Source organism: Trichomycterus rosablanca, chromosome 9 (assembly GCF_030014385.1).
Source record: "Trichomycterus rosablanca isolate fTriRos1 chromosome 9, fTriRos1.hap1, whole genome shotgun sequence".
Taxonomy (NCBI): Eukaryota; Metazoa; Chordata; class Actinopteri; order Siluriformes; family Trichomycteridae; genus Trichomycterus; species Trichomycterus rosablanca.
This window is the reverse complement of record NC_085996.1, coordinates 16,880,558-16,952,646: the sequence shown is the minus strand read 5'-3', so window position 1 is coordinate 16,952,646 and position 72,089 is coordinate 16,880,558. Positions and strand designations below refer to the sequence as shown.

General features: G+C 35.6%; 2 protein-coding genes and 1 long non-coding RNA gene across 3 annotated transcripts; 1 reads left to right on the top strand and 2 right to left on the bottom strand.

The window, feature by feature from the left end:
- Window positions 1–36,356: 36,356 nt before the first annotated feature.
- LOC134320835 (mucin-2-like) lies at window positions 36,357–39,975 on the top strand. Its single transcript, XM_063002471.1, has 9 exons — window positions 36,357–36,560; window positions 37,094–37,259; window positions 37,372–37,488; window positions 37,584–37,700; window positions 37,792–38,076; window positions 38,256–38,555; window positions 39,418–39,485; window positions 39,643–39,686; window positions 39,852–39,975. The coding sequence occupies exons 1-9, from the start codon at window positions 36,357–36,359 to the stop codon at window positions 39,910–39,912; spliced, it is 1,362 nt and encodes a 453-aa protein (XP_062858541.1). The 3' UTR covers window positions 39,913–39,975.
- A 6,654-nt stretch (window positions 39,976–46,629) lies between these two features.
- Window positions 46,630–51,498, bottom strand: LOC134320834 (uncharacterized). The gene is made up of 11 exons (XM_063002470.1): window positions 51,466–51,498; window positions 51,186–51,364; window positions 49,840–49,933; window positions 49,323–49,670; window positions 49,089–49,206; window positions 48,920–49,011; window positions 48,696–48,810; window positions 48,479–48,583; window positions 48,176–48,343; window positions 47,692–47,871; window positions 46,630–47,520 (listed from the first exon to the last, which is right to left on the bottom strand). Exons 1-11 carry the CDS (start codon window positions 51,496–51,498, stop codon window positions 47,300–47,302), a joined length of 1,653 nt encoding a protein of 550 aa, XP_062858540.1. The 3' UTR covers window positions 46,630–47,299.
- A 15-nt stretch (window positions 51,499–51,513) lies between these two features.
- Window positions 51,514–54,518, bottom strand: LOC134320819 (uncharacterized). The gene is made up of 3 exons (XR_010013748.1): window positions 54,472–54,518; window positions 54,262–54,363; window positions 51,514–51,698 (listed from the first exon to the last, which is right to left on the bottom strand). It is a non-coding gene; the product is annotated as an uncharacterized LOC134320819 (long non-coding RNA).
- Window positions 54,519–72,089: the final 17,571 nt, after the last annotated feature.

Here is a 72,089-nt window from a genome sequence, read left to right as displayed (position 1 = left end):
TTTAAGAGTCAGAGAAGCTCAAAACAGCGCCTAAAGCATATTTCTTAGGTGTCAGAAAAGCTCAAACAAGCACAGTTCGGAAGTGAATTAGTTAGTTTGTTTATTCCTATCATTTCGTTGATAATGATATTGCAGAATGTATTTACAGCGTCAGTTAAGCTCAATGAAGCACTTAAATCACAGTTTTCATTCATAAACCTTTGTTGACAGTGATAATGCAGAAAGCATTTAAAGAGTCAGAGAAGCTCAAAACAGCGCCGAAAGTACATTTCTTAAGTGTCAGAAAAACTCAAACAAGCATTTAAACACAGTTCGGAAGTGAATTAGTTAGTTTGTTTATTCCTATTATTTCGTTGATAATGATATTGCAGAATGTATTTACAGCGTCAGTTAAGCTCAATGAAGCACCTAAATCACAGTTCTGAAATTTAAGAAATATCATACATGCGATGGAACACAGTTCTGATGTGTAATCATAATTTAGTTCATAGTAATTTAGTTATTTCTTTGAAAATAATAAATGAAAAAATGATATTGCAAAATGCAATTTAAGTGTCAGACAAGCTCAAAGAAGCTATTTATGCATAGTTCTGAAGTTTAAAGTGTGTTTGTTTTTACTTTGAAAGGGAAATTGCAGAATGCATTTAAAGTAACAGACAAGCTCAAAGACACAGCTCAAAGCGCTTAAAACACAGTTCTGAAATGTCTGAAAAGCTCAAACATACAGTTTAAAACAGTTCTGAAATGTATTAGACATTTTATTCATTCATAAACCTTTGTTGACAGTGATAATGCAGAAAGCATTTTAAGAGTCAGAGAAGCTCAAAACAGCGCCTAAAGCATATTTCTTAGGTGTCAGAAAAGCTCAAACAAGCACAGTTCGGAAGTGAATTAGTTAGTTTGTTTATTCCTATTATTTCGTTGATAATGATATTGCAAAATGTATTTACAGCGTCAGTTAAGCTCAATGAAGCACTTAAATCACAGTTTTCATTCATAAACCTTTGTTGACAGTGATAATGCAGAAAGCATTTAAAGAGTCAGAGAAGCTCAAAACAGCGCCGAAAGTACATTTCTTAAGTGTCAGAAAAACTCAAACAAGCATTTAAACACAGTTCGGAAGTGAATTAGTTAGTTTGTTTATTCCTATTATTTCGTTGATAATGATATTGCAGAATGTATTTACAGCGTCAGTTAAGCTCAATGAAGCACCTAAATCACAGTTCTGAAATTTCAGAAATATCATACATGCGATGGAACACAGTTCTGATGTGTAATCATAATTTAGTTCATAGTAATTTAGTTATTTCTTTGAAAATAATAAATGAAAAAATGATATTGCAAAATGCAATTTAAGTGTCAGACAAGCTCAAAGAAGCTATTTATGCATAGTTCTGAAGTTTAAAGTGTGTTTGTTTTTACTTTGAAAGGGAAATTGCAAAATGCATTTAAAGTAACAGACAAGCTCAAAGACACAGCTCAAAGCGCTTAAAACACAGTTCTGAAATGTCTAAAAAGCTCAAACATACAGTTTAAAACAGTTCTGAAATGTATTAGACATTTTATTCATTCATAAACCTTTGTTGACAGTGATAATGCAGAAAGCATTTTAAGAGTCAGAGAAGCTCAAAACAGCGCCTAAAGCATATTTCTTAGGTGTCAGAAAAGCTCAAACAAGCACAGTTCGGAAGTGAATTAGTTAGTTTGTTTATTCCTATCATTTCGTTGATAATGATATTGCAGAATGTATTTACAGCGTCAGTTAAGCTCAATGAAGCACTTAAATCACAGTTTTCATTCATAAACCTTTGTTGACAGTGATAATGCAGAAAGCATTTAAAGAGTCAGAGAAGCTCAAAACAGCGCCGAAAGTACATTTCTTAAGTGTCAGAAAAACTCAAACAAGCATTTAAACACAGTTCGGAAGTGAATTAGTTAGTTTGTTTATTCCTATTATTTCGTTGATAATGATATTGCAGAATGTATTTACAGCGTCAGTTAAGCTCAATGAAGCACCTAAATCACAGTTCTGAAATTTCAGAAATATCATACATGCGATGGAACACAGTTCTGATGTGTAATCATAATTTAGTTCATAGTAATTTAGTTATTTCTTTGAAAATAATAAATGAAAAAATGATATTGCAAAATGCAATTTAAGTGTCAGACAAGCTCAAAGAAGCTATTTATGCATAGTTCTGAAGTTTAAAGTGTGTTTGTTTTTACTTTGAAAGGGAAATTGCAGAATGCATTTAAAGTAACAGACAAGCTCAAAGACACAGCTCAAAGCGCTTAAAACACAGTTCTGAAATGTCTAAAAAGCTCAAACATACAGTTTAAAACAGTTCTGAAATGTATTAGAAATGTATTATTCATTCATAAACCTTTGTTGACAGTGATAATGCAGAAAGCATTTTAAGAGTCAGAGAAGCTCAAAACAGCGCCTAAAGCATATTTCTTAGGTGTCAGAAAAGCTCAAACAAGCACAGTTCGGAAGTGAATTAGTTAGTTTGTTTATTCCTATCATTTCGTTGATAATGATTTTGCAGAATGTATTTACAGCGTCAGTTAAGCTCAATGAAGCACTTAAATCACAGTTTTCATTAATAAACCTTTGTTGACAGTGATAATGCAGAAAGCATTTTAAGAGTCAGAGAAGCTCAAAACAGCGCCTAAAGCATATTTCTTAGGTGTCAGAAAAGCTTAAACAAGCACAGTTCGGAAGTGAATTAGTTAGTTTGTTTATTCCTATTATTTCGTTGATAATGATATTGCAGAATGTATTTACAGCGTCAGTTAAGCTCAATGAAGCACTTAAATCACAGTTTTCATTCATAAACCTTTGTTGACAGTGATAATGCAGAAAGCATTTAAAGAGTCAGAGAAGCTCAAAACAGCGCCGAAAGTACATTTCTTAAGTGTCAGAAAAACTCAAACAAGCATTTAAACACAGTTCGGAAGTGAATTAGTTAGTTTGTTTATTCCTATTATTTCGTTGATAATGATATTGCAGAATGTATTTACAGCGTCAGTTAAGCTCAATGAAGCACCTAAATCACAGTTCTGAAATTTCAGAAATATCATACATGCGATGGAACACAGTTCTGATGTGTAATCATAATTTAGTTCATAGTAATTTAGTTATTTCTTTGAAAATAATAAATGAAAAAATGATATTGCAAAATGCAATTTAAGTGTCAGACAAGCTCAAAGAAGCTATTTATGCATAGTTCTGAAGTTTAAAGTGTGTTTGTTTTTACTTTGAAAGGGAAATTGCAGAATGCATTTAAAGTAACAGACAAGCTCAAAGACACAGCTCAAAGCGCTTAAAACACAGTTCTGAAATGTCTAAAAAGCTCAAACATACAGTTTAAAACAGTTCTGAAATGTATTAGACATTTTATTCATTCATAAACCTTTGTTGACAGTGATAATGCAGAAAGCATTTTAAGAGTCAGAGAAGCTCAAAACAGCGCCTAAAGCATATTTCTTAGGTGTCAGAAAAGCTCAAACAAGCACAGTTCGGAAGTGAATTAGTTAGTTTGTTTATTCCTATCATTTCGTTGATAATGATTTTGCAGAATGTATTTACAGCGTCAGTTAAGCTCAATGAAGCACTTAAATCACAGTTTTCATTAATAAACCTTTGTTGACAGTGATAATGCAGAAAGCATTTTAAGAGTCAGAGAAGCTCAAAACAGCGCCTAAAGCATATTTCTTAGGTGTCAGAAAAGCTTAAACAAGCACAGTTCGGAAGTGAATTAGTTAGTTTGTTTATTCCTATTATTTCGTTGATAATGATATTGCAGAATGTATTTACAGCGTCAGTTAAGCTCAATGAAGCACTTAAATCACAGTTTTCATTCATAAACCTTTGTTGACAGTGATAATGCAGAAAGCATTTAAAGAGTCAGAGAAGCTCAAAACAGCGCCGAAAGTACATTTCTTAAGTGTCAGAAAAACTCAAACAAGCATTTAAACACAGTTCGGAAGTGAATTAGTTAGTTTGTTTATTCCTATTATTTCGTTGATAATGATATTGCAGAATGTATTTACAGCGTCAGTTAGGCTCAATGAAGCACCTAAATCACAGTTCTGAAATTTCAGAAATATCATACATGCGATGGAACACAGTTCTGATGTGTAATCATAATTTAGTTCATAGTAATTTAGTTATTTCTTTGAAAATAATAAATGAAAAAATGATATTGCAAAATGCAATTTAAGTGTCAGACAAGCTCAAAGAAGCTATTTATGCATAGTTCTGAAGTTTAAAGTGTGTTTGTTTTTACTTTGAAAGGGAAATTGCAGAATGCATTTAAAGTAACAGACAAGCTCAAAGACACAGCTCAAAGCGCTTAAAACACAGTTCTGAAATGTCTAAAAAGCTCAAACATACAGTTCAAACAGTTTTGAAATGTATTAGACATTTTATTCATTCATAAACCTTTGTTGACAGTGATAATGCAGAAAGCATTTTAAGAGTCAGAGAAGCACAAAACAGCGCCTAAAGCATAATTCTTAGGTGTCAGAAAAGCTCAAACAAGCACAGTTCGGAAGTGAATTAGTTCTTTATTCCTATTATTTCGTTGATAATGATATTGCAGAATGTATTTACAGCGTCAGTTAAGCTCAATGAAGCACTTAAATCACAGTTTTCATTCATAAACCTTTGTTGACAGTGATAATGCAGAAAGCATTTAAAGAGTCAGAGAAGCTCAAAACAGCGCCGAAAGTACATTTCTTAAGTGTCAGAAAAACTCAAACAAGCATTTAAACACAGTTCGGAAGTGAATTAGTTAGTTTGTTTATTCCTATTATTTCGTTGATAATGATATTGCAGAATGTATTTACAGCGTCAGTTAAGCTCAATGAAGCACCTAAATCACAGTTCTGAAATTTCAGAAATATCATACATGCGATGGAACACAGTTCTGATGTGTAATCATAATTTAGTTCATAGTAATTTAGTTATTTCTTTGAAAATAATAAATGAAAAAATGATATTGCAAAATGCAATTTAAGTGTCAGACAAGCTCAAAGAAGCTATTTATGCATAGTTCTGAAGTTTAAAGTGTGTTTGTTTTTACTTTGAAAGGGAAATTGCAGAATGCATTTAAAGTAACAGACAAGCTCAAAGACACAGCTCAAAGCGCTTAAAACACAGTTCTGAAATGTCTAAAAAGCTCAAACATACAGTTTAAAACAGTTCTGAAATGTATTAGAAATGTATTATTCATTCATAAACCTTTGTTGACAGTGATAATGCAGAAAGCATTTTAAGAGTCAGAGAAGCTCAAAACAGCGCCTAAAGCATATTTCTTAGGTGTCAGAAAAGCTCAAACAAGCACAGTTCGGAAGTGAATTAGTTAGTTTGTTTATTCCTATTATTTCGTTGATAATGATATTGCAAAATGTATTTACAGCGTCAGTTAAGCTCAATGAAGCACTTAAATCACAGTTTTCATTCATAAACCTTTGTTGACAGTGATAATGCAGAAAGCATTTAAAGAGTCAGAGAAGCTCAAAACAGCGCCGAAAGTACATTTCTTAAGTGTCAGAAAAACTCAAACAAGCATTTAAACACAGTTCGGAAGTGAATTAGTTAGTTTGTTTATTCCTATTATTTCGTTGATAATGATATTGCAGAATGTATTTACAGCGTCAGTTAAGCTCAATGAAGCACCTAAATCACAGTTCTGAAATTTCAGAAATATCATACATGCGATGGAACACAGTTCTGATGTGTAATCATAATTTAGTTCATAGTAATTTAGTTATTTCTTTGAAAATAATAAATGAAAAAATGATATTGCAAAATGCAATTTAAGTGTCAGACAAGCTCAAAGAAGCTATTTATGCATAGTTCTGAAGTTTAAAGTGTGTTTGTTTTTACTTTGAAAGGGAAATTGCAGAATGCATTTAAAGTAACAGACAAGCTCAAAGCGCTTAAAACACAGTTCTGAAATGTCTGAAAAGCTCAAACATACAGTTTAAAACAGTTCTGAAATGTATTAGACATTTTATTCATTCATAAACCTTTGTTGACAGTGATAATGCAGAAAGCATTTTAAGAGTCAGAGAAGCTCAAAACAGCGCCTAAAGCATATTTCTTAGGTGTCAGAAAAGCTCAAACAAGCACAGTTCGGAAGTGAATTAGTTAGTTTGTTTATTCCTATCATTTCGTTGATAATGATATTGCAGAATGTATTTACAGCGTCAGTTAAGCTCAATGAAGCACTTAAATCACAGTTTTCATTCATAAACCTTTGTTGACAGTGATAATGCAGAAAGCATGAAGCTCAAAACAGCGCCGAAAGTACATTTCTTAAGTGTCAGAAAAACTCAAACAAGCATTTAAACACAGTTCGGAAGTGAATTAGTTAGTTTGTTTATTCCTATTATTTCGTTGATAATGATATTGCAGAATGTATTTACAGCGTCAGTTAGGCTCAATGAAGCACCTAAATCACAGTTCTGAAATTTCAGAAATATCATACATGCGATGGAACACAGTTCTGATGTGTAATCATAATTTAGTTCATAGTAATTTAGTTATTTCTTTGAAAATAATAAATGAAAAAATGATATTGCAAAATGCAATTTAAGTGTCAGACAAGCTCAAAGAAGCTATTTATGCATAGTTCTGAAGTTTAAAGTGTGTTTGTTTTTACTTTGAAAGGGAAATTGCAGAATGCATTTAAAGTAACAGACAAGCTCAAAGACACAGCTCAAAGCGCTTAAAACACAGTTCTGAAATGTCTAAAAAGCTCAAACATACAGTTCAAACAGTTTTGAAATGTATTAGACATTTTATTCATTCATAAACCTTTGTTGACAGTGATAATGCAGAAAGCATTTTAAGAGTCAGAGAAGCACAAAACAGCGCCTAAAGCATAATTCTTAGGTGTCAGAAAAGCTCAAACAAGCACAGTTCGGAAGTGAATTAGTTCTTTATTCCTATTATTTCGTTGATAATGATATTGCAGAATGTATTTACAGCGTCAGTTAAGCTCAATGAAGCACTTAAATCACAGTTTTCATTCATAAACCTTTGTTGACAGTGATAATGCAGAAAGCATTTAAAGAGTCAGAGAAGCTCAAAACAGCGCCGAAAGTACATTTCTTAAGTGTCAGAAAAACTCAAACAAGCATTTAAACACAGTTCGGAAGTGAATTAGTTAGTTTGTTTATTCCTATTATTTCGTTGATAATGATATTGCAGAATGTATTTACAGCGTCAGTTAAGCTCAATGAAGCACCTAAATCACAGTTCTGAAATTTCAGAAATATCATACATGCGATGGAACACAGTTCTGATGTGTAATCATAATTTAGTTCATAGTAATTTAGTTATTTCTTTGAAAATAATAAATGAAAAAATGATATTGCAAAATGCAATTTAAGTGTCAGACAAGCTCAAAGAAGCTATTTATGCATAGTTCTGAAGTTTAAAGTGTGTTTGTTTTTACTTTGAAAGGGAAATTGCAGAATGCATTTAAAGTAACAGACAAGCTCAAAGACACAGCTCAAAGCGCTTAAAACACAGTTCTGAAATGTCTAAAAAGCTCAAACATACAGTTTAAAACAGTTCTGAAATGTATTAGAAATGTATTATTCATTCATAAACCTTTGTTGACAGTGATAATGCAGAAAGCATTTTAAGAGTCAGAGAAGCTCAAAACAGCGCCTAAAGCATATTTCTTAGGTGTCAGAAAAGCTCAAACAAGCACAGTTCGGAAGTGAATTAGTTAGTTTGTTTATTCCTATTATTTCGTTGATAATGATATTGCAAAATGTATTTACAGCGTCAGTTAAGCTCAATGAAGCACTTAAATCACAGTTTTCATTCATAAACCTTTGTTGACAGTGATAATGCAGAAAGCATTTAAAGAGTCAGAGAAGCTCAAAACAGCGCCGAAAGTACATTTCTTAAGTGTCAGAAAAACTCAAACAAGCATTTAAACACAGTTCGGAAGTGAATTAGTTAGTTTGTTTATTCCTATTATTTCGTTGATAATGATATTGCAGAATGTATTTACAGCGTCAGTTAAGCTCAATGAAGCACCTAAATCACAGTTCTGAAATTTCAGAAATATCATACATGCGATGGAACACAGTTCTGATGTGTAATCATAATTTAGTTCATAGTAATTTAGTTATTTCTTTGAAAATAATAAATGAAAAAATGATATTGCAAAATGCAATTTAAGTGTCAGACAAGCTCAAAGAAGCTATTTATGCATAGTTCTGAAGTTTAAAGTGTGTTTGTTTTTACTTTGAAAGGGAAATTGCAGAATGCATTTAAAGTAACAGACAAGCTCAAAGCGCTTAAAACACAGTTCTGAAATGTCTGAAAAGCTCAAACATACAGTTTAAAACAGTTCTGAAATGTATTAGACATTTTATTCATTCATAAACCTTTGTTGACAGTGATAATGCAGAAAGCATTTTAAGAGTCAGAGAAGCTCAAAACAGCGCCTAAAGCATATTTCTTAGGTGTCAGAAAAGCTCAAACAAGCACAGTTCGGAAGTGAATTAGTTAGTTTGTTTATTCCTATCATTTCGTTGATAATGATATTGCAGAATGTATTTACAGCGTCAGTTAAGCTCAATGAAGCACTTAAATCACAGTTTTCATTCATAAACCTTTGTTGACAGTGATAATGCAGAAAGCATGAAGCTCAAAACAGCGCCGAAAGTACATTTCTTAAGTGTCAGAAAAACTCAAACAAGCATTTAAACACAGTTCGGAAGTGAATTAGTTAGTTTGTTTATTCCTATTATTTCGTTGATAATGATATTGCAGAATGTATTTACAGCGTCAGTTAGGCTCAATGAAGCACCTAAATCACAGTTCTGAAATTTCAGAAATATCATACATGCGATGGAACACAGTTCTGATGTGTAATCATAATTTAGTTCATAGTAATTTAGTTATTTCTTTGAAAATAATAAATGAAAAAATGATATTGCAAAATGCAATTTAAGTGTCAGACAAGCTCAAAGAAGCTATTTATGCATAGTTCTGAAGTTTAAAGTGTGTTTGTTTTTACTTTGAAAGGGAAATTGCAGAATGCATTTAAAGTAACAGACAAGCTCAAAGACACAGCTCAAAGCGCTTAAAACACAGTTCTGAAATGTCTAAAAAGCTCAAACATACAGTTCAAAACAGTTTTGAAATGTATTAGACATTTTATTCATTCATAAACCTTTGTTGACAGTGATAATGCAGAAAGCATTTTAAGAGTCAGAGAAGCACAAAACAGCGCCTAAAGCATAATTCTTAGGTGTCAGAAAAGCTCAAACAAGCACAGTTCGGAAGTGAATTAGTTCTTTATTCCTATTATTTCGTTGATAATGATATTGCAGAATGTATTTACAGCGTCAGTTAAGCTCAATGAAGCACTTAAATCACAGTTTTCATTCATAAACCTTTGTTGACAGTGATAATGCAGAAAGCATTTAAAGAGTCAGAGAAGCTCAAAACAGCGCCGAAAGTACATTTCTTAAGTGTCAGAAAAACTCAAACAAGCATTTAAACACAGTTCGGAAGTGAATTAGTTAGTTTGTTTATTCCTATTATTTCGTTGATAATGATATTGCAGAATGTATTTACAGCGTCAGTTAAGCTCAATGAAGCACCTAAATCACAGTTCTGAAATTTCAGAAATATCATACATGCGATGGAACACAGTTCTGATGTGTAATCATAATTTAGTTCATAGTAATTTAGTTATTTCTTTGAAAATAATAAATGAAAAAATGATATTGCAAAATGCAATTTAAGTGTCAGACAAGCTCAAAGAAGCTATTTATGCATAGTTCTGAAGTTTAAAGTGTGTTTGTTTTTACTTTGAAAGGGAAATTGCAGAATGCATTTAAAGTAACAGACAAGCTCAAAGACACAGCTCAAAGCGCTTAAAACACAGTTCTGAAATGTCTAAAAAGCTCAAACATACAGTTTAAAACAGTTCTGAAATGTATTAGACATTTTATTCATTCATAAACCTTTGTTGACAGTGATAATGCAGAAAGCATTTTAAGAGTCAGAGAAGCTCAAAACAGCGCCTAAAGCATATTTCTTAGGTGTCAGAAAAGCTCAAACAAGCACAGTTCGGAAGTGAATTAGTTAGTTTGTTTATTCCTATCATTTCGTTGATAATGATATTGCAGAATGTATTTACAGCGTCAGTTAAGCTCAATGAAGCACTTAAATCACAGTTTTCATTCATAAACCTTTGTTGACAGTGATAATGCAGAAAGCATTTAAAGAGTCAGAGAAGCTCAAAACAGCGCCGAAAGTACATTTCTTAAGTGTCAGAAAAACTCAAACAAGCATTTAAACACAGTTCGGAAGTGAATTAGTTAGTTTGTTTATTCCTATTATTTCGTTGATAATGATATTGCAGAATGTATTTACAGCGTCAGTTAAGCTCAATGAAGCACCTAAATCACAGTTCTGAAATTTCAGAAATATCATACATGCGATGGAACACAGTTCTGATGTGTAATCATAATTTAGTTCATAGTAATTTAGTTATTTCTTTGAAAATAATAAATGAAAAAATGATATTGCAAAATGCAATTTAAGTGTCAGACAAGCTCAAAGAAGCTATTTATGCATAGTTCTGAAGTTTAAAGTGTGTTTGTTTTTACTTTGAAAGGGAAATTGCAGAATGCATTTAAAGTAACAGACAAGCTCAAAGCGCTTAAAACACAGTTCTGAAATGTCTGAAAAGCTCAAACATACAGTTTAAAACAGTTCTGAAATGTATTAGACATTTTATTCATTCATAAACCTTTGTTGACAGTGATAATGCAGAAAGCATTTTAAGAGTCAGAGAAGCTCAAAACAGCGCCTAAAGCATATTTCTTAGGTGTCAGAAAAGCTCAAACAAGCACAGTTCGGAAGTTAGTTAGTTTGTTAATTCCTATTATTTCGTTGATAATGATATTGCAGAATGTATTTACAGCGTCAGTTAAGCTCAATGAAGCACTTAAATCACAGTTTTCCTTCATAAACCTTTGTTGACAGTGATAATGCAGAAAGCATTTAAAGAGTCAGAGAAGCTCAAAACAGCGCCGAAAGTACATTTCTTAAGTGTCAGAAAAACTCAAACAAGCATTTAAACACAGTTCGGAAGTGAATTAGTTAGTTTGTTTATTCCTTTTATTTCGTTGATAATGATATTGCAGAATGTATTTACAGCGTCAGTTAAGCTCAATGAAGCACCTAAATCACAGTTCTGAAATTTCAGAAATATCATACATGCGATGGAACACAGTTCTGATGTGTAATCATAATTTAGTTCATAGTAATTTAGTTATTTCTTTGAAAATAATAAATGAAAAAATGATATTGCAAAATGCAATTTAAGTGTCAGACAAGCTCAAAGAAGCTATTTATGCATAGTTCTGAAGTTTAAAGTGTGTTTGTTTTTACTTTGAAAGGGAAATTGCAGAATGCATTTAAAGTAACAGACAAGCTCAAAGACACAGCTCAAAGCGCTTAAAACACAGTTCTGAAATGTCTAAAAAGCTCAAACATACAGTTTAAAACAGTTCTGAAATGTATTAGACATTTTATTCATTCATAAACCTTTGTTGACAGTGATAATGCAGAAAGCATTTTAAGAGTCAGAGAAGCTCAAAACAGCGCCTAAAGCATATTTCTTAGGTGTCAGAAAAGCTCAAACAAGCACAGTTCGGAAGTGAATTAGTTAGTTTGTTTATTCCTATTATTTCGTTGATAATGATATTGCAAAATGTATTTACAGCGTCAGTTAAGCTCAATGAAGCACTTAAATCACAGTTTTCATTCATAAACCTTTGTTGACAGTGATAATGCAGAAAGCATTTAAAGAGTCAGAGAAGCTCAAAACAGCGCCGAAAGTACATTTCTTAAGTGTCAGAAAAACTCAAACAAGCATTTAAACACAGTTCGGAAGTGAATTAGTTAGTTTGTTTATTCCTATTATTTCGTTGATAATGATATTGCAGAATGTATTTACAGCGTCAGTTAAGCTCAATGAAGCACCTAAATCACAGTTCTGAAATTTCAGAAATATCATACATGCGATGGAACACAGTTCTGATGTGTAATCATAATTTAGTTCATAGTAATTTAGTTATTTCTTTGAAAATAATAAATGAAAAAATGATATTGCAAAATGCAATTTAAGTGTCAGACAAGCTCAAAGAAGCTATTTATGCATAGTTCTGAAGTTTAAAGTGTGTTTGTTTTTACTTTGAAAGGGAAATTGCAGAATGCATTTAAAGTAACAGACAAGCTCAAAGACACAGCTCAAAGCGCTTAAAACACAATTCTGAAATGTCTAAAAAGCTCAAACATACAGTTTAAAACAGTTCTGAAATGTATTAGACATTTTATTCATTCATAAACCTTTGTTGACAGTGATAATGCAGAAAGCATTTTAAGAGTCAGAGAAGCTCAAAACAGCGCCTAAAGCATATTTCTTAGGTGTCAGAAAAGCTCAAACAAGCACAGTTCGGAAGTGAATTAGTTAGTTTGTTTATTCCTATCATTTCGTTGATAATGATATTGCAGAATGTATTTACAGCGTCAGTTAAGCTCAATGAAGCACCTAAATCACAGTTCTGAAATTTCAGAAATATCATACATGCGATGGAACACAGTTCTGATGTGTAATCATAATTTAGTTCATAGTAATTTAGTTATTTCTTTGAAAATAATAAATGAAAAAATGATATTGCAAAATGCAATTTAAGTGTCAGACAAGCTCAAAGAAGCTATTTATGCATAGTTCTGAAGTTTAAAGTGTGTTTGTTTTTACTTTGAAAGGGAAATTGCAGAATGCATTTAAAGTAACAGACAAGCTCAAAGACACAGCTCAAAGCGCTTAAAACACAGTTCTGAAATGTCTATAAAGCTCAAACATACAGTTTAAAACAGTTCTGAAATGTATTAGACATTTTATTCATTCATAAACCTTTGTTGACAGTGATAATGCAGAAAGCATTTTAAGAGTCAGAGAAGCTCAAAACAGCGCCTAAAGCATATTTCTTAGGTGTCAGAAAAGCTCAAACAAGCACAGTTCGGAAGTGAATTAGTTAGTTTGTTTATTCCTATCATTTCGTTGATAATGATATTGCAGAATGTATTTACAGCGTCAGTTAAGCTCAATGAAGCACTTAAATCACAGTTTTCATTCATAAACCTTTGTTGACAGTGATAATGCAGAAAGCATTTAAATAGTCAGAGAAGCTCAAAACAGCGCCGAAAGTACATTTCTTAAGTGTCAGAAAAACTCAAACAAGCATTTAAACACAGTTCGGAGGAGAATTAGTTAGTTTGTTTATTCCTATTATTTCGTTGATAATGATATTGCAGAATGTATTTACAGCGTCAGTTAAGCTCAATGAAGCACCTAAATCACAGTTCTGAAATTTCAGAAATATCATACATGCGATGGAACACAGTTCTGATGTGTAATCATAATTTAGTTCATAGTAATTTAGTTATTTCTTTGAAAATAATAAATGAAAAAATGATATTGCAAAATGCAATTTAAGTGTCAGACAAGCTCAAAGAAGCTATTTATGCATAGTTCTGAAGCTTAAAGTGTGTTTGTTTTTACTTTGAAAGGAAATTGCAGAATGCATTTAAAGTAACAGACAAGCTCAAAGACACAGCTCAAAGCGCTTAAAACACAGTTCTGAAATGTCTAAAAAGCTCAAACATACAGTTTAAAACAGTTCTGAAATGTATTAGACATTTTATTCATTCATAAACCTTTGTTGACAGTGATAATGCAGAAAGCATTTTAAGAGTCAGAGAAGCTCAAAACAGCGCCTAAAGCATATTTCTTAGGTGTCAGAAAAGCTCAAACAAGCACAGTTCGGAAGTGAATTAGTTAGTTTGTTTATTCCTATTATTTCGTTGATAATGATATTGCAGAATGTATTTACAGCGTCAGTTAAGCTCAATGAAGCACCTAAATCACAGTTCTGAAATTTCAGAAATATCATACATGCGATGGAACACAGTTCTGATGTGTAATCATAATTTAGTTCATAGTAATTTAGTTATTTCTTTGAAAATAATAAATGAAAAAATGATATTGCAAAATGCAATTTAAGTGTCAGACAAGCTCAAAGAAGCTATTTATGCATAGTTCTGAAGTTTAAAGTGTGTTTGTTTTTACTTTGAAAGGGAAATAGCAGAATGCATTTAAAGTAACAGACAAGCTCAAAGACACAGCTCAAAGCGCTTAAAACACAGTTCTGAAATGTCTAAAAAGCTCAAACATACAGTTTAAAACAGTTCTGAAATGTATTAGACATTTTATTCATTCATAAACCTTTGTTGACAGTGATAATGCAGAAAGCATTTTAAGAGTCAGAGAAGCTCAAAACAGCGCCTAAAGCATATTTCTTAGGTGTCAGAAAAGCTCAAACAAGCACAGTTCGGAAGTGAATTAGTTAGTTTGTTTATTCCTATCATTTCGTTGATAATGATATTGCAGAATGTATTTACAGCGTCAGTTAAGCTCAATGAAGCACTTAAATCACAGTTTTCATTCATAAACCTTTGTTGACAGTGATAATGCAGAAAGCATTTAAAGAGTCAGAGAAGCTCAAAACAGCGCCGAAAGTACATTTCTTAAGTGTCAGAAAAACTCAAACAAGCATTTAAACACAGTTCGGAAGTGAATTAGTTAGTTTGTTTATTCCTATTATTTCGTTGATAATGATATTGCAGAATGTATTTACAGCGTCAGTTAAGCTCAATGAAGCACCTAAATCACAGTTCTGAAATTTAAGAAATATCATACATGCGATGGAACACAGTTCTGATGTGTAATCATAATTTAGTTCATAGTAATTTAGTTATTTCTTTGAAAATAATAAATGAAAAAATGATATTGCAAAATGCAATTTAAGTGTCAGACAAGCTCAAAGAAGCTATTTATGCATAGTTCTGAAGTTTAAAGTGTGTTTGTTTTTACTTTGAAAGGGAAATTGCAGAATGCATTTAAAGTAACAGACAAGCTCAAAGACACAGCTCAAAGCGCTTAAAACACAGTTCTGAAATGTCTGAAAAGCTCAAACATACAGTTTAAAACAGTTCTGAAATGTATTAGACATTTTATTCATTCATAAACCTTTGTTGACAGTGATAATGCAGAAAGCATTTTAAGAGTCAGAGAAGCTCAAAACAGCGCCTAAAGCATATTTCTTAGGTGTCAGAAAAGCTCAAACAAGCACAGTTCGGAAGTGAATTAGTTAGTTTGTTTATTCCTATTATTTCGTTGATAATGATATTGCAAAATGTATTTACAGCGTCAGTTAAGCTCAATGAAGCACTTAAATCACAGTTTTCATTCATAAACCTTTGTTGACAGTGATAATGCAGAAAGCATTTAAAGAGTCAGAGAAGCTCAAAACAGCGCCGAAAGTACATTTCTTAAGTGTCAGAAAAACTCAAACAAGCATTTAAACACAGTTCGGAAGTGAATTAGTTAGTTTGTTTATTCCTATTATTTCGTTGATAATGATATTGCAGAATGTATTTACAGCGTCAGTTAAGCTCAATGAAGCACCTAAATCACAGTTCTGAAATTTCAGAAATATCATACATGCGATGGAACACAGTTCTGATGTGTAATCATAATTTAGTTCATAGTAATTTAGTTATTTCTTTGAAAATAATAAATGAAAAAATGATATTGCAAAATGCAATTTAAGTGTCAGACAAGCTCAAAGAAGCTATTTATGCATAGTTCTGAAGTTTAAAGTGTGTTTGTTTTTACTTTGAAAGGGAAATTGCAAAATGCATTTAAAGTAACAGACAAGCTCAAAGACACAGCTCAAAGCGCTTAAAACACAGTTCTGAAATGTCTAAAAAGCTCAAACATACAGTTTAAAACAGTTCTGAAATGTATTAGACATTTTATTCATTCATAAACCTTTGTTGACAGTGATAATGCAGAAAGCATTTTAAGAGTCAGAGAAGCTCAAAACAGCGCCTAAAGCATATTTCTTAGGTGTCAGAAAAGCTCAAACAAGCACAGTTCGGAAGTGAATTAGTTAGTTTGTTTATTCCTATCATTTCGTTGATAATGATATTGCAGAATGTATTTACAGCGTCAGTTAAGCTCAATGAAGCACTTAAATCACAGTTTTCATTCATAAACCTTTGTTGACAGTGATAATGCAGAAAGCATTTAAAGAGTCAGAGAAGCTCAAAACAGCGCCGAAAGTACATTTCTTAAGTGTCAGAAAAACCCAAACAAGCATTTAAACACAGTTCGGAAGTGAATTAGTTAGTTTGTTTATTCCTATTATTTCGTTGATAATGATATTGCAGAATGTATTTACAGCGTCAGTTAAGCTCAATGAAGCACCTAAATCACAGTTCTGAAATTTCAGAAATATCATACATGCGATGGAACACAGTTCTGATGTGTAATCATAATTTAGTTCATAGTAATTTAGTTATTTCTTTGAAAATAATAAATGAAAAAATGATATTGCAAAATGCAATTTAAGTGTCAGACAAGCTCAAAGAAGCTATTTATGCATAGTTCTGAAGTTTAAAGTGTGTTTGTTTTTACTTTGAAAGGGAAATTGCAGAATGCATTTAAAGTAACAGACAAGCTCAAAGCGCTTAAAACACAGTTCTGAAATGTCTAAAAAGCTCAAACATACAGTTTAAAACAGTTCTGAAATGTATTAGACATTTTATTTATTCATAAACCTTTGTTGACAGTGATAATGCAGAAAGCATTTTAAGAGTCAGAGAAGCTCAAAACAGCGCCTAAAGCATATTTCTTAGGTGTCAGAAAAGCTCAAACAAGCACAGTTCGGAAGTGAATTAGTTAGTTTGTTTATTCCTATTATTTCGTTGATAATGATATTGCAGAATGTATTTACAGCGTCAGTTAAGCTCAATGAAGCACTTAAATCACAGTTTTCCTTCATAAACCTTTGTTGACAGTGATAATGCAGAAAGCATTTAAAGAGTCAGAGAAGCTCAAAACAGCGCCGAAAGTACATTTCTTAAGTGTCAGAAAAACTCAAACAAGCATTTAAACACAGTTCGGAAGTGAATTAGTTAGTTTGTTTATTCCTATTATTTCGTTGATAATGATATTGCAGAATGTATTTACAGCGTCAGTTAAGCTCAATGAAGCACCTAAATCACAGTTCTGAAATTTCAGAAATATCATACATGCGATGGAACACAGTTCTGATGTGTAATCATAATTTAGTTCATAGTAATTTAGTTATTTCTTTGAAAATAATAAATGAAAAAATGATATTGCAAAATGCAATTTAAGTGTCAGACAAGCTCAAAGAAGCTATTTATGCATAGTTCTGAAGTTTAAAGTGTGTTTGTTTTTACTTTGAAAGGGAAATTGCAGAATGCATTTAAAGTAACAGACAAGCTCAAAGACACAGCTCAAAGCGCTTAAAACACAGTTCTGAAATGTCTAAAAAGCTCAAACATACAGTTTAAAACAGTTCTGAAATGTATTAGACATTTTATTCATTCATAAACCTTTGTTGACAGTGATAATGCAGAAAGCATTTTAAGAGTCAGAGAAGCTCAAAACAGCGCCTAAAGCATATTTCTTAGGTGTCAGAAAAGCTCAAACAAGCACAGTTCGGAAGTGAATTAGTTAGTTTGTTTATTCCTATCATTTCGTTGATAATGATTTTGCAGAATGTTTTTACAGCGTCAGTTAAGCTCAATGAAGCACTTAAATCACAGTTTTCATTAATAAACCTTTGTTGACAGTGATAATGCAGAAAGCATTTAAAGAGTCAGAGAAGCTCAAAACAGCGCCTAAAGCATATTTCTTAGGTGTCAGAAAAGCTTAAACAAGCACAGTTCGGAAGTGAATTAGTTAGTTTGTTTATTCCTATTATTTCGTTGATAATGATATTGCAGAATGTATTTACAGCGTCAGTTAAGCTCAATGAAGCACTTAAATCACAGTTTTCATTCATAAACCTTTGTTGACAGTGATAATGCAGAAAGCATTTAAAGAGTCAGAGAAGCTCAAAACAGCGCCGAAAGTACATTTCTTAAGTGTCAGAAAAACTCAAACAAGCATTTAAACACAGTTCGGAAGTGAATTAGTTAGTTTGTTTATTCCTATTATTTCGTTGATAATGATATTGCAGAATGTATTTACAGCGTCAGTTAAGCTCAATGAAGCACCTAAATCACAGTTCTGAAATTTCAGAAATATCATACATGCGATGGAACACAGTTCTGATGTGTAATCATAATTTAGTTCATAGTAATTTAGTTATTTCTTTGAAAATAATAAATGAAAAAATGATATTGCAAAATGCAATTTAAGTGTCAGACAAGCTCAAAGAAGCTATTTATGCATAGTTCTGAAGTTTAAAGTGTGTTTGTTTTTACTTTGAAAGGGAAATTGCAGAATGCATTTAAAGTAACAGACAAGCTCAAAGACACAGCTCAAAGCGCTTAAAACACAGTTCTGAAATGTCTAAAAAGCTCAAACATACAGTTTAAAACAGTTCTGAAATGTATTAGACATTTTATTCATTCATAAACCTTTGTTGACAGTGATAATGCAGAAAGCATTTTAAGAGTCAGAGAAGCTCAAAACAGCGCCTAAAGCATATTTCTTAGGTGTCAGAAAAGCTCAAACAAGCACAGTTCGGAAGTGAATTAGTTAGTTTGTTTATTCCTATTATTTCGTTTATAATGATATTGCAAAATGTATTTACAGCGTCAGTTAAGCTCAATGAAGCACTTAAATCACAGTTTTCCTTCATAAACCTTTGTTGACAGTGATAATGCAGAAAGCATTTAAAGAGTCAGAGAAGCTCAAAACAGCGCCGAAAGTACATTTCTTAAGTGTCAGAAAAACTCAAACAAGCATTTAAACACAGTTCGGAAGTGAATTAGTTAGTTTGTTTATTCCTATTATTTCGTTGATAATGATATTGCAGAATGTATTTACAGCGTCAGTTAAGCTCAATGAAGCACCTAAATCACAGTTCTGAAATTTCAGAAATATCATACATGCGATGGAACACAGTTCTGATGTGTAATCATAATTTAGTTCATAGTAATTTAGTTATTTCTTTGAAAATAATAAATGAAAAAATGATATTGCAAAATGCAATTTAAGTGTCAGACAAGCTCAAAGAAGCTATTTATGCATAGTTCTGAAGTTTAAAGTGTGTTTGTTTTTACTTTGAAAGGGAAATTGCAGAATGCATTTAAAGTAACAGACAAGCTCAAAGACACAGCTCAAAGCGCTTAAAACACAGTTCTGAAATGTCTAAAAAGCTCAAACATACAGTTTAAAACAGTTCTGAAATGTATTAGACATTTTATTCATTCATAAACCTTTGTTGACAGTGATAATGCAGAAAGCATTTTAAGAGTCAGAGAAGCTCAAAACAGCGCCTAAAGCATATTTCTTAGGTGTCAGAAAAGCTCAAACAAGCACAGTTCGGAAGTGAATTAGTTAGTTTGTTTATTCCTATCATTTCGTTGATAATGATTTTGCAGAATGTTTTTACAGCGTCAGTTAAGCTCAATGAAGCACTTAAATCACAGTTTTCATTAATAAACCTTTGTTGACAGTGATAATGCAGAAAGCATTTAAAGAGTCAGAGAAGCTCAAAACAGCGCCTAAAGCATATTTCTTAGGTGTCAGAAAAGCTCAAACAAGCACAGTTCGGAAGTGAATTAGTTAGTTTGTTTATTCCTATTATTTCGTTGATAATGATATTGCAGAATGTATTTACAGCGTCAGTTAAGCTCAATGAAGCACTTAAATCACAGTTTTCATTCATAAACCTTTGTTGACAGTGATAATGCAGAAAGCATTTAAAGAGTCAGAGAAGCTCAAAACAGCGCCGAAAGTACATTTCTTAAGTGTCAGAAAAACTCAAACAAGCATTTAAACACAGTTCGGAAGTGAATTAGTTAGTTTGTTTATTCCTATTATTTCGTTGATAATGATATTGCAGAATGTATTTACAGCGTCAGTTAAGCTCAATGAAGCACCTAAATCACAGTTCTGAAATTTCAGAAATATCATACATGCGATGGAACACAGTTCTGATGTGTAATCATAATTTAGTTCATAGTAATTTAGTTATTTCTTTGAAAATAATAAATGAAAAAATGATATTGCAAAATGCAATTTAAGTGTCAGACAAGCTCAAAGAAGCTATTTATGCATAGTTCTGAAGTTTAAAGTGTGTTTGTTTTTACTTTGAAAGGGAAATTGCAGAATGCATTTAAAGTAACAGACAAGCTCAAAGACACAGCTCAAAGCGCTTAAAACACAGTTCTGAAATGTCTAAAAAGCTCAAACATACAGTTTAAAACAGTTCTGAAATGTATTAGACATTTTATTCATTCATAAACCTTTGTTGACAGTGATAATGCAGAAAGCATTTTAAGAGTCAGAGAAGCTCAAAACAGCGCCTAAAGCATATTTCTTAGGTGTCAGAAAAGCTCAAACAAGCACAGTTCGGAAGTGAATTAGTTAGTTTGTTTATTCCTATTATTTCGTTTATAATGATATTGCAAAATGTATTTACAGCGTCAGTTAAGCTCAATGAAGCACTTAAATCACAGTTTTCCTTCATAAACCTTTGTTGACAGTGATAATGCAGAAAGCATTTAAAGAGTCAGAGAAGCTCAAAACAGCGCCGAAAGTACATTTCTTAAGTGTCAGAAAAACTCAAACAAGCATTTAAACACAGTTCGGAAGTGAATTAGTTAGTTTGTTTATTCCTATTATTTCGTTGATAATGATATTGCAGAATGTATTTACAGCGTCAGTTAAGCTCAATGAAGCACCTAAATCACAGTTCTGAAATTTCAGAAATATCATACATGCGATGGAACACAGTTCTGATGTGTAATCATAATTTAGTTCATAGTAATTTAGTTATTTCTTTGAAAATAATAAATGAAAAAATGATATTGCAAAATGCAATTTAAGTGTCAGACAAGCTCAAAGAAGCTATTTATGCATAGTTCTGAAGTTTAAAGTGTGTTTGTTTTTACTTTGAAAGGGAAATTGCAGAATGCATTTAAAGTAACAGACAAGCTCAAAGACACAGCTCAAAGCGCTTAAAACACAGTTCTGAAATGTCTAAAAAGCTCAAACATACAGTTTAAAACAGTTCTGAAATGTATTAGACATTTTATTCATTCATAAACCTTTGTTGACAGTGATAATGCAGAAAGCATTTTAAGAGTCAGAGAAGCTCAAAACAGCGCCTAAAGCATATTTCTTAGGTGTCAGAAAAGCTCAAACAAGCACAGTTCGGAAGTGAATTAGTTAGTTTGTTTATTCCTATCATTTCGTTGATAATGATTTTGCAGAATGTATTTACAGCGTCAGTTAAGCTCAATGAAGCACTTAAATCACAGTTTTCATTAATAAACCTTTGTTGACAGTGATAATGCAGAAAGCATTTTAAGAGTCAGAGAAGCTCAAAACAGCGCCTAAAGCATATTTCTTAGGTGTCAGAAAAGCTCAAACAAGCACAGTTCGGAAGTGAATTAGTTAGTTTGTTTATTCCTATTATTTCGTTGATAATGATATTGCAGAATGTATTTACAGCGTCAGTTAAGCTCAATGAAGCACTTAAATCACAGTTTTCATTCATAAACCTTTGTTGACAGTGATAATGCAGAAAGCATTTAAAGAGTCAGAGAAGCTCAAAACAGCGCCGAAAGTACATTTCTTAAGTGTCAGAAAAACTCAAACAAGCATTTAAACACAGTTCGGAAGTGAATTAGTTAGTTTGTTTATTCCTATTATTTCGTTGATAATGATATTGCAGAATGTATTTACAGCGTCAGTTAAGCTCAATGAAGCACCTAAATCACAGTTCTGAAATTTCAGAAATATCATACATGCGATGGAACACAGTTCTGATGTGTAATCATAATTTAGTTCATAGTAATTTAGTTATTTCTTTGAAAATAATAAATGAAAAAATGATATTGCAAAATGCAATTTAAGTGTCAGACAAGCTCAAAGAAGCTATTTATGCATAGTTCTGAAGTTTAAAGTGTGTTTGTTTTTACTTTGAAAGGGAAATTGCAGAATGCATTTAAAGTAACAGACAAGCTCAAAGACACAGCTCAAAGCGCTTAAAACACAGTTCTGAAATGTCTTAAAAGCTCAAACATACAGTTTAAAACAGTTCTGAAATGTATTAGACATTTTATTCATTCATAAACCTTTGTTGACAGTGATAATGCAGAAAGCATTTTAAGAGTCAGAGAAGCTCAAAACAGCGCCTAAAGCATATTTCTTAGGTGTCAGAAAAGCTCAAAGAAGCACAGTTCGGAAGTGAATTAGTTAGTTTGTTTATTCCTATTATTTCGTTTATAATGATATTGCAGAATGTATTTACAGCGTCAGTTAAGCTCAATGAAGCACTTAAATCACAGTTTTCATTCATAAACCTTTGTTGACAGTGATAATGCAGAAAGCATTTAAAGAGTCAGAGAAGCTCAAAACAGCGCCGAAAGTACATTTCTTAAGTGTCAGAAAAACTCAAACAAGCATTTAAACACAGTTCGGAAGTGAATTAGTTAGTTTGTTTATTCCTATTATTTCGTTGATAATGATATTGCAGAATGTATTTACAGCGTCAGTTAAGCTCAATGAAGCACCTAAATCACAGTTCTGAAATTTCAGAAATATCATACATGCGATGGAACACAGTTCTGATGTGTAATCATAATTTAGTTCATAGTAATTTAGTTATTTCTTTGAAAATAATAAATGAAAAAATGATATTGCAAAATGCAATTTAAGTGTCAGACAAGCTCAAAGAAGCTATTTATGCATAGTTCTGAAGTTTAAAGTGTGTTTGTTTTTACTTTGAAAGGGAAATTGCAGAATGCATTTAAAGTAACAGACAAGCTCAAAGCGCTTAAAACACAGTTCTGAAATGTCTAAAAAGCTCAAACATACAGTTTAAAACAGTTCTGAAATGTATTAGACATTTTATTCATTCATAAACCTTTGTTGACAGTGATAATGCAGAAAGCATTTTAAGAGTCAGAGAAGCTCAAAACAGCGCCTAAAGCATATTTCTTAGGTGTCAGAAAAGCTCAAACAAGCACAGTTCGGAAGTGAATTAGTTAGTTTGTTTATTCCTATTATTTCGTTGATAATGATATTGCAGAATGTATTTACAGCGTCAGTTAAGCTCAATGAAGCACTTAAATCACAGTTTTCCTTCATAAACCTTTGTTGACAGTGATAATGCAGAAAGCATTTAAAGAGTCAGAGAAGCTCAAAACAGCGCCGAAAGTACATTTCTTAAGTGTCAGAAAAACTCAAACAAGCATTTAAACACAGTTCGGAAGTGAATTAGTTAGTTTGTTTATTCCTATTATTTCGTTGATAATGATATTGCAGAATGTATTTACAGCGTCAGTTAAGCTCAATGAAGCACCTAAATCACAGTTCTGAAATTTCAGAAATATCATACATGCGATGGAACACAGTTCTGATGTGTAATCATAATTTAGTTCATAGTAATTTAGTTATTTCTTTGAAAATAATAAATGAAAAAATGATATTGCAAAATGCAATTTAAGTGTCAGACAAGCTCAAAGAAGCTATTTATGCATAGTTCTGAAGTTTAAAGTGTGTTTGTTTTTACTTTGAAAGAGAAATTGCAGAATGCATTTAAAGTAACAGACAAGCTCAAAGACACAGCTCAAAGCGCTTAAAACACAGTTCTGAAATGTCTAAAAAGCTCAAACATACAGTTTAAAACAGTTCTGAAATGTATTAGACATTTTATTCATTCATAAACCTTTGTTGACAGTGATAATGCAGAAAGCATTTTAAGAGTCAGAGAAGCTCAAAACAGCGCCTAAAGCATAGTAATTTAGTTATTTCTTTGAAAATAATAAATGAAAAAATGATATTGCAAAATGCAATTTAAGTGTCAGACAAGCTCAAAGAAGCTATTTATGCATAGTTCTGAAGTTTAAAGTGTGTTTGTTTTTACTTTGAAAGGGAAATTGCAGAATGCATTTAAAGTAACAGACAAGCTCAAAGACACAGCTCAAAGCGCTTAAAACACAGTTCTGAAATGTCTAAAAAGCTCAAACATACAGTTTAAAACAGTTTTGAAATGTATTAGACATTTTATTCATTCATAAACCTTTGTTGACAGTGATAATGCAGAAAGCATTTTAAGAGTCAGAGAAGCACAAAACAGCGCCTAAAGCATATTTCTTAGGTGTCAGAAAAGCTCAAACAAGCACAGTTCGGAAGTGAATTAGTTAGTTTGTTTATTCCTATTATTTCGTTGATAATGATATTGCAGAATGTATTTACAGCGTCAGTTAAGCTCAATGAAGCACTTAAATCACAGTTTTCATTCATAAACCTTTGTTGACAGTGATAATGCAGAAAGCATTTTAAGAGTCAGAGAAGCTCAAAACAGCGCCTAAAGCATATTTCTTAGGTGTCAGAAAAGCTTAAACAAGCACAGTTCGGAAGTGAATTAGTTAGTTTGTTTATTCCTATTATTTTGTTGATAATGATATTGCAGAATGTATTTCCAGCGTCAGTTAAGCTCAATGAAGCACTTAAATCACAGTTTTCATTCATAAACCTTTGTTGACAGTTATAATGCAGAAAGCATTTAAAGAGTCAGAGAAGCTCAAAACAGCGCCGAAAGTACATTTCTTAAGTGTCAGAAAAACTCAAACAAGCATTTAAACACAGTTCGGAAGTGAATTAGTTAGTTTGTTTATTCCTATTATTTCGTTGATAATGATATTGCAGAATGTATTTACAGCGTCAGTTAAGCTCAATGAAGCACCTAAATCACAGTTCTGAAATTTCAGAAATATCATACATGCGATGGAACACAGTTCTGATGTGTAATCATAATTTAGTTCATAGTAATTTAGTTATTTCTTTGAAAATAATAAATGAAAAAATGATATTGCAAAATGCAATTTAAGTGTCAGACAAGCTCAAAGAAGCTATTTATGCATAGTTCTGAAGTTTAAAGTGTGTTTGTTTTTACTTTGAAAGGGAAATTGCAGAATGCATTTAAAGTAACAGACAAGCTCAAAGACACAGCTCAAAGCGCTTAAAACACAGTTCTGAAATGTCTAAAAAGCTCAAACATACAGTTTAAAACAGTTCTGAAATGTATTAGACATTTTATTCATTCATAAACCTTTGTTGACAGTGATAATGCAGAAAGCATTTTAAGAGTCAGAGAAGCACAAAACAGCGCCTAAAGCATATTTCTTAGGTGTCAGAAAAGCTCAAACAAGCACAGTTCGGAAGTGAATTAGTTAGTTTGTTTATTCCTATTATTTCGTTGATAATGATATTGCAGAATGTATTTACAGCGTCAGTTAAGCACAATGAAGCACTTAAATCACAGTTTTCATTCATAAACCTTTGTTGACAGTGATAATGCAGAAAGCATTTAAAGAGTCAGAGAAGCTCAAAACAGCGCCGAAAGTACATTTCTTAAGTGTCAGAAAAACTCAAACAAGCATTTAAACACAGTTCGGAAGTGAATTAGTTAGTTTGTTTATTCCTATTATTTCGTTGATAATGATATTGCAGAATGTATTTACAGCGTCAGTTAAGCTCAATGAAGCACTTAAATCACAGTTCTGAAATTTCAGAAATATCATACATGCGATGGAACACAGTTCTGATGTGTAATCATAATTTAGTTCATAGTAATTTAGTTATTTCTTTGAAAATAATAAATGAAAAAATGATATTGCAAAATGCAATTTAAGTGTCAGACAAGCTCAAAGAAGCTATTTATGCATAGTTCTGAAGTTTAAAGTGTGTTTGTTTTTACTTTGAAAGGGAAATTGCAGAATGCATTTAAAGTAACAGACAAGCTCAAAGACACAGCTCAAAGCGCTTAAAACACAGTTCTGAAATGTCTAAAAAGCTCAAACATACAGTTTAAAACAGTTCTGAAATGTATTAGACATTTTATTCATTCATAAACCTTTGTTGACAGTGATAATGCAGAAAGCATTTTAAGAGTCAGAGAAGCTCAAAACAGCGCCTAAAGCATATTTCTTAGGTGTCAGAAAAGCTCAAACAAGCACAGTTCGGAAGTGAATTAGTTAGTTTGTTTATTCCTATCATTTCGTTGATAATAGCAGAATGTATTTACAGCGTCAGTTAAGCTCAATGAAGCACTTAAATCACAGTTTTCATTCATAAACCTTTGTTGACAGTGATAATGCAGAAAGCATTTAAATAGTCAGAGAAGCTCAAAACAGCGCCGAAAGTACATTTCTTAAGTGTCAGAAAAACTCAAACAAGCATTTAAACACAGTTCGGAGGAGAATTAGTTAGTTTGTTTATTCCTATTATTTCGTTGATAATGATATTGCAGAATGTATTTACAGCGTCAGTTAAGCTCAATGAAGCACCTAAATCACAGTTCTGAAATTTCAGAAATATCATACATGCGATGGAACACAGTTCTGATGTGTAATCATAATTTAGTTCATAGTAATTTAGTTATTTCTTTGAAAATAATAAATGAAAAAATGATATTGCAAAATGCAATTTAAGTGTCAGACAAGCTCAAAGAAGCTATTTATGCATAGTTCTGAAGTTTAAAGTGTGTTTGTTTTTACTTTGAAAGGGAAATTGCAGAATGCATTTAAAGTAACAGACAAGCTCAAAGACACAGCTCAAAGCGCTTAAAACACAGTTCTGAAATGTCTAAAAAGCTCAAACATACAGTTTAAAACAGTTCTGAAATGTATTAGACATTTTATTCATTCATAAACCTTTGTTGACAGTGATAATGCAGAAAGCATTTTAAGAGTCAGAGAAGCTCAAAACAGCGCCTAAAGCATATTTCTTAGGTGTCAGAAAAGCTCAAACAAGCACAGTTCGGAAGTGAATTAGTTAGTTTGTTTATTCCTATCATTTCGTTGATAATGATATTGCAGAATGTATTTACAGCGTCAGTTAAGCTCAATGAAGCACTTAAATCACAGTTTTCATTCATAAACCTTTGTTGACAGTGATAATGCAGAAAGCATTTAAAGAGTCAGAGAAGCTCAAAACAGCGCCTAAAGCATAGTAATTTAGTTATTTCTTTGAAAATAATAAATGAAAAAATGATATTGCAAAATGCAATTTAAGTGTCAGACAAGCTCAAAGAAGCTATTTATGCATAGTTCTGAAGTTTAAAGTGTGTTTGTTTTTACTTTGAAAGGGAAATTGCAGAATGCATTTAAAGTAACAGACAAGCTCAAAGACACAGCTCAAAGCGCTTAAAACACAGTTCTGAAATGTCTAAAAAGCTCAAACATACAGTTTAAAACAGTTTTGAAATGTATTAGACATTTTATTCATTCATAAACCTTTGTTGACAGTGATAATGCAGAAAGCATTTTAAGAGTCAGAGAAGCACAAAACAGCGCCTAAAGCATATTTCTTAGGTGTCAGAAAAGCTCAAACAAGCACAGTTCGGAAGTGAATTAGTTAGTTTGTTTATTCCTATTATTTCGTTGATAATGATATTGCAGAATGTATTTACAGCGTCAGTTAAGCTCAATGAAGCACTTAAATCACAGTTTTCATTCATAAACCTTTGTTGACAGTGATAATGCAGAAAGCATTTTAAGAGTCAGAGAAGCTCAAAACAGCGCCTAAAGCATATTTCTTAGGTGTCAGAAAAGCTTAAACAAGCACAGTTCGGAAGTGAATTAGTTAGTTTGTTTATTCCTATTATTTTGTTGATAATGATATTGCAGAATGTATTTCCAGCGTCAGTTAAGCTCAATGAAGCACTTAAATCACAGTTTTCATTCATAAACCTTTGTTGACAGTTATAATGCAGAAAGCATTTAAAGAGTCAGAGAAGCTCAAAACAGCGCCGAAAGTACATTTCTTAAGTGTCAGAAAAACTCAAACAAGCATTTAAACACAGTTCGGAAGTGAATTAGTTAGTTTGTTTATTCCTATTATTTCGTTGATAATGATATTGCAGAATGTATTTACAGCGTCAGTTAAGCTCAATGAAGCACCTAAATCACAGTTCTGAAATTTCAGAAATATCATACATGCGATGGAACACAGTTCTGATGTGTAATCATAATTTAGTTCATAGTAATTTAGTTATTTCTTTGAAAATAATAAATGAAAAAATGATATTGCAAAATGCAATTTAAGTGTCAGACAAGCTCAAAGAAGCTATTTATGCATAGTTCTGAAGTTTAAAGTGTGTTTGTTTTTACTTTGAAAGGGAAATTGCAGAATGCATTTAAAGTAACAGACAAGCTCAAAGACACAGCTCAAAGCGCTTAAAACACAGTTCTGAAATGTCTAAAAAGCTCAAACATACAGTTTAAAACAGTTCTGAAATGTATTAGACATTTTATTCATTCATAAACCTTTGTTGACAGTGATAATGCAGAAAGCATTTTAAGAGTCAGAGAAGCACAAAACAGCGCCTAAAGCATATTTCTTAGGTGTCAGAAAAGCTCAAACAAGCACAGTTCGGAAGTGAATTAGTTAGTTTGTTTATTCCTATTATTTCGTTGATAATGATATTGCAGAATGTATTTACAGCGTCAGTTAAGCACAATGAAGCACTTAAATCACAGTTTTCATTCATAAACCTTTGTTGACAGTGATAATGCAGAAAGCATTTAAAGAGTCAGAGAAGCTCAAAACAGCGCCGAAAGTACATTTCTTAAGTGTCAGAAAAACTCAAACAAGCATTTAAACACAGTTCGGAAGTGAATTAGTTAGTTTGTTTATTCCTATTATTTCGTTGATAATGATATTGCAGAATGTATTTACAGCGTCAGTTAAGCTCAATGAAGCACTTAAATCACAGTTCTGAAATTTCAGAAATATCATACATGCGATGGAACACAGTTCTGATGTGTAATCATAATTTAGTTCATAGTAATTTAGTTATTTCTTTGAAAATAATAAATGAAAAAATGATATTGCAAAATGCAATTTAAGTGTCAGACAAGCTCAAAGAAGCTATTTATGCATAGTTCTGAAGTTTAAAGTGTGTTTGTTTTTACTTTGAAAGGGAAATTGCAGAATGCATTTAAAGTAACAGACAAGCTCAAAGACACAGCTCAAAGCGCTTAAAACACAGTTCTGAAATGTCTAAAAAGCTCAAACATACAGTTTAAAACAGTTCTGAAATGTATTAGACATTTTATTCATTCATAAACCTTTGTTGACAGTGATAATGCAGAAAGCATTTTAAGAGTCAGAGAAGCTCAAAACAGCGCCTAAAGCATATTTCTTAGGTGTCAGAAAAGCTCAAACAAGCACAGTTCGGAAGTGAATTAGTTAGTTTGTTTATTCCTATCATTTCGTTGATAATAGCAGAATGTATTTACAGCGTCAGTTAAGCTCAATGAAGCACTTAAATCACAGTTTTCATTCATAAACCTTTGTTGACAGTGATAATGCAGAAAGCATTTAAATAGTCAGAGAAGCTCAAAACAGCGCCGAAAGTACATTTCTTAAGTGTCAGAAAAACTCAAACAAGCATTTAAACACAGTTCGGAGGAGAATTAGTTAGTTTGTTTATTCCTATTATTTCGTTGATAATGATATTGCAGAATGTATTTACAGCGTCAGTTAAGCTCAATGAAGCACCTAAATCACAGTTCTGAAATTTCAGAAATATCATACATGCGATGGAACACAGTTCTGATGTGTAATCATAATTTAGTTCATAGTAATTTAGTTATTTCTTTGAAAATAATAAATGAAAAAATGATATTGCAAAATGCAATTTAAGTGTCAGACAAGCTCAAAGAAGCTATTTATGCATAGTTCTGAAGTTTAAAGTGTGTTTGTTTTTACTTTGAAAGGGAAATTGCAGAATGCATTTAAAGTAACAGACAAGCTCAAAGACACAGCTCAAAGCGCTTAAAACACAGTTCTGAAATGTCTGAAAAGCTCAAACATACAGTTTAAAACAGTTCTGAAATGTATTAGACATTTTATTCATTCATAAACCTTTGTTGACAGTGATAATGCAGAAAGCATTTTAAGAGTCAGAGAAGCTCAAAACAGCGCCTAAAGCATATTTCTTAGGTGTCAGAAAAGCTCAAACAAGCACAGTTCGGAAGTGAATTAGTTAGTTTGTTTATTCCTATTATTTCGTTGATAATGATATTGCAGAATGTATTTACAGCGTCAGTTAAGCTCAATGAAGCACTTAAATCACAGTTTTCCTTCATAAACCTTTGTTGACAGTGATAATGCAGAAAGCATTTAAAGAGTCAGAGAAGCTCAAAACAGCGCCGAAAGTACATTTCTTAAGTGTCAGAAAAACTCAAACAAGCATTTAAACACAGTTCGGAAGTGAATTAGTTAGTTTGTTTATTCCTATTATTTCGTTGATAATGATATTGCAGAATGTATTTACAGCGTCAGTTAAGCTCAATGAAGCACCTAAATCACAGTTCTGAAATTTCAGAAATATCATACATGCGATGGAACACAGTTCTGATGTGTAATCATAATTTAGTTCATAGTAATTTAGTTATTTCTTTGAAAATAATAAATGAAAAAATGATATTGCAAAATGCAATTTAAGTGTCAGACAAGCTCAAAGAAGCTATTTATGCATAGTTCTGAAGTTTAAAGTGTGTTTGTTTTTACTTTGAAAGGGAAATTGCAGAATGCATTTAAAGTAACAGACAAGCTCAAAGACACAGCTCAAAGCGCTTAAAACACAGTTCTGAAATGTCTGAAAAGCTCAAACATACAGTTTAAAACAGTTCTGAAATGTATTAGACATTTTATTCATTCATAAACCTTTGTTGACAGTGATAATGCAGAAAGCATTTTAAGAGTCAGAGAAGCTCAAAACAGCGCCTAAAGCATATTTCTTAGGTGTCAGAAAAGCTCAAACAAGCACAGTTCGGAAGTTAATTAGTTAGTTTGTTTATTCCTATTATTTCGTTGATAATGATATTGCAGAATGTATTTACAGCGTCAGTTAAGCTCAATGAAGCACTTAAATCACAGTTTTCATTCATAAACCTTTGTTGACAGTGATAATGCAGAAAGCATTTAAAGAGTCAGAGAAGCTCAAAACAGCGCCTAAAGCACATTTCTTAAGTGTCATAAAAACTCAAACAAGCATTTAAACACAGTTCGGAAGTGAATTAGTTAGTTTGTTTATTCCTATTATTTCGTTGATAATGATATTGCAGAATGTATTTACAGCGTCAGTTAAGCTCAATGAAGCACATAAATCACAGTTCTGAAATTTCAGAAATATCATACATGCGATGGAACACAGTTCTGATGTGTAATCATAATTTAGTTCATAGTAATTTAGTTATTTCTTTGAAAATGATAAATGAAAAAATGATATTGCAAAATGCAATTTAAGTGTCAGACAAGCTCAAAGAAGCTATTAATGCATAGTTCTGAAGTTTAAAGTTTTTTTGTTTTTACTTTGAAAGAGAAATTGCAGAATGCATTTAAAGTAACAGACAAGCTCAAAGACACAGCTCAAAGTTCTCATTCCCAAGTCGTCAATATTTGCAGCTTGGTCAAGATCCCCCTGCGTCATGTATGGACGTGGTGGGAGCGCCCCCAGCGTCATACTTGGACGTGCAAGGTAGGCTGAAAATCAAGTCGTGGTTTAGACCGTTCTCAGATCGTGCTGCTTAAATTATAAAATGCATTATAAAATACAGTGGAACCTCGGTATGCTTTGGTGTAAGTCCAACTTGGTATGCGTCCTGTTTGGACGCGAAAAATTTAGCTTGGTATATGACCTTTATTTGGAATACGACTCGCATGCTAGAACTTGTACGGGTCCAAATCAGTCATGACACCGTGCGCGACCCTTGTTTACCTCTCGCGAGATAAAGCCACGAGCGTCATTACGCCAGTTGGTTACTGTATGAGTAGAGCTATAAACTCCATCAGTGTGATAACTACTTTGATGTAGAAAAATCCGCTGATTTAGAGAGAAAAAAACATCATCACACTGTAGTATCTCAGTTCCTCAGTTCGCCAGTTGCTGCCATTCAGTGAACGGGTCGCGCTATAACTCTGTAGTCCCGTTAACGGTGCGCCGTGTTGCTAGGCAACATGAGCGCGAACATAACATTCGCAAACTATTACACTATTTCTTGGACGAAACACCCGCTTAATGTATATCGGGGATTTAACAGCGGCTGTAACCGCAGCTCAGCCCATCAGATTTTAGGACCGGAACTATCCGGTTTATAAATTATTTTATACAACCCAATTAACGTATAATATGCCAGTAACAATAGGATTTTTTTCATGGAAACGGATTTATCATTTTCCCTTTATTTCTTATGGGAAAAATTCGTTTGGTATAAATCCAAGGTTCTGGAACGGATTAAGGATGTATACCGAGGTACCACTGTGTAGACCTCTCGAGACACCATATAAACGTTATATATTACAAGGTATTGTATTTAATGCAGTTTTGTGGAAGTCAAAGCCAAATAATGTTGGCCAATCTAAAAGAGGACTGCAGTCCTTTTTTTCTTTCAAACTTTATTTTTTTTTCAGCTTTGGGATTATTAATAGTCATACTGCACTTTGGTTACAGGCAATTTAATCGGAACGTCCTTTTGAAATAAAGTTTTTTAGTCATCCGAACAGTGGCACGTTGGACGTGTTATCTAACGTCATTCCCTGCGACGATCTGCAGCACATTTGGTCGAGAGCTTCGGTAAGGTCAGCTAACTGGCTAGCTCCGGCTAACGCTACAGTAGGTGCATGTTAAAATGTGAAAAATTGCATGTTAAAATGTGAAAATTGCATGTTAAAATGTGAAAATTGCATGTTAAAAATGAATGTTAAAATGCATGTTAAAATGTGAAAAATTGCATGTTAAAATGTGAAAATTGCATGTTAAAAATGAATGTTAAAATGTGAAAAATTGCATGTTAAAATGTGAAAATTGCATGTTAAAAATGAATGTTAAAATGTGAATGCATGTTAAAATGTGAAAAATTGCATGTTAAAATGGGAAAATTGCATGTTAAAAATGAATGTTAAAATGTGAAAAATTCAGGGCTAACGTTGTGTGATGGCGGGAATGATGATAACCATCATGAGAATGGGGCGTTTGTGCTAATCTAGGTTAGGCTAGTTGGCTAACATTAGCTTAGTTGTGGTAGATGTACAGTGTATCACAAAAGTGAGTACACCCCTCACATTTCTGCAGATATTTAAGTATATCTTTTCATGGGACAACACTGACAAAATGACACTTTGGCACAATGAAAAGTAGTCTGTGTGCAGCTTATATAACAGTGTAAATTTATTCTTCCCTCAAAATAACTCAATATACAGCCATTAATGTCTAAACCACCGGCAACAAAAGTGAGTACACCCCTTATTGAAAGTTCCTGAATTGTCAATATTTTGTGTGGCCACCATTATTTCCCAGAACTGCCTTAACTCTCCTGGGCATGGAGTTTACCAGAGCTTCACAGGTTGCCACTGGAATGCTTTTCCACTCCTCCATGACGACATCACGGAGCTGGCGGATATTCGAGACTTTGCGCTCCTCCACCTTCCGCTTGAGGATGCCCCAAAGATGTTCTATTGGGTTTAGGTCTGGAGACATGCTTGGCCAGTCCATCACCTTTACCCTCAGCCTCTTCAATAAAGCAGTGGTCGTCTTAGAGGTGTGTTTGGGGTCATTATCATGCTGGAACACTGCCCTGCGACCCAGTTTCCGGAGAGAGGGGATCATGCTCTGCTTCAGTATTTCACAGTACATATTGGAGTTCATGTGTCCCTCAATGAAATGTAACTCCCCAACACCTGCTGCACTCATGCAGCCCCAGACCATGGCATTCCCACCACCATGCTTGACTGTAGGCATGACACACTTATCTTTGTACTCCTCACCCGACTGCCGCCACACATGCTTGAGACCATCTGAACCAAACAAATTAATCTTGGTCTCATCAGACCATAGGACATGGTTCCAGTAATCCATGTCCTTTGTTGACATGTCTTCAGCAAACTGTTTGCGGGCTTTCTTGTGTAGAGACTTCAGAAGAGGCTTCCTTCTGGGGTGACAGCCATGCAGACCAATTTGATGTAGTGTGCGGCGTATGGTCTGAGCACTGACAGGCTGACCCCCCACCTTTTCAATCTCTGCAGCAATGCTGACAGCACTCCTGCGCCTATCTTTCAAAGACAGCAGTTGGATGTGACGCTGAGCACGTGCACTCAGCTTCTTTGGACGACCAACGCGAGGTCTGTTCTGAGTGGACACTGCTCTTTTAAAACGCTGGATGATCTTGGCCACTGTGCTGCAGCTCAGTTTCAGGGTGTTGGCAATCTTCTTGTAGCCTTGGCCATCTTCATGTAGCGCAACAATTCGTCTTTTAAGATCCTCAGAGAGTTCTTTGCCATGAGGTGCCATGTTGGAACTTTCAGTGACCAGTATGAGAGAGTGTGAGAGCTGTACTACTAAATTGAACACACCTGCTCCCTATGCACACCTGAGACCTAGTAACACTAACAAATCACATGACATTTTGGAGGGAAAATGACAAGCAGTGCTCAATTTGGACATTTAGGGGTGTAGTCTCTTAGGGGTGTACTCACTTTTGTTGCCGGTGGTTTAGACATTAATGACTGTATATTGAGTTATTTTGAGGGAAGAATACATTTACACTGTTATATAAGCTGCACACAGACTACTTTTCATTGTGTCAAAGTGTAATTTTGTCAGTGTTGTCCCATGAAAAGATATACTTAAATATCTGCAGAAATGTGAGGGGTGTACTCACTTTTGTGATACACTGTATATGTGGATATATAGTCATCATCTCATCTCCTGCCTACATTTTTTCCATCCGTTTGGCAGAAATCCTTTCCCCAGTGACAACATGTTTACATGTTTGCTCTTATATAGGACCATATATATTGCTCAAACCTTTCATTTGGTCAGTTAGGCATTGGATTTACCCATATAAAATATGGGTTTGTCTCAGTTTTAGAAGTATATAGTGTGGTGCCCAATCTCAGTGATTTTAGTTACTATTAATGATGAGTTTTGTAGTTGATATAATGTCTTGAATGGTAATGAAAATTAAAAACCAAGCTAGCTAACTTAGAACTAGAAACCGGAAGGGGATGCAAAACCTGTGTTTTTATAGAGAGATAATCTGTGGGGTTGTTAATGAATTTAAGTTATTAATTGACTAAACTAATAAATAATTTTTGGAATGAGAAATATTTTTAATATGTCCCCTTGCAGAACACTGTAATGCAGCAGCGCACACTGCACAATGAGAATGTACTCATTGACAGGTGAGTATGTCAACAGGGACAGTGAAATCAGGAGAATGAGTGTGAGATTAGGCAGCACAATGACTGTATAAACCTGGGATACAGGAAGTGTCATCAGTTTCCTTATAAACGCTCATTCATTTTCCTCTTAATGGACCCTGTCCCTTTTGGACATTCTGCCCAGCACATGGGAGAGCAGAGTTTTTCCCTGTTCAGATATGGACACTTACTTTATAAGTGAATGTTAGCAATAATACTACTCAAAACATTGATCATTAAAATGGTAGCATAATCTCTTTAGTTTCACTCGCACGTTAAATTAATAAAGAGTGTTTGTCTGGAACTCACTTTCTGAGTGAGGCACAATAAGTCAGCCAGAACAGAGGTCATTTACATATGTCAATCTATAGACACAGTAAAACAAACAGTCTGTTTAATTTTAAGAGATAAATACAGTATATGTTCAAAAAAGATCACTTGAAGTAATGATTATTTTTGGTCCATAAACTCTCACAAATGTCAAATGTGGATATGAATATGGGTCTTGCTGTATAACTGTCAAATAAAGTAAAAAGTAATCTGATTCTGTATGAAGTAATTAGTATTTTTTATCAGAGAAACAAATTACAAATTGGATGCATTGCTGGTGTTGCTAATGATTTTAGTTTTTGATATGTATTGCCTGAGTATCAGTACATTTTATAAAAGTTTGAGGCTGTGAATTTAAGTAGTACTGTCTCTAGAGACATATGTAATAAATATGTTTTACTGTTTTTTGACACGTGTAGGCATGTAAAATGTGTATTTTGTAGCCAATTCAATTCGGAATTGTGAGTAAGACTTAAATCTGTATGTTTATATTCTGCCATTATGGTTAGTCTGTCTTATCTTTTCCCAGACTTTGCAGTCTATAAATTAGCACTTTATGGTCTGCATATCTATTTCCTTTCTTGTATAACTATTTGTTCTCTTGTTTCTCTGTCCATTTTCCAGTTTGTTACAATTATGACACGACCCAAATTTCGGCCTTGCCCAAACTGCCAGTGGTTGAACCAGGCAAACCGGAAGACTTGCCAGAGTTGCTACGATTCCCTTAGTTTAAAAAAAAAACTTAGAGAGAAAGAAGATTTCTTTAAGGATGGCCAATGGGGGCAAGGCATCCTTAAAAACAGAAATGCTGCCCGTGTTGTGGACTCTGCTCGTATAATGGTAAGCAGCAAAGCTCCTTCAAAATTTAAGATACCTAATGACTTGTGATTGGTGTGATATGTAATTAAATGTAAGTTGTCCTAATTAATTAATAAAGTTAGCATTAATTTGTACCATTTGTCTGCACCATAACAATTGTATATAATTTCATTGTTTATTTAAAAAGTTTATATTTCTGGGTTGAAATAATTTCACCTAGTGTTTTGCTTTTGTGATCCACCTACAAGACAAATGACAGCACATTAATTCTGTGCCATGACCAAACCATCTTGGCAAATAGGATATTTAATTTTAATCTGGGCACATGTAATTTTACTAAACATGTCTGTGCATAAATATTTGAGCTGTACCAAAAAAAAACATGGCATTTCAGTGTGTGGTCAAACTGGTTGAGCTATAATTTTAGGTTAATGAAATGTGTAATATAAATAACTTTGGGCCCGATGTCAGGCCCTGGCCATTTAAGGGGTTAATGAAGATATAGTGCATAGAGTCACTGCTAACTACTGTGGTTTTGCTCTTGTTTGTTTCAGGTTAGGAAACTGGAAGCACTGGGCTACATGCCCATATTATTTCTTGGAAAGCACGGCAAAACAAACTGCGTAGCTGAAGTCGTAACGTGTATGAGTCCACAGAAAGAGGGACATTTGAAGCTCTTCCTGGAAAAAATGACCAGAGCATATGAATTTATTCTCAGGAGTAAGATATTTTCTTCCTTTAGCACTAAATGTTTTTGTCAGCTTTTTACATCATTACGAATAAAAAATTTTTACATTTTAAACTTAAGTTACCTGTTTGTTTATTTTTTCAGACTATGAAAAGGTACAGGCTCCTCCAGTCACCAAAACTTTGGAGACAGCAGCAAGCCAGTTCCTAAACCCACCTCCAGGCGAAGAAACCTATGTGCTCAACCTGGTCCCTGACCCTTGTAATAACTAAACTTAAAGTAATATTAAAAATAAATCTATTTTCTTCCATAACACCCTCCAACAGTAACCTCCAACTCTCTCTCTCCTCCACCAGTAACCGCCACCACTGTCAGTTCTCCAGCCTCTACAAGCTACTGTGTTCCTGCTGCATCTCTCATTACCCAGACCAAGAGAAAAAGGAAGAAAGTGACACAGGAACATGAAAACATGGGTTAGATATTCTAATATGTCTTACTTCTTGTATAACACTGTAAAACTTGTAAATGTAAGTTAACTTTTTTGTGTATTTTCTTGGGTACAAGCTCCTCCAGTCACCAACACTTTGAAGACATCAGCAGCCAGTCAGCTGCTCCACCAACCTCCAGGCGAAGAAACCTCTGTGCTCAACCTGGTGCCTATCCCTCCTCCAGTCACCTCCACCTCCCTCTCTTCTCCTCCACTCCCCACCACCTCTATTTCTCCTCCTCCACTCCCCAACACCTCTCTCTCTCCTCCTCCACTCCCCTCCACCTCTGTCAGTTCTCCAGCTGCACCTCTCATTACCCAGCCCAAGAGGAAGAAAGTGAAACAGAAACAAGAAAACAGGGGTTAGATATTCTTTGCATATTTTTGCATTATCTCAATTTCTATTGAAAATACAACACATCATGGATTTTAGGTATTCTGCCATTATGTATCCTTTCCTTTATACATGATTAATATGATAGTTCATTGATTAAACATTTGTATATTTAAATGCAAGTTTATTTCTTGTGTATTTTCTCAGACTGTGAAAAGGTACAAGCTCCTCCAGTCACCAACACTTTGAAGACAGCAGCAGCCAACCAGCTTCTCCACCCACCTCCAGGCGAAGAAACCCATGTGCTCAACCTGGTCCCTATCCCTCCTTTAGTCACCTCCACCTCTTTCTCTCCTCATCTACTCCCCACCACCTCTCTTTCTCTTCCACTCTCCACCACTTCTGTCAGTTCTCCAGCTCCTTCAAGCAACTATGTTCCTGCTGCACCTCTCACTACCCTGCCTAAGAGAAAGAGGATGAGACAGACAGGGAAACAAGAAAACAAGGGTTAGTTTTGTTAGTGCTAAAAGGTCTTACTCCCTGTAAAGCTGCATTTGTTTATATCATCTCCATCTGTGATATGTATTATTTGCATGTTATTGCATTTCCGCATTTTACGCATGCTGTCATGATGAATACACATGCAGCTACTATTCCTTATTCTTGTCACCTATTGAACAAATTCTAAAAATGTATGAGATGATTTAGAAATACAAAGAAAGAATCTGCAAGGGGAAAAAAGTTTTGAGTGTCCTGCTTTAATAGTTGTACATAACTGTGAGACTAACCTTTTATTTTATTTCAGTTTAAAAGAGTCATTAAGTTATTTTTCAATGTTTCTATTAAACATTTAATAGAAAATTGCACAGACATCTTTAGTGTGTATTGTCTTTGCCTTTATTACAGCTTCTGGGTTTTTTTGGGAAACTTGCTTTAAGTTTTTCAAAGAAACCTGTAGGTATAATTTAACACCAGCGTTTTCTCTTAGAAATTGTTTACTTGGATCGTAAGGAGCAGAAAATGCAATGTCAAATACACGGATGCCCAGGTTTTGTAGACCATGATTGAGTATGGTTGTTAGGAGTACCCATTCTAAAACAGGAACAGTTTTGGAAACTCCTGTTTCTCTCTTATTTTCTTTTAATTTCCTCTTCCCTATGCATACGTAGGATTAGCCTTTTAACATAACACTGTATTTACTGTAATTACTTTAGATATATCTCATGAAAAATTTATAGTTTAGCGCATGACAGTAGGTGAAACCTTTTTATTAAAAAAAAAGTATTACTGTTTGGTTTCACTGGAAACATTTAAATTTTAGAGGTTGAGAGAAGCATTTCATCTATTGTCTTTTGTGTTTTACTTTTAGTGTGCAGAAAATGTAGCAGGCAGAAACTTTTCCACTTTGAGCAAATACTTGAGAGAAGAATGAATGAGGTAAGATGCTAGAACTTGAGATATTGTCTGATTCCCTGATATAGTTGATGGATCTGAAAAATAAAATTAAAAATACTTCTGTTCATTCAGAGATACTGAAACAAAGTGTGAAGTCCTAACCTATAACCTGTCACTTTGGCATGTGTTTGTGTGATAGGGAAAAGCGGAAGTGAAAGTGCGTTGGCTGCCTTGCTCTGCTTGGTAAGAAGTAGTCAATAATACAAGAATGTTCTATAAATACAAGAAATCCCTATTTCTGTTGGTGTCCAAAACATCAGCCATAAAACTAAGAAAGGGGGTGTTTAAGTGATTTTATTGAATTTGCTTGTTTATACCAAGGTTTTTTTTTTTGTGTGTGTGTTGCAGTGGGAAAGACTGGGATGACACGTGGGAACCTGCCAGTGTAATAGAGAAGAAAAATAAATAATAACCACATTTTGTTATAGCACACAGTGTCAGAATACTAGTACAAACATGAAATAAAAGTTCTGAATACGTAATTATGTATCTGTCTGAATACACTTTAATTTTGCCATTCTTTAGAAACTGTTCTGAAACCTAACAATCAATTGCAGGGAGTAAATGACTGCTACATAGTGACTGTTTCAGTATGCAAAAACTCTCTGTTGCTTAAGGACCTATTTATCAGGATAGCTGAATAGCTTCTAAGTACTCATCAAAAAAAAGTATAACTCAAGATTAATGTTTTTTTTATCTTTGTACTACTGGTCTGTCATGTATGGTGGTATCTCAATCCTTCACTGTTATGACAATGCTATGGTAAATGTTTAATTAATGTTTTACCTCTTGTTTTACTTTGGATATTTGTTATATACAGTCCAATGCAAACATTTAGATATTCTGGTGAGATTACTTGTATTAGTTTTCAAGTGAAGTTAAAATTTTCAGTTTCTGAACGCTGCACAGGATATACAGTATATACTGTATATCTGTATCAGGCCTTTAATAGCATGAAATCTAACTATTCCATTTACTGTGTGTATTTTATCTTCTAAAAGCTATACACAATACGTGTTATGCATCAGTAGGTGTCAGATGTGTCAGATGTGGTAGGCTGAAGGTTTGGTTGAGTATGCAATGTTTGCTTAGTATTCAGATTGCTGGATAATACTATTTACTGTTCACCTCAGGCCTTTCCATTTCTGGGATGTGACGATTATGCTAGTGACGGTGATCAGAGGACGTGTCAAGAAGAAATCCAATGTTGACAGACAGCATGTAGTGGGGAATACAGCATCTCTACAGTTACGCAGGTATTATTGCAGTAACAGTGTTCTGTTAAGTATATAATGTTACTGTACATTCAGTTAATAAAATTCAACTTTGGTGGACAAAGTTTGAATTACACTACATTGCCAAAAGTATTCGCTCGTCTGCCTTCGCACGCATATGAACTTGAGTGACATCCCATTCTTAATCCATAGGCATTGATATACAGTTGGTCCCCTTTTTGCAGCTCTTACAGCAGGTTTGGAACTCTGCAGTTATTGAATCAGCAGAGCGTTCCAGACTTTTATGTAGTATGAGCCGCCTCAGAACTTGGCGACCCTGCTCTGTAACTTTACGTGGTCTACCACTTTGGGGCTGAGTTGCTGTCATTCCCACGACTGGACTTGTTGCACAGGTGGCATCCTATCCTATCACGGTACCACGCTGGAATTCACTGAGCTCATGAGAGCGACCCATTCTTTTACAAATGTTTGTAGAGCACCTAAATTCAATGATTTGGATGGGTGAGTGAATATTTTTGGCAATACAGTGTATATTCATTGATTTTGCATGTGTTAGCTTGATAAAGCCATCGCCCAAATAATTTTAATTTTGCATTGTTTCTTGCAAAATATTCTATTTGAATCTTTATTTCAAAACATATATATATACAGTATATATTGAAGGAGAGATGCTGTAGCTGACTGTTGCTGTACAGAAGCTTAGTAGAAATTGTCTTTCTGCCTGAAGCAGATCCCTAGTTCTAGTGATGTTTCCTGACTTTCTATGAATTATTTTCATTTGTTTATTTATCTTTTGCATTTAAGGATCTGTAATGTTCACCACACCATTTGAGGACTGTGATTGCTGTGAGATGTCTTCATCATGAGGTGGAGGTGATCCTTTGTCTCCAGTACGTTCCAGCAGGACTGGAGCAGCAGTAGCACTGGAGGCCCCTGATGCCTCCTAGCTGTTCAATCAACCTTATCTGAGAATGTCTGTCAGGAACTACTCTCCATGGTGCAACAAGAGGCAATATGAACTTCATTTTTTATTTTGACCTCATGGACCAGAGACATTTCAGATGATTATTACTGAGCAAAGATAAACAGATATTTGTTACGCTGGGTTTTGACTTCATAATGTTTTGTGTTTTTCACCGAGTATTGTTAACTGGGTTGTAAAAACATCAGTGTGACTGTCTCTGAGATGCTACACATTCAGAACGTACTGTAGACCTGGTTGGTTGGTGCTGCATTTTGTGGGACACTGTATGTTGTTTTTAAACAGATCGGAAGAATCAAATATATCTTGTATCTAGCTTCTGTAGCCTTTCAATAAAAGGCCATAAACCATTTCACATTCATTCTCGTGAAGTACTACACTTCATTTCTGTTTTTATATTGTTGCATTTATTTAAGTTACTTTGGGTCAATAAAGATATTTTGATACCTTTACAGGCAGTGTTTATTTTTGTTTAGCTGGCCTAGTCCAAGCATTATTATTTATTAAGTCTTCTTAATAGGGACTGCATTTACAAACATGATAATAAACTACTATTCAGCATTGACACAGCATCATTACTTAATTATTAACCAAACTAAGTTTAATGAGTGTACGACTAGGCGAATGAAGTCTAAAACATTCAAAATGATCACACAAAGTCCCTACATACCCTACTGTTATTGAACATTTAAGACATTGTTTGCCACTCCAGAAGTCAGGCAAGTAAGGTGTTCTTTTGGTATGGTTTTGGACTTACTTACAGAAAGTGACATCCATGTTTTCCCGCACTCGTCCACACAATTGCATTTCATTTTATAGGGTCCCTAAGTAGTACCATTATATTCCCTACACACTTGAACATGGGATGTTTGTTCATGTTCGATTATGACACTGTAGAATGTTCAAAGTATTTATCAACTGCAGTTCCCATAACCAACACGCATTATCAAGAGACATGTAATGACTGATGGGTAAACTTTTCTGTAACCTCCTGCAAATTGAAGTTCCCTTCCAATGGAACATTTTCACTTCCTATGGTTTGAAATCACCATTAAAATGTCTGAATACCCTGAGCAGTCCATTCTGCAAGGAACTATAGGGCAAATGGAATGCTCAAGTGTTAAATATTATGCCATCAATGTTGAGACCAGTGGTTCTCAATCCGTTCCCCCCCCCCCCCGATGGATTTTTGCTTCAACACAACTTACTACACATTGGGATGAAGTGAATGTGGAAGAACCACCAGTATTAGTAGAGTAGGGATATTAGTAGAGTACTGATAGAATGACAAAGTCAAAGGCTCCATGAACTCACCCTGCCTCCCTGAGCCTTCGAACGTGTGTTTTGCAGAGTCACGCCATAGGACTTACTTAGAGCTGAACATCCAGTGTCGTATCTCCTTGACCTTTCAATTTTGCTCTGGCAACATTCGACAGATCCAATTTTCGTAATCCTGCAACCTTGCTTTCCCTGACTTGGCCTGAGACAATTTTAAACTAAGTGGGAGGAACAGGAAATATATTTCAGGGGGGTCTAGAAACACCAGACTTGTGCGGGTGCACTTGCCTCGATCTTCTGACCTTGTGTTATCTCACAACCCTAATTTTTGTTGTTAGGGTCTGATATTACTAAAGCTCCCGACTATTACCCATAGAACTAGGGGTCATATCTTCAAAATCAGATATGAATACCAGAGTATTCAGTATTCAGAGTTGGAGGCTGTACTGCCTCATTCCACCTTGCCGGACCTTCTGACACACGTTTTGTCGAGTCGCTTCTGTAGGCCTGATCTGGTACACCCAGGCAAATATCTCCTCGACCTTTTGACCCAGAGCCCCAGAACTTGGATATGTCAGTTGGCCCCTGGCCACCTCTGAGTTTTGCGATCCTGCAACCTCATTTTCCCTGACTAGGCCCAGAAGGCCATAAAAAACACTTATCTTCAAGTAATGTATATGTGCAAGACCTTATTGGCCTGGTCAGGTCTTGATATATAATATAATTCTTTTCTCAGTGGTAAAGGAAACATTACTCAGACAGGAAGCTTAGAGGTCATGGCCTACACCTATTCCATATCTCACTGCTCTGTTTTCTACATGTCATAAATTCCACATTTAGTACATACTGCACATGAATTTGCTTGTACAGTCATCTAACAAATCACATAAATTATACATTCATTGTAGATGGGGAGAACAAGCCACTATTTTCTTTGTGAATCATGACGTGAAGTCATTATAATTGGGAATTTTATGTACAGTGGTGTTCAAAAAAGTAGCAGTCCAACACCATTAACCTGATAAATCACTGTTTTTAGTAGAAGTGATATTTCTACATATCAAAAAATTTACTTGAAAGTGTAGTAGAGTAGTGACAACAAAACAAACCCAACAATTAGGACATGCATGCCGCTCATTCTGAGTAATCGAAGCATTGATTGAAAGGGGGTTGTTCAAAATAATAGCAGTGAGGAGTTCAATTGGTGAAGTCATTCATTCTGCAGAAGAACGGGTGTCAATTTTGGTCCTTATTTAAGGTAGGATGGTGGCAAATGTTGCACAGGTTGGTCATAGCGCATTTCCTTCTGAAATACTGGGTAAAATGGGTTGTTCCAGACATTGTTCTGATGAACAGCATACTTTTATTAAAAAGTTGATTGTAGAGGAAAAAACATACAGAGAAGTGCAGCAAATTCTAGGCTGCTCAGCTAAAATGATCTCAAATGCCTTGAAGTGACAACCAAAACCTGAAAGACGCAGAAGGAAGCATGGAACTACTGTTCAAAAGGATCGAAGAATAGCCAAAATGGCAAATACTCAGCCAGTGATCACCTCCAGAAAGATCAAGGAACATCTGAAGTTACCAGTGAGTACAGAAGATGATTAAGTGAAGCCGATTTACCAGCAAGAAGTCCTTACAAAGTCCCGTTGTTAAGAAAAAGACATGTCCTGAATGGGTTCAAATTTCCCAAAGAACACATTGACTGGTCCAAAGAGAAATGGCTCAACATTTTGTGGACTGGTAAAAGCAAAATTGTTCTTTTTGGGTCTAGTGGCCGTAGACAGTATGTCAGATGACCCTCGAGCACTGAATTCGAGCCAAAGTACACTGTGAAGACAGTAAAGCATGGTGGTACAAAATGATGATATGGGGATGTTTTTCATACCATGGTGTTACGCCTATTTATCACATACGAGGGATCATGTATCAGTTTAAATATATCAGAATACTTGAGGAGATCATGTTGCCCTATGTCAAGAAATGTCCTTAAAATGGGTGTTTTAACATGACAATGACCCAAAACATCCTGGTTACAGACAAACAAGATTAAGGTAATGGAGTAACCAGCCCAATCCCCTGACTTCAATCACAGATAGAACTTGTGTTCTGAGATCTATTTTTTTGAGGCAAAACCCAAAAATGCAGAAGAACTGTGCAATGTAGTCTAATCATCCTGGACTGGAATACCTGTTCAGAGGAGCCAGAAGTTGGTCGACTCCATGCAACACAGATCTCAGAAACAATTGCTATGCCACTAAATATTAGTTATTATTAGTGAAATATTAAAGTAAAGTGAAACCTCAAACATTTTTTTCAGTTTATAGATACATTTTTTGAGTTTTTAAAGAAAAATGCTGGCACTGCTATTTTTTTGAACAGCCTAATATTCATTTTTCTTAACTTTCTGTAAAGGATTAACACAAACTGGCTACATTTTGTTAATGTTTTGAATTAGAATTGAAAGTGTAGTATTTTCAGTGCATTTGCATTTATTGAAATAAAAGTTATAATAATGATTTTGTGCTTTATTCACTTTTTTAAAACCACTGCTATTTTTTTAACACTACTGTATAATGGTATAAAGGTAAAGGTATACTGTATAAAGGTGATTAACTATATGCAGTTTACAAATCTTTTAAACTTATATATGGCAACGTGTCAGATGTAAAATGCCTAATTATAGTTAGTCAATTGAAATAAAATGCCTTATCCTGTTATAGTGTAAGGATTGTACTATTACCAGTTTGGTGCTGATGAAAACTGATGTTTCTTTCTTTGAGAAGTTTATATTATTTGGCCTATGGAGTTTTTGTTTGCAATCAGTATATAAGCTAATGCTATTGACATAGCAGACTGGGAGTAGGCACTGTTGAACATGAAAGCAGTCAGCAGGAAAGATCTCCAGTAGTGCACCTTGGTAGAATGAGCTGGTGGCTGAAGGTGGTCCTTCATATCATGCTACCATTCTCTTCTCTGTCATTGCCTCCAGGAAGTCCAGAGACAGCCATTTGACTGCACTGGTTTTCCTGATTATTGGTTGTTCACTGGGTAATTCACTTGAATTACCCTGTGCATTTCATTGCTGTCCAAAGAGAAACGGGTAACTGCAAAGTGGTAACTTCACAGCAAAAAGCAAAAATGTTTCAAAATTTTAAGGCAAGTTAATGTAATATGATTTTATTCCAAGCAAACGAAAAAAAAGAGATACTTATTTTGGAAAGCAATGATTTACTGATAATATTATGCATATAGTTCTTAATCATTGAAATCCATTTATAATAAATATTTGTGACATGCAGTATATTCATCTATATTTATGTGATAGCTCAGTGGTTAAGGTACTGGACTAGTAAACAGAAGGTTGCCGGTTCAAACCTCGCCACCACCAAGTAGCCACTGTTGGGTCCCTGAGCAAGGCCCTTAACCCTCAATTGCTCATTGTGTTCAGCTCACTGTGTAAGTCGCTTTGGATAAAAGCGTCTGCTAAATGCTGAAAATGTAAATGTATATTTGTATTTATTCGAAAGCTTGGAGGCACAACTGCAGACACAGTTTATGAAAAAAAGTAGTTTATTAATATTTGAATAGTTTAACATTACATATCAAATGACTATACAAACAAATTACAATATGGGTACTACTGATTTTATTCCTTTATATTGCAGTAAAGTTAGATGTGGTCATCAGAAAACACAACACCTCGATTTGTTTGTTGTTTATTAGGATTTTAATGTCATGTGTTACACTTTCGGTTACGTTCATGACAGGAACGGTGGTTTATCTTCAGACAAGGTTCATCAGTTCACAAGTTTATATCAAACACAGTCATGGACGATTTTGTATCTCCAATTCACTTGCATGTTTTTGGACTGTGGGAGGAAACTGGAGCGCCTGGAGTAAACCCACGCAGACACGGGGAGAACGTGCCAACTCCACACAGAAAGGACCCAGACTGCCCCACCTGGGGATCGAACCCAGGATCTTCTTGCTGTGAGACGATAGTGCTACCAACTTAGCCACCGTGCCGCCCACACCTCGATTTGTGCTAGTACTCTGGTTGCATGGGTCAGTGTTATGCTCGTATATTGTAGTGATATAATATGTGGCAAAAAGTGTCTGTCTTTTGCTAGTACACGTGATAATAATATGTGGTAGTAAGGGTCTGTTTTGTGCTTGTATGTTGTAGTGATATTAATATGTTGTGCTAGTATGTTCAGTGCTATTAACATGTTAAAGTAACATGTACAAGAGGGCCATATCCAAGGTATTAGTATCTGAAGCTGAGCTCTATGGAACAATTACAGAATGCAAGTGTTATCATCTGAGCTTTGAGAACTACTGTCATAATACTCATCGCAGGAGGTCTGCAGCAGGAAGTTGCTGCCATCATTTGATCCAGAAAAAATGTGCAGATATGAGTCTCTTACATGCTTTTGAACAGTTTTAGTTTCCCACAGCCTTCTCCGGATGACACACAGAAGTCCTTTGGAACCTTCCTCTGTCAGACTCCACTGGGAATCTTAATAGCAACAAAACATACATCACACTGTGTAACACAAACAATACATTTGAATTCAATTTAATTTACTCAGCATTAAAATAGCAGTTGTAGTAGTTAACTTTATGAACAGTCATGTATGTTCATGCTGTGTAAATGAATGCAGTATAATATTAAAATACACTGTCTTACTCTTCATTGGCTGATCAGAAACCAGGAGGAATGTTAGCTCCTTCAGGGTGTCTGCACGAGCTGTCAGAAACTTCCAATGTTGATCCATTTCCCTCACCAATATCTGCTTCTCTTCTTTCAGTCTTCTCACAGCCATGATGTTGTCAAACACCATTTTCTTTGTCCTTAAATCGACAGAATCTAAAATGCATGAATACAGGTGCAAATAAACTCACTGACACTTTTTAAAAAAAATCCCTAGCTTCTAAGTGGGTTAGCGCACTGGTCACCAATCTCATCCACAAAGTGCCAATGTGGCTGCAGGTTTTCAATTCAAAGAATAAGGAGCACACCCCTTATACTAACTACTGAATTGTTTAAGACCTAAGTTATTACAGACATTGCATATTATTATTTATGAACAAGTTCTATAAAGTAGATCCGAGTGGCTGCAAGTATAAAACTGAGTTAGCTGTTTGTACACCCATGCCATATGCGGTCATACCATTGCATGGTAGTTGCCAAGGCCATGGTGTTTCTTGGTAGATAATGGCATCCATGCACAAAGTTCGGTTAGATGGAGCAATTCTGTTGTACTGTTCCACCAGAGCAGCCAATGTCCTCTTCTCCTCCCTGATTTTTCGCCGTATTCTATGCCGACCCTTGTTGCTGTCTGAAAAATATGCAGTGTTCGTGCAACATTTTTTTTTTAAAGAGCAATTCTTTCCAATTAAAAATGCAGTATATCACTGTTATATTTTAACTCCAAATGGTTTGCATAAATGTGTCATTTTAAATTGAACCATACCTGTTTGTTTGTAAAGACGTTGTGAGCGTGTCTTTATGCTTGTTACCAGGGCTTCAATTTTGCTGCACAGAGCCTGGGGTGTGGCATCTTGATTGGCAGTTGTTGCTGCAAAGAATGATCAGACCCTATTAATTTGTATTGACAAATACAGTATAATATGTAAATAAATAAATATTAATGTTTGGTTATAATAATTTGGTAGCAGTCATTATCTCACCTTCAGCCCACTCCTTAACATCATTAACCCAGTCTTCTAGCTGGCTCTCTGCAACTGCCAACTGGGCTTTCAGGGAGTCCAGATTCTCTAGTTGACTTTGGAGAGCTTTACAAGTCTGCAACAACAATGATGTAGTAGTATTTAACCAAACCAACAGCCTCAGCTAGATATGCTTCGAACACAAACCAATAAACATCTGCACAAACATTACTAAATGTCTTTACCTTCTGATATCTCTGGGTTAGTGAAGAGGCCATATTTTGAAATTTCTGCTTGTTCCATTTCAATGACAAGAGTGTCAACATGTCTGCACGTCCTGCAATCACAGTGGGACATGATCATCATCTAGTACTGTGGAAGATCTTTCTGGTAGTGTCCATGCTGTTATCGTACCTGCTTTTGACATGTGTTTCGTAGTCACAGCAATCCTGGAAAGGAAGGCATTGCACTGTTCTACCTCCTCACCTAGTGTAGAGCCAGCATTTTCCTGGTAAGCCCCACTCCATTTAACCTAGATTAAATAACGGAAAACTCTCCAAAATTACTGATGTTGGTAAAGATCAGTACAAAGGTATGGAAAGGTTTTGTAGGCCATTTATCTTCTATCACAGAATAATGTGCCCTTACCTCACATTTTAAGTCATGGGCTTTGGCGTGAAAAACAGATAAAAAGGGTCTCATGTTCAGAAGATGTTGGAGTTCTGGACAATCTTTACAGACTCTTTGAAGGTAAGGCCAATATTTGCAGGTAACGTCAGTGCAGAAAAAAGTTATGTTTCCACGACTTGCCAGCCGTTTCTGCATGAACAGTGGATAAGCAAAAATTTCTCCCCTGTACATGTTAAGGGCAGACAGGAGCACCCCGTGTCTGCAAACTGCAAGCTCCAGCCCCTCCTCATCCACCTTGCTGCTGGATTTGTGAGCAATCTCTCTGGCCGCTGTCCATTCCCCTCCACAAACACCTTTTCCAGATACCTACAGTATTGAACATTTCAGTTAGTGAGATTGCCCAAAGTTAAAGACAACAGATCTTTTACTTAAATTTACAAACATCTTTATAAAGAATTGAGATAACTTCTTTGACTAAACAATTATAAGTCTCTTGATTTGAAGATTCAAATGAAAACTACTTTCGAAATTTTACATGTTTAGTCTTTTGGTGAATGTAGTCCACAAAACTAGCCACATCCTGATCTTTCGAAATGAAGACACCTTCAAAAAGGGCCTGCTCTTCAGTTCTTAGAAGAAAAAATAAATAAATAAAAATAGTTAACAATAGTTTTTAATATATCCATACAAATGCACTATTAAATATATATGCACTATATATACATATATATATATATATATTAGGGCTGTCAAACGATTAAAAATTTTAATCGCGATTAATCTCAGAATTTCATATAGTTAATCGCGATTAATCGCATAAAAAAAAATCTGTGTAAATGTTATAGAAAACAAGGATTTTTAAGTGAAATGTTACAGTTAAAATGGTGAACACATTTTATGCTAAATGTACTGATGTTAAAAACTGCTGGGACAAGAGAAAACTGTTTTATTCACTCACATACTAGGCAGTAATACTATCCAGTGGTTTAATGGACGTTTCTACACGAACTGAGTGTGTTTAGACTAGGGTGGCCAGATTCATAGTAACAAAAAGGAGGACATTACACCCCAAAAAGCCGGACATCATATTAGGAACAGGGGGACATGCTACTGCAACACACAGAATGAATCCAGAACCCATATAACAGAGTTTTTGACCAATTTAAGCAAGAATTATATAACAAATGACTGTTTTACTCACTAAATGTTGTGTCTTTTCATATTTAGGTCCGTTCATCGCTGCCTCAAAAGTTTACTTTTTGGCATTTTCACCGCGTTCCTGATCATGAGAGCTGAGTGATTGACTCAGGTAGCGGTGTTTACAAAACAGAGAGGGCGGGCGAAATTCATCCACCCAATCACAGACTAGCATTTAGAGGGCGGACCTTCTCCGATTGGCCAGTGGTAGCTCTATAAGGAGTCAAATGAGGCTGTTAAACCAATGATATACAAAGCATTTGTTTCGACATGTACCTGAGCCAATGGTAAATAATATTGATCAAAAATGAAACCAGTTCACTCCAAAAGGAGGATTTTTAAGTGTCCATCCTAGCGTTACGTGAATGGAGGACTGGCAGCTTCTTTATTATGCAAGTGCATTACTACGACACTACGACGCTCGGTTACATTATGATAACAAACCGCAAATGAAAAACGGTGACATGTCCGACATTAAAACGTTTGTTCTACCAGTCAAGTCTCAACATGAACTAGAATTTGCGTTAACGGCACTCATTTTTATAATCGCGTTAAATTGAGATTGCGTTAATGCATTATTATCGCGTTAACTTCGACAGCCCTAATATATATATATACACACACATATATATATTTATTTATTTTTAATGCAACCATTAGGACATTACACAATATTTGGGATACCTTGCTGTATTCTTGAAACGATAATGCTTGCGATTTCCATCCACAGACACAGCAAGCATATGAGGGGTGCAGGCAGGACAGATAAAGTTATCCTCCTTGCAGATTTTGTCGACCTCATAACATACAGCAACCCATTCCATAAAGCTCTTATAGAAACGGTCTGCAGAGATCTTCCCTGTCTAATTGAACACAGTAAAAGTTATAAAAAATGTGCAATGTTTACCATCACACTATAAACATATTTACAATACTGAAAGCTACAAAAGTTGTACCAACTTACACGGCCAAAGCGAACGGTTCTCTGATCAAGCATTTTTAAAAATGCTTGACAAGACAAGCCTGGTGCTGCCATTTTCATTTCTTGGAAAGAAGAAAAGACAACCACAGAATAAACGGTGGAGAAATTGATTGTAGCAGGCCATTGACCACTTCTTAGTAGATCATCAACTCCAGCGGTCCAGACAGACTGGCATTTCTCACAGGTCAGCTCTGGCAGGTTGAGATTATATCTTCCTACACAGTAACAATAACAAGTACAACATATGTTTGTTATACTGTTGTTTTCTTGTTTTATAACATACTGTAAGGCGTATCTTGCTAAAAATGTGTCAATAAAATGTCAGAACAAAGTAGCTTAGCAGGTTAATGATGTGCAGTATTTCATATTCAATCAGATTAAAGTTTATTAGCTACACATATATATACCTTGCACCTATACTCATTAGCCTTTTACCATGTACAGTGTATCACAAAAGTGAGTACACCCCTCACATTTCTGCAAATATTTCATTATATCTTTTCATGGGACAACACTATAGACATGAAACTTGGATATAACTTAGAGTAGTCAGTGTACAACTTGAATAGCAGTGTAGATTTACTGTCTTCTGAAAATAACTCAACACACAGCCATTAATGTCTAAATAACTGGCAACATAAGTGAGTACACCCCACAGTGAACATGTCCAAATTGTGCCCAAATGTGTCGTTGTCCCTCCCTGGTGTCATGTGTCAAGGTCCCAGGTGTAAATGGGGAGCAGGGCTGTTAAATTTGGTGTTTTGGGTACAATTCTCTCATACTGGCCACTGGATATTCAACATGGCACCTCATGGCAAAGAACTCTCTGAGGATGTGAGAAATAGAATTGTTGCTCTCCACAAAGATGGCCTGGGCTATAAGAAGATTGCCAACACCCTGAAACTGAGCTACAGCATGGTGGCCAAGGTCAAACAGCGGTTTTCCAGGACAGGTTCCACTCGGAACAGGCTTCGCCAGGGTCGACCAAAGAAGTTGAGTCCACGTGTTCGACGTCATATCCAGAGGTTGGCTTTAAAAAATAGACACATGAGTGCTGCTAGCATTGCTGCGGAGGTTGAAGACATGGGAGGTCAGCCTGTCAGTGCTCAGACCATACGCCGCACACTGCATCAACTCGGTCTGCATGACCATCATCCCAGAAGGAAGCTGACGCACAAGAAAGCCCGCAAACAGTTTGCTGAAGAAAAGCAGTCCAAGAACATGGATTACTGGAATGCCCTGTGGTCTGACGAGACCAAGATAAACTTGTTTGGCTCAGATGGTGTCCAGCATGTGTGGCGGCACCCTGGTGAGAAGTACCAAGACAACTGTATCTTGCCTACAGTCAAGCATGGTGGTGGTAGCATCATGGTCTTGGGCTGCATGAGTGTTGCTGGCACTGGGGAGCTGCAGTTCATTGAGGGAAACATGAATTCCAACATGTACTGTGACATTCTGAAACAGAGCATGATCCCCTCCCTTCGAAAACTGGGCCTCATGGCAGTTTTCCAACAGGATAACGACCCCAAACACAACCTCCAAGATGACAACTGCCTTGCTGAGGAAGCTGAAGGTAAAGGTGATGGACTAAACCCAATTGAGCACCTGTGGCGCATCCTCAAGTGGAAGGTGGAGGAGTTCAAGGTGTCTAACATCCACCAGCTCCGTGATGTCATCATGGAGGAGTGGAAGAGGATTCCAGTAGCAACCTGTGCAGCTCTGGTGAATTCCATGCCCAGGAGGGTTAAGGCAGTGCTGGATAATAATGGTGGTCACACAAAATATTGACACTTTGGGCACAATTTGGACATGTTCACTGTGGGGTGTACTTACTTATGTTGCCAGCCATTTAGACATTAATGGCTGTGTGTTGAGTTATTTTCAGAAGACAGTAAATCTATACTGCTATACAAGTTGTACACTGACTACTCTAAGTTATATCCAAGTTTCATGTCTATAGTGTTGTCCCATGAAAAGATATAATAAAATATTTGCAGAAATGTGAGGGGTGTACTCACTTTTGTGATACACTGTATGTGCACATACACAATTGAAGAGTTTTATTTCAAAATTCTGCATATCTGTTTGTAACAATTTTGGATGATGTAAAATGGGAACGCATTTTTATTTCTCTAATAAAGCTGATATTAATCATAATATCACATTAATATGTCTTACATGTGTAAAGGTCACTCAGAGCAACTAATCTCACAAAAAAATTTATTGTTGGAAGTTGTCTATAATGTGTTTTTCAACTAAACAATTACTGACTGTAGCCTATCTGGTTCTGTACAACCTATCAACCCCCAAAATGGAAAGGGACACCATAGGACAACTACTGAACAAATATAATTTGGATGGTGGACTATTGTTGGCACTGCTGTGTTGTGGTATAGTATTGCAAAGACAAAGAGGACAGTGTCATCATGACAGTGTAACTGCTGTGCTTAGAAATTAATATCTGATCAGTAGTGATCTGGTCATCTGATGTACAGAGTAGCAGGGTTTACAGTTGGTACAACATATGTGGTACAGTTACTAATTGTAAGCCTATAAAGTTCATTTATATGGTAGGTGTTTCTGATAGAACAGTCACTGAGTGTAGGGACAAGGTAGGTGTTTCTAAAAACAGTGAATTTAGCATATACAGAAAGAAATCAGGTACTGTGTTATAAAAATGTGAGTGATTAACACTATGATAAATTGAATAATAAGCCTAAGATAGAAAACATCTAAATGTTTGCAAGTACGACAAATACATCCAATCTATATCCTTACCATTCATTGTGATAAGAGTGACGGCCTTTCCTGGATTGACTTTCAGTGCCTCTGGTGGGCAACCACATATTTGGCCAGGCACTGCCACAGGTAAAGACCGCACTGAAAAAACACAACAAACTTCACATTTAATTTAATTTTTCAAATTAAGAAGAATGCATAAATAAGAGAATATAACAATATATTCTACACAGTCAAACTAAAACTTACCACTCTGAGAAAGATGTTGATCATTGATGTAAGTGGTTGGAGCCAAAGGGTGGAAGAAGCCTGATATCAAAGCATCTCTGTTATGAAGTACATATCTAGTGTGTACCTCGATGTCACATTCAGCACAGAAGAATGAATGTGGTAAGCAGTCTCGACATCGTATGACAGCTGGATTAAATTCCACATTCTCCTGAGCCAGCATGCTGTTCACCAGACGTGGTCTCTCTTCCCTCCACCTGTCAGAGAACAAACTATTGCGTATGCTCCAGTCTGAGGAAGCCAAAATGTCTAGTTCAAGACACAATATACATACCAAAATTAGGAGCTGTGGCCACTCCACCACTTGTGTCATTAGAAGGATGAGATGGACCGTCATCATTAGGTGGCTTACTCCTGTGACCATCTGTACCAAACAAAGTCAAATTAATTATTTTTACAACTTGTAATGATTCAAATAAATTGCAATATTACTTGAACACTGCATATTGACCATAATTTGAGAGATTTCTGCTTGACCTTGGCCTCTGATACACCTCATTCCCAATACTGTCTCTCTTTCTCCACCGAACTCTTTTTTCAGGTGCCTTCATTGGTTCACTAGTATTATACGGGCCCTAAATGTTTAGATAAAGACAGTTTTAACTCAAATTATCAAATGTGTAAGAAACCAATGTGCATTTTATCCCCCCACAGATATATCACAGTTCACAGTTCAGTACCAAATAATTTAGATTTATTAACATTTTTACTGCTGAAACTATTGTGACTGTCTCTTTTCAGTACATTCTCTTGCTATAAAACAGTATACCATACAACAGCAGTGCACAATAACGTGGTAAAATGATAAATTTAGATAAAAATTTGAAAATAAACACTCCTGCCTGAAGCTCTTCAAGGTGAGTAAGACTCCTAAGTTCAGAAGCTACTTCTTCTGCTTGCAGGTGCTCAAGCAGGTCATCAACACTTCTGAGCTCATTCTCTAGCTCCTGCTCCCAATCACCCATTGCAATAGTGTGACAGAGAATAGAAAACACAGTAACAGACTGAAAGACAGACAAACAACAAAAACAACACAGAAAATAGTATATTTATCTTTAACAAATAGAACAGCACGACAACTAATACAAACAGACAAAAAATGGATTGACAGATAGATGGACACATGGCTCTAAAAGTGCCTTTGGGTAGTTTAACAGATATTTATAATTTAACTGGATTTGAAAGACCTGTTAAGAGACATTAAAGAAAAAGAAAAACATTTATAATATACAAAGACTTAAGCTGTATCCTAAGTTGTGCCCTATTCACTATATAGTGCTCTACTTTGGGGTGATGCCATTTTGTAGTGGTGTCCAAACTTAGTGCCGAATTTTCAGTGCACTGTAACAATCCCACAATGCACTGTAATATGTAGGCTATGACCGAATTGTGTGAGCCGTGTTTAAAGCTCTACAAACACACAAACTGAATTATGAATCATTAAAAGCATTGTGCCTTTCATGGAATAATCTTTGATCATTATGTTGCTTAGAAACTTCAGCCTCCCATTAACAAACTACATGGGAAAATATGTAAAATTCATGGCCTTCAGTGGCTCGTAACTACCACAGGCTTATATAGGCAAACGTTCACTGCTTCAGTTCTTCGGCAGTCCTTATGCAGTGCTGATTTCACTTCACGCCTTCATACGTTATTTATGTGCGCTATCTTTCAATCAAACTGTTGCTTCTTAAAGAAAGAGCTACAACTAAGCTAATGTTAGCCAACTAGCCTAACCTAGATTAGCACAAACGCCCCATTCTCATGATGGTTATCATCATTCCCGCCATCACACAACGTTAGCCGTGAATTTTTCACATTTTAACATTCATTTTTAACATGCAATTTTCCCATTTTAACATGCAATTTTTCACATTTTAACATGCATTCACATTTTAACATTCATTTTTAACATGCAATTTTCACATTTTAACATGCAATTTTTCACATTTTAACATTCATTTTTAACATGCAATTTTCACATTTTAACATGCAATTTTTCACATTTTAACATGCATTTTAACATTCATTTTTAACATGCAATTTTCACATTTTAACATGCAATTTTTCACATTTTAACATGCACCTACTGTAGCGTTAGCCGGAGCTAGCCAGTTAGCTGACCTTACCGAAGCTCTCGACCAAATGTGCTGCAGATCGTCGCAGGGAATGACGTTAGATAACACGTCCAACGTGCCACTGTTCGGATGACTAAAAAACTTTATTTCAAAAGGACGTTCCGATTAAATTGCCTGTAACCAAAGTGCAGTATGACTATTAATAATCCCAAAGCTGAAAAAAAGAAAGAAAAAAAGGACTGCAGTCCTCTTTTAGATTGGCCAACATTATTTGGCTTTGACTTCCACAAAACTGCATTAAATACAATACCTTGTAATATATAACGTTTATATGGTGTCTCGAGAGGTCTACACAGTGGTACCTCGGTATACATCCTTAATCCGTTCCAGAACCTTGGACTTATACCAAACGAATTTTTCCCATAAGAAATAAAGGGAAAATGATAAATCCGTTTCCATGAAAAAAATCCTATTGTTACTGGCATATTATACGTTAATTGGGTTGTATAAAATAATTTATAAACCGGATAGTTCCGGTCCTAAAATCTGATGGGCTGAGCTGCGGTTACAGCCGCTGTTAAATCCCCGATATACACGCGCACCTGTGACCACCTCACATCATTCCATATTAATACGCCCCTGAAAAGAAAACAAAAAGAAACTGTACAAACTTGGTTGAACACTATTTAAGTCGTGTACTATACATGGAAATGTCCAGATTATTATAAACAGTAATCTTAATCATTAAGCGGGTGTTTCGTCCAAGAAATAGTGTAATAGTTTGCGAATGTTATGTTCGCGCTCATGTTGCCTAGCAACACGGCGCACCGTTAACGGGACTACAGAGTTATAGCGCGACCCGTTCACTGAATGGCAGCAACTGGCGAACTGAGGAACTGAGATACTACAGTGTGATGATGTTTTTTTCTCTCTAAATCAGCGGATTTTTCTACATCAAAGTAGTTATCACACTGATGGAGTTTATAGCTCTACTCATACAGTAACCAACTGGCGTAATGACGCTCGTGGCTTTATCTCGCGAGAGGTAAACAAGGGGCGCGCACGGTGTCATGACTGATTTGGACCCGTACAAGTTCTAGCATGCGAGTCGTATTCCAAATAAAGGTCATATACCAAGCTAAATTTTTCGCGTCCAAACAGGACGCATACCAAGTTGGACTTACACCAAAGCATACCGAGGTTCCACTGTATTTTATAATGCATTTTATAATTTAAGCAGCACGATCTGAGAACGGTCTAAACCACGACTTGATTTTCAGCCTACCTTGCACGTCCAAGTATGACGCTGGGGGCGCTCCCACCACGTCCATACATGACGCAGGGGGATCTTGACCAAGCTGCAAATATTGACGACTTGGGAATGAGAACGTGTTGCTCAAAGCGCTTAAAACACAATTCTGAAATGTCTAAAAAGCTCAAACATACAGTTTAAAACAGTTCTGAAATGTATTAGACATTTTATTCATTCATAAACCTTTGTTGACAGTGATAATGCAGAAAGCATTTTAAGAGTCAGAGAAGCTCAAAACAGCGCCTAAAGCACATTTCTTAAGTGTCAGAAAAAATCAAACAAGCATTTAAACACAGTTCGAAAGTGAATTAGTTAGTTTGATTATTCCTATTATTTCGTTGATAATGATATTGCAGAATGTATTTACAGCGTCAGTTAAGCTCAATGAAGCACCTAAATCACAGTTCTGAAATTTCAGAAATATCATACATGCGATGGAACACAGTTCTGATGTGTAATCATAATTTAGTTCATAGTAATTTAGTTATTTCTTTGAAAATAATAAATGAAAAAATGATATTGCAAAATGCAATTTAAGTGTCAGACAAGCTCAAAGAAGCTATTTATGCATAGTTCTGAAGTTTAAAGTTTTTTTGTTTTTACTTTGAAAGAGAAATTGCAGAATGCATTTAAAGTAACAGACAAGCTCAAAGACACAGCTCAAAGCGCTTAAAACACAGTTCTGAAATGTCTAAAAAGCTCAAACATACAGTTTAAAACAGTTCTGAAATGTATTAGACATTTTATTCATTCATAAACCTTTGTTGACAGTGATAATGCAGAAAGCATTTTAAGAGTCAGAGAAGCTCAAAACAGCGCCTAAAGCACATTTCTTAGGTGTCAGAAAAGCTCAAACAAGCACAGTTCGGAAGTGAATTAGTTAGTTTGTTTATTCCTATTATTTCGTTGATAATGATATTGCAGAATGTATTTACAGCGTCAGTTAAGCTCAATGAAGCACTTAAATCACAGTATTCATTCATAAACCTTTGTTGACAGTGATAATGCAGAAAACATTTAAAGAGTCAGAGAAGCTCAAAACAGCACCGAAAGTACATTTCTTAAGTGTCAGAAAAACTCAAACAAGCATTTAAACACAGTTCGGAAGTGAATTAGTTAATTTGTTTATTCCTTTTATGTCGTTGATTATGATATTGCAGAATGCATTTACAGCGTCAGTTAAGCTCAATGAAGCACTTAAATTACAGTTCTGAAGTGTCAGAAAGATCATACACGCGCTTGAACACAGTTTTGATGTGAATTTATAATTTAGTTCAAAAAAGTAATTTCTTTAAAAATGAAATTGCAGAATGCAATTTAATTGTCAGACAAGCTTAAAGAAGCTATTTATGCATAGTTCTGACGTTTAAAGTTTGTTTGTTTTTACTTTGAAAGAGAAATTGCAGAATGCATTTAAAGTAACAGACAAGCTCAAAGACACAGCTCAAAGCGCTTAAAACACAGTTCTGAAATGTCTGAAAAGCTCAAACATACAGTTTAAAACAGTTCTGAAATGTATTAGACATTTTATTCATTCATAAACCTTTGTTGACAGTGATAATGCAGAAAGCATTTAAAGAGTCAGAGAAGCTCAAAACAGCACCGAAAGTACATTTCTTAAGTGTCAGTAAAACTCGAACAAGCATTTAAACACAGTTCGGTAGTGATTTAGTTAATTTGTTTATTCCTTTTATGTCGTTGATTATGATATTGCAGAATGCATTTGCAGCGGCAGTTAAACTCAATGAAGCGCTTAAAACACAGTTCTGATGTGTATTAATAATTTAGTTCATATATGTTATTTCTTTGAAAATGATATTGCAGAATGCAATTTAAGTGTCAAAGAAGCTATTTATGCATAGTTCTGAAGTTTAAAGTGTGTTTGTTTTTACTTTGAAAGAGAAATTGCAGAATGCATTTAAAGTAACAGACAAGCTCAAAGACAGCTCAAAGCGCTTAAAACAGTTCTGAAATGTCTGAAAAGCTCAAACATACAATTTAAAACAGTTCTGAATTGTATTAGACATTTTGTTCATTCATAATTCTTTGTTGTCAGTAATATTGCAGAATGAATTTAAAGTGAAAGATAAGCTCAAAAAGCGAAAGTTGAGAAACGATTTAGTGTTTTTGTACATTACTGTCAGTGTGTTGATAGTTGACTATCAACACACTTGTGTTGATAGTTGACTATCAACACACTTGTCTCATTTCAAGCGTGAGACAAGCTAATAGAAGTTCTTTAATCACAATTCAAGTGTTTTTTTCAGAGATTATTCTTTTCTAGTTCTTCGTTGACACTGATATTGCAGAATGCATTTTACAGCGACAGACAAGCTCAAAGATGCTTTTAAAGCTCAGTTCTGAAGTTTTATGTGTGTTTGTTCATTTCTATTACGTCGTTGACAGTAATATTGCATAATGCATTTAAAATGAGAAATAAGCTCAAGAAAGCTCTTAAAAAACCGTTCTGAAGTGTGGGAAAAGAGCAAACATACGTTTTAACGTAGTTCTGATATGTTTCAGTAAATTTGTTTATTCAAAATACTTTGTTAACAGCGTCAGAGAAGCGCCTAAAGCACAATTTCAAAAGTGTCAGAAAATCTCAAACACGAACTTTTAAACACAATTCTTGGTTGAAAGTGATATTGCAGAATGCATTTAAAGTGTCAGACAAGATCAATGAATCGAGTAAAACACAGCTAGGAAGTGTTTTAATGCTTTTGCTCATTCTTTTTAGTTTGTTGAGGAACAATGCGTTTTAAATGTCAGGCAGGCTCAAACACGCGATTTAAACAGTTTTAAAGTGTATTAGTAATTTTGTTCATTCATATTACTTTGTTGACAGTGATTTTGCAGAATGCATTTTCAGCGTGAGATAAGCTGAAAGAAGCTTTAAAAACGTTTTCATTCATAAACCTTTGTTGACAGTGATAATGCAGAAAGCATTTTAAGAGTCAGAGAAGCTCAAAACAGCGCCTAAAGCATATTTCTTAGGTGTCAGAAAAGCTCAAACAAGCACAGTTCGGAAGTGAATTAGTTAGTTTGTTTATTCCTATTATTTCGTTGATAATGATATTGCAGAATGTATTTACAGCGTCAGTTAAGCTCAATGAAGCACTTAAATCACAGTTTTCATTCATAAACCTTTGTTGACAGTGATAATGCAGAAAACATTTAAAGAGTCAGAGAAGCTCAAAACAGCACCGAAAGTAAATTTCTTAAGTGTCAGAAAAACTCAAACAAGCATTTAAACCCAGTTCGGTAGTGAATTAGTTCATTTGTTTATTCCTTTTATGTCGTTGATTATGATATTGCAGAATGCATTTACAACGTCAGTTAAGCTCAATGAAGCACTTAAATCACAGTTCTGAAGTGTCAGAAAGATCATACACGCGCTTGAACACAGTTCTGATGTGTATTAATAATTTAGTTCATATATGTTATTTCTTTGAAAATGATATTGCAGAATGCAATTTAAGTGTCAGACAAGCTCAAAGAAGGTATTGATGTATAGTTCTGAAGTTTAAAGTGTGTTTGTTTTTACTTTGAAAGAGAAATTGCAGAATGCATTTAAAGTAACTTTTAAACACAATTCTTGGTTGACAGTGATATTGCAGAATGCATTTAAAGTGTCAGACAAGATCAATGAATCGCGTAAAACACAGTTCGGAAGTGTTTTAATGCTTTTGCTCATTCTTTTTAGTTTGTTGAGGAACAATGCGTCTAATGTCAGGAAGGCTCAAAGACGCGATTTAAAAAGTTTTAAAGTGTATTAGTAATTTTGTTCATTTATATTACTTTGTTGACAGTGATTTTGCAGAATGCATTTAAAGTGTCAGACAAGATCAATGAATCGCGTAAAACACAGTTCGGAAGTGTTTTAATGCTTTTGCTCATTCTTTTTAGTTTGTTGAGGAACAATGCGTCTAATGTCAGGAAGGCTCAAAGACGCGATTTAAAAAGTTTTAAAGTGTATTAGTAATTTTGTTCATTTATATTACTTTGTTGACAGTGATTTTGCAGAATGCATTTAAAGTGTCAGACAAGATCAATGAATCGCGTAAAACACAGTTCGGAAGTGTTTTAATGCTTTTGCTCATTCTTCAAAGACAGAATGCATTTTCAGCGTGAGATAAGCTGATAGAAGCTTTAAAAACGTTTTCATTCATAAACCTTTGTTGACAGTGATCAAGAAGTGTCAGAAAAACTCAAACAAGCACAGTTCGGAAGAGAATTAGTTAGTTTGTTTATTCCTATTATTTCGTTGATAAATATATTGCAGAATGAATTTTCAGCGTGAGATAAGCTGAAAGAAGCTTTAAAAACGTTTTCATTCATAAACCTTTGTTGACAGTGATCAAGAAGTGTCAGAAAAACTCAAACAAGCACAGTTCGGAAGATAATTAGTTAGTTTGTTTATTCCTATTATTTCGTTGATAATGATATTGCAGAATGTATTTACAGCGTCAGTTAAGCTCAATGAAGCACTTAAATCACAGTTTTCATTCATAAACCTTTGTTGACAGTGATAATGCAGAAAGCATTTAAAGAGTCAGAGAAGCTCAAAACAGCACCGAAAGTACATTTCTTAAGTGTCAGTAAAACTCGAACAAGCATTTAAACACAGTTCGGTAGTGATTTAGTTAATTTGTTTATTCCTTTTATATCGTTGATTATGATATTGCAGAATGCATTTGCAGCGGCAGTTAAACTCAATGAAGCACTTAAATCACAGTTTTCATTCATAAACCTTTGTTGACAGTGATAATGCAGAAAGCATTTAAAGAGTCAGAGAAGCTCAAAACAGCACCGAAAACTACATTTCTTAAATGTCAGAAACACTCAAACAAACACAGTTGGGAAGTGAATAAGTTAGTTTGTTTATTTCTATTATTTCGTTGATTATGATATTGCAGAATGCATTTACAGCGTCAGTTAAGCTCAATGAAGCACTTAAATCACAGTTCTGAAGTGTCAGAAGATCATACACGCGCTTGAACACAGTTCTGATGTGTATTAATAATTTAGTTCATACATGTTATTTCTTTGAAAATGATATTGCAGAATGCAATTTAAGTGTCAAAGAAGCTGAAAGAAGCTGTTTATGCAAAGTTCTGAAGTTTAAAGTGTGTTTGTTTTTACTTTGAAAGAGAAATTGCAGAATGCATTTAAAGTAACAGACAAGCTCAGACACAGCTCAAAGCGCTTAAAACACAGTTCTGAAATGTCTGAAAAGCTCAAACATACCATTTAAAACAGTTCTGAAATGTATTAGACATTTTGTTCATTGATAATTCTTTGTTGTCAGTAATATTGCAGAATGAATTTAAAGTGAAAGATAAGCTTAAAAAGCGAAAGTTTAGAAACGATTTAGTGTTTTTGTACATTACTGTCAGTGTGTTGATAGTTGACTATGCAGAAAGCATTTTAAGAGTCAGAGAAGCTCAAAACAGCGCCGAAAGCATATTTCTTAAGTGTCAGAAAAGTTCAAACAAGCACAGTTCGGAAGTGAATTAGTTAGTTTGTTCATTCCTATTATTTCGTTGATAATGATATTGCAGAATGCATTTAAAGTAACAGACAAGCTCAGACACAGCTTAAAGCGCTTAAAACACAGTTCTGAAATGTCTGAAAAGCTCAAACATACCATTTAAAACAGTTCTGAAATGTATTAGACATTTTGTTCATTGATAATTCTTTGTTGTCAGTAATATTGCAGAATGAATTTAAAGTGAAAGATAAGCTCAAAAAGCGAAAGTTTAGAAACGATTTAGTGTTTTTGTACATTACTGTCAGTGTGTTGATAGTTGACTATCAACACACTTGTCTCATTTCAAGCGTGAGACAAGCTAATAGAAGTTCTTTATTCACAATTCAAGTGTTTTTTTTAGAGATTATTCTTTTCTAGTTTTTCGTTGACACTGATATTGCAGAATGCATTTTACAGCGACAGACAAGCTCAAAGATGCTTTTAAAGCACAGTTCTGAGGTTTTATGTGTGTTTGTTCATTTCTATTACGTCGTTGACAGTAAAATTGCATAATGCATTTAAAATGAGAAACAAGCTCAAGACACAGCTCAAAGCGCTTAAAACACAGTTCTGAAATGTCTGAAAAGCTCAAACATACCATTTAAAACAGTTCTGAAATTTATTAGACATTTTGTTCATTGATAATTCTTTGTTGTCAGTAATATTGCAGAATGAATTTAAAGTGAAAGATAAGCTTAAAAAGCGAAAGTTTAGAAACGATTTAGTGTTTTTTGTACATTACTGTCAGTGTGTTGATAGTTGACTATGCAGAAAGCATTTTAAGAGTCAGAGAAGCTCAAAACAGCGCCGAAAGCATATTTCTTAAGTGTCAGAAAAGTTCAAATAAGCACAGTTAGGAAGTGAATTAGTTAGTTTGTTCATTCCTATTATTTAATTGATAATGATATTGCAGAATGCATTTAAAGTAACAGACAAGCTCCAGACACAGCTCAAAGCGCTTAAAACACAGTTCTGAAATGTCTGAAAAGCTCAAACATAACATTTAAAACAGTTCTGAAATGTATTAGACATTTTGTTCATTGATAATTCTTTGTTGTCAGTAATATTGCAGAATGAATTTAAAGTGAAAGATAAGCTTAAAAAGCGAAAGTTTAGAAACGATTTAGTGTTTTTGTACATTACTGTCAGTGTGTTGATAGTTGACAATGCAGAAATCATTTAAAGAGTCAGAGAAGCTCAAAACAGCGCCGAAAGTACATTTCTTAAGTGTCAGAAAAACTCAAACAAGCATTTAAACACAGTTTGGAAGTGATTAAGTTAGTTTGTTTATTCCTACTATTTCGTTAATAATGATATTGCAGAATGTATTTACAGCGTCAGTTAAGCTCAATGAAGCACTTAAATTACAGTTCTGAAGTGTCAGAAAGATCATACACGCGCTTGAACACAGTTCTGATGTGTAATAATAATTTAGTTCATAGTTATTTAGTTATTTCTTTGAAAAGGATTAATGAAAAAATGATATTGCAGAATGCAATTTAAGTGTCAAAAAAGCTCAAAGAAGCTATTCATGCATAGTTCTGAAGTTTAAAGTGTGTTTTTTTTTACTTTGAAAGAGAAATTGCAGAATGCATTTAAAGTAACAGACAAGCTCTAAGACACAGCTTAAAGTGCTTAAAACACAGTTCTGACATGTCTGAAAAGCTCAAACATACAATTTAAAACAGTTCTGAAATGTATTAGACATTTTGTTCATTCATAATTCTTTGTTGTCAGTAAAATTGCAGAATGAATTTAAAGTAAAAGATCAGCTCAAAAAGCGAAAGTTTAAAAACTATTTAGTGTTTTTGTACATTACTGTCAGTGTGTTGATACATACTACACAAATCACAATCACAAATCATTTGAAGCGTGAGACAAGCTAATAGAAGTTCTTTAATCACAATTCAAGTGTTTTTTTCAGAGTTTTTTCTTTTCTAGTTCTTCGTTGACACTGATATTGCAGAAAGCATTTTACAGCGACAGACAAGCTCAAAGATGCTTTTAAAGCACAGTTCTGAAGTGTGCGAAAAGAGCAAACATACGTTTTAACATAGTTCTGATATGTATCAGTAATTTTGTTCTTTCAAAATACTTTGTTAACAGCGTCAGAGAAGCGCCTAAAGCACAATTTCTAAAGTGTCAGAAAATCTCAAACACGAACTTTTAAACACAGTTCTTGGTTCAAGGTGATATTGCAGAATGCATTTAAAGTGTCAGACAAGATCAATGAATCGCGTAAAACACAGTTCGGAAGTGTTTTAATGCTTTTGCTCATTCTTTTTAGTTTGTTGAGGAACAATGCGTTTTAAATGTCAGGCAGGCTCAAACACGAGATTTAAACAGTTTTAAAGTGTATTAGTAATTTTGTTCATTCATATTACTTTGTTGACAGTGATTTTGCAGAATTTATTTTCAGCGTGAGACAAGCTGAAAGAAGCTTTAAAAACGTTTTCATTCATAAACCTTTGTTGACTGATAATGCAGAAAGCATTTTAAGAGTCAGAGAAGCTCAAAACAGTGCCTAAAGCACATTTCTTAAGTGTCAGAAAAGCTCAAACAAGCACAGTTCGGAAGTGAATTAGTTAGTTTGTTTATTCCTATTATTTCGTTGATAATGATATTGCAGAATGTATTTACAGCGTCAGTTAAGCTCAATGAAGCACTTAAATCACAGTTCTGAAGTGTCAGAAAGATCATACACGCGCTTGAACACAGTTCTGATGTGTATTAATAATTAAGTTCATACATGTTGAAGTGTCTTTTGTCGTGGTGAAGCGTTGATGACGGAATGAGGTTCAATTGATCAATCCGAAGGGTCGACCTGTTGATCTTTGGACATGTTTTGGTTTTCGAATGTATTTGCTAAAGTCATAATCCTATCAAATATAATAGGTCCACTTTTAGTTTGGGGTAACATTGGACGTAATGGTATAAAAATTATAATGGTTCCTCCTTTAGATTCTGGGGAAAATTGGACTGGAATACAATCTGTGGCCGCCTGGGGCAGAGGGGTCGCGAGTGAGTTTTTCCTGTCTAGATTGATTGATTTGTTAAGATGGCGGCGCGCAGTAGTGCAGCGGCTTCTCACGCTCCCAGCGAAAACCCAGTTTTGAGTAACTTTTTCGTCGTTTCTAACACTAACTCCACGCATCTCAAGTGTGTGAGTTATAGCCGAACTGAACTTTATAAGATAAAGGACAGTTTGGCCACAAAGGCAGCAACTATGGACAATAATCTTTGAGCTGCGCTCGGCAGACAACAACTCCTCCGGACACCGGCGTGGGGGAGCAGAGCGCAGCGGACAAAGGGCAAGAGGAGGCGGTGCGAGCGGGGTCAGAAGAGGGGGAAGCGCGGCGGTGTATTAGCCAGGCTAAAGGCTAATGCTAACCGACCCCCGATTCCATCTCTGTTCCTGTCTAACGTCCGCTCTCTGGATAACAAGCTGGACCTTGAAATACTGAGGATGAGTGTCTCTGATGAGATGAGGAACTGCGCTGTGATTTGTCTCACGGAAACCTGGCTAAACAACAACATGCCTTTCAGCTTGCCGGCCGGCAGCTCCTCCGAGCGGATCGCAATCAGCTGTCCGGAAAAGCACGGGGTGGCGGTTTATGTGTCTACATAAACAAAGGTTGGTGCACAAACTGCGTGTTGGTAAACAGCCACTGCTCTGAGGCGACAGAACAACTGACTGTAAAGTGTCGGCCACACTATCTGCCTCGGGAGTTTACGGCTGTGTTCGTCACCGCTGTTTACATAGCACCGGATGCTAATGCTAACAACGCGCTGGAGGAGCTCCATGACAACATCAGCTCGCTCCAGAACAAGCATCCGGCGGCGTTTTACGTGGTAGCGGGGGACTTTAACCACGTAAAACTGACGGACACATTGCCGAGGTTTTTCCAGCATGTGAACATTCCAACACGGGGAAATAACACACTCGACCGTGTTTACACCAACATAAGAGATGCATACAGAGCCGTCCCCCGCCCCCACCTCGGGCTCTCTGACCACATCTCCATCCTGATGGTCCCTGCATACCACCCCCCGCTGCGACGCTCCAAACCCACACAGAAGACCATCACTGTGTGGCCCAGCGACGGCGACGCGGTGCTGCAGGACTGCTTTGGCTGCACAGACTGGCAGATCTTCAGGGAGGCTGCTGAGTGTGAGGGGGAGCTGGATCTGGAGGACTACACATCTTCTGTTCTGGGGTACATCAGCAAGTGTGTGGAGGATGTCACCACCACCAAGACTGTGACTTGCTACCCGAACCAGAAACCCTGGCTGAATGCAGAGGTGCGTGCTCTGCTGAAAGCCAGGGATGCTGCCTTCAGGTCTGGTGACTCACAAGAGCTCAGGAGGGCTAGAAGAGAGCTGACTGCAGGGGTAAAAAGAGCAAAAGCTGCATATGCTCAGAAAATCCAGGGACACTTCTCCTCCCAGGATCCACGGAGCATGTGGAAGGGCATTAAGTGCATCACAGACTACAAATCCAGTGATGCACAATGCCCCAAAGACCCGTCCCTGCCCGAAGCCCTCAACAAATTCTACGCCCGCTTTGAGGACCCTGACACCCCCCCCAGCACCAGACTCACCCCCCCCACCTGGAGAAAAGCCCCTCAGCGTTACACCAGCAGAAGTGAGGAAGACTCTTAAAAAGATCAACCCACGGAAAGCTGCTGGCCCGGACAACATTCCATTAGCGGGTGCTAAAGGAATGTGCGGATCAGTTCTGCGAGGTCCTGGCGGACATTTACAACGTCTCCCTCATCCAAGCAGCTGTTCCCACCTGCCTGAAGACCGCCACCATCATCCTGGTCCCCAAGAGTTCCACAGTGACTGGTCTGAATGACTACCGGCCAATAGCCCTCACGCCGATAGTTACTAAGTGCTTTGAAAGACTGGTTATGACCCACATCAAAGCCACCATCGACATCACTGTGGACCCACACCAGTACGCATACAGACAGAACCGCTCCACAGAAGATGCCATTTCTTCTGTGGTCCACACTGCACTCACCCACCTGGAGCAGAAGGATTCTTATGTCCGTTTGCTCTTTGTGGACTTTACATCTGCTTTCAACACCATGATTCCCCAGACCCTAACAAACAAACTCTTCTCACTTGGACTGAGCATTTCCCTTTGCAACTGGGTCTTGGACTTCCTGACCAACAGGCCGCAGTCGGTGAAGATCCATGACATCTCCTCCTCCACCACTATCCTCAGCACTGGCTCCCCTCAGGGCTGCGTGTTGAGCCCCCTCCTGTTCACACTGCTCACATATGACTGCTCACCTCTCCATCCGGGCTGTCATATTGTGAAGTTTGCGGACGACACAGCAGTGGTTGGAAACATCACAAACAATGATGAGTCCAACTACAGACAGGAGGTGGAACACCTGGAGGACTGGTGCAGAAAGAACAACCTCTGCATCAACACGAAGAAGACGAAGGAGATGATCGTGGACTTCAGAAGGAGCAGACACGCCCACCTCCCCCTGCACGTCGGAGGATCTGAGGTGGAAGTGGTCTCCAGCTACAGGTACTTAGGTGTGCACCTGAGTAACAACCTCACCTGGAGCAACAACACTTCCTGTCTGGTCAAGAAGGCACATCAGCGGCTCTACTTCCTCAGGCGGCTGAGGCGAGCCGGACTCGGGAGCTCAGTCCTCACCTCCTTCTACAGATGTGTGGTGGAGAGCGTCCTGTGCTCCAGCATCAACGTGTGGCATGGAAGCTGCTCGGCTGCAGACAGGAAAGCTCTGCAGAGAGTGGTGAAGGCGGCACAGAGGACGGTCGGAGTCAGCCTCCCCACCACCACCGACATCTACACCTCCAGATGCAGGAAAAGGGCCACCTGCATCATGAAGGACCCCACTCACCCAGCACACTCACTTTTTGTCCCGCTCCCCTCAGGCAGGAGGCTGCGGAGCATTAAGTGTAGAACAACAAGACTGAGAAACAGCTTCATTCCCGAAGCTGTAAGACTCTCAAACTCCACCTCGCCAAACACTCTGCACTGACACTTTCAGAGTACACTTGGACACCTTACATTTACGCACAATAAGACACTGTCTTTGCACCTTGCACTTGGTCACTTTATTATGCTGCTACTCAGTTCTACTACCCATGCTTATAAGTTAAATGCACTCTTATTGTTCATGTTGCTGCTACATTTCTACATTTCTACATTTTTACATTTCTACATTTTTACATTTCTACATTTTTACATTGCTACATTTACTTCTACTTTTTATATTTGTAAATATTTTTCATACTATGATTATTCTTTTGTATTGTATATATTAGATATTTTATTGGGTGTAACTGGGACCTTGGGTCATAATTTCGTTCCACCTCATGTACCACATGTGATGTGAATGACAATAAACCCTCCTTGATCCTTGATCCTTGATGGTAATTTCAGGATGACAGCTGCCTGACAGGTTTTTCGCTTCCGCACTCCATAAAAGGTGCTAAGTGCTAAATTTAAGTTGGGGAAACATATATGTGGGAGGAACAGGTATTATGTTATGACTATAACAGTTATTAATCATGTTATTCTTTTGATTTTTGAGACTAATTAGTCTCAAAGGGGGGAATATGATGTATCTGGAAGTTACACACAAAATATTTTATTCAGATATCCCTTTTCATAGTTCCATGTATGGGTTATTGTGTAGAATGCATTTTGTAGAAGGAGACCCCTCTTGGAATGTCCCACATCTGGGTTATATTTTCGTTCGTGGGGCCTGCCTTTCAATGTATGTTCTAGGATGTATAGGTTTGGTTTGGGTTCCCTAGGATATGCTGGCCTTGGATCTCTAGGATGAAATGGAGTTGGGGTCTTTGTTTCTTTCTATGTACAGGGTCTGACTTCTAGGAAGTGGGGCTGTATGGTTTAATGGATTCCAGATGTGTTGTTCTGTACGTATAGCCGAGTATATAAAGAGAACAGATCTCATTGCAAGAGAGAGAAGGAATCGGCTGCCTTCCTCCGAGCATTATCGCGAAATGCTCGTATGACACTACCTTGATATGAATAAACTTCTTAATTGAACATAAAGCAGTGTAAGCGGAGTCGTCATTCCGTCATCAACGCTTCACCACGACAAAAGACACTTTAATGTTATTTCTTGGAAAATGATATTGCAGAATGCAATTTAAGTGTCAAAGAAGCTATTTATGCATAGTTCTGAAGTGATACATACTACACAAATCACAATCACAAATCATTTCAAGCGTGAGACAAGCTAATAGAAGTTCTTTAATCACAATTCAAGTGTTCTTTTCAGAGATTATTCTTTTCTAGTTCTTCGTTGACACTGATATTGCAGAATGCATTTTAAAGCGACAGACAAGCTCAAAGATGCTTTTAAAGCACAGTTCTTAAGTTTTATGTGTTTGTTCATTTCCATTACGTCGTTGACAGTAATATTGCATAATGCATTTAAAATGAGAAAGAAAACGTTTTAACATACAGGTGCTGGTCATAAAATTAGAATATCATGAAAAAGTTGATTTATTTCAGTAATTCCATTCAAAAAGTGAAACTTGTACAGGTCCTTCTCAAAAAATTAGCATATTGTGATAAAGTTCATTATTTTCCATAATGTAATGATAAAAATTAAACTTTCATATATTTTAGATTCATTGCACACCAACTGAAATATTTCAGGTCTTTTATTGTTTTAATACTGATGATTTTGGCATACAGCTCATGAAAACCCAAAATTCCTATCTCAAAAAATTAGCATATTTCATCCGACCAATAAAAGAAAAGTGTTTTTAATACAAAAAAAGTCAACCTTCAAATAATTATGTTCAGTTATGCACTCAATACTTGGTCGGGAATCCTTTTGCAGAAATGACTGCTTCAATGCGGCGTGGCATGGAGGCAATCAGCCTGTGGCACTGCTGAGGTGTTATGGAGGCCCAGGATGCTTCGATAGCGGCCTTAAGCTCATCCAGAGTGTTGGGTCTTGTGTCTCTCAACTTTCTCTTCACAATATCCCACAGATTCTCTATGGGGTTCAGGTCAGGAGAGTTGGCAGGCCAATTGAGCACAGTAATACCATGGTCAGTAAACCATTCACCAGTGGTTTTGGCACTGTGAGCAGGTGCCAGGTCGTGCTGAAAAATGAAATCTTCATCTCCATAAAGCTTTTCAGCAGATGGAAGCATGAAGTGCTCCAAAATCTCCTGATAGCTAGCTGCATTGACCCTGCCCTTGATAAAACACAGTGGACCAACACCAGCAGCTGACATGGCACCCCAGACCATCACTGACTGTGGGTACTTGACACTGGACTTCAGGCATTTTGGCATTTCCTTCTCCCCAGTCTTCCTCCAGACTCTGGCACCTTGATTTCCGAATGACATGCAAAATTTGCTTTCATCCGAAAACAGTACTTTGGACCACTGAGCAACAGTCCAGTGCTGCTTCTCTGTAGCCCAGGTCAGGCGCTTCTGCCGCTGTTTCTGGTTCAAAAGTGGCTTGACCTGGGGAATGCGGCACCTGTAGCCCATTTCCTGCACACGCCTGTGCACGGTGGCTCTGGATGTTTCTACTCCAGACTCAGTCCACTGCTTCCGCAGGTCCCCCAAGGTCTGGAATCGGCCCTTCTCCACAATCTTCCTCAGGGTCCGGTCA

What these genes read in the sequence shown, in the direction of transcription:
- LOC134320835 (XM_063002471.1), top strand. Translation starts at nt 36,357, where the DNA reads ATGACACGACCCAAATTTCGGCCTTGCCCAAACTGCCAGTGGTTGAAC. An exon ending in ATATGAATTTATTCTCAGGA is followed by an intron (nt 37,260 to 37,371) that starts GTAAGATATTTT and finishes TTATTTTTTCAG; the next exon opens with ACTATGAAAAGGTACAGGCT. An exon ending in ACAGAAACAAGAAAACAGGG is followed by an intron (nt 38,077 to 38,255) that starts GTTAGATATTCT and finishes GTATTTTCTCAG; the next exon opens with ACTGTGAAAAGGTACAAGCT.
- LOC134320834 (XM_063002470.1), bottom strand. Translation starts at nt 51,498, where the DNA reads ATGCTTGATCAGAGAACCGTTCGCTTTGGCCGT. An exon ending in TAACCCAGAGATATCAGAAG is followed by an intron (nt 48,811 to 48,919) that starts GTAAAGACATTT and finishes TTGTTGTTGCAG; the next exon opens with ACTTGTAAAGCTCTCCAAAG. An exon ending in TTCTGATCAGCCAATGAAGA is followed by an intron (nt 47,521 to 47,691) that starts GTAAGACAGTGT and finishes GTTGCTATTAAG; the next exon opens with ATTCCCAGTGGAGTCTGACA.